A 72,089-nucleotide genomic window follows, 5' to 3' on the forward strand; every position below is an offset into this window, starting at 1 on the left:
CTATAAAATTCTTGATCCTGGAGCCAGCTCACATGGACTCTCAGCTCTGGGACCCCTTTCATTAGGACAGATTTTGAACCAGTTACCTTTGCTTATTCTGCATCCTAGAGCTTCTATCTGAGGCATCCAGTCCTTTCCAAGAGGCCCCATATCATTCTAGTCCTCCATAGTTCATTCTTTTCTATAAGCCATCAGCCTTTTCATCTTGTGGTACTGCTACTGCTAAGGGAAAATCACATCTCCCACCTCTGAGGTTATCAGCACCTTGGCTTGTTGTGTCAGGCCCAAGGGCTGCACTCTGGCCTTCTGTACCCGCCTTTAATCCCAGCACTCGGGAGGCAGAGGTAGGAGGATCACTATGATTGATTCCCCCAGTGCCCAGGTAAGCCAGATGCACAAGGTGTCTGGAGTTTGTTTGCAATGGCTAGAGACCCTGGCATGCTCACTCTCTCTATCTTCCTCTTTCTCTAAATAAATAAATAAAATTAATATATATGTATATATATATATATATGTATATGTATATGTATATATACATACATACACACACACATTGATTATTTGCAAGGAGAGAGAGAAGAATGGGCATGTCAGGGCTTCTAGCCACTGCAAAGGAACTTCAAATGTATGTGCCATTTAAAAAACTATATATAGATATAGATAGATATAGATATAGATATAGATATAGATATATAGACAATATTATACTTACAGACAATAAACCATGGCATTTCCTTCCCCTCTCCTCCCCAATTTCCCCTTCATAACTCTGCTCTCCATCATATCCCCTTCCTCTCTCCATTAGTCTCTCTTTTAATTTGATGTCATCATCTTTTTCTCCTATTATGAGGGTCTTTGTGTGGGTATTGCTAGGCACTGCAAGGTCTTGGATATCAAGACCAAATACTGTCCATAAAGTTGTACGTAAAGAGTGGTACCCTTCCTTTGGCTCTTACATTCTTACTGCCACCTCTTCCGCAATGGACCCTGAGCCTTGTAGCGTGTGAGATGTTTCAGTGCAGGACACACCTCCGTCCCTTTTTCTCAGCACTATGTTGCCTTTTGGGTCATCCCAGTGGTCATTGCCATCTGAAAAGAGAAGCTTCTCTAATCAGAAGTGAGAGTAGCATTAATATATGAATATGAGCATTAAGTATAGTGCTTTCAGGGCAATTTGGTGAGAGTAATATATGCATTTATCCAGACAAGAGCAGGCTTTATATCCCTAAGGCTTAGGACCTCCCTTGCCATAGGCTTTTGATTAGGTTTTCAGTACCAGGAACATATTCCCTCCCATAGAGTGGGACTTCAGTTCAATTACAGAGCAGTTGGTTTCCCCAGAGTGGACATGCCACAGTTATACTCATTCAGTCACTTGGCCTATCTGACCAAACTTGAAGTTTCCGGTGTTCACTGTTTTCACCACTGATAACTTCGGTCTCCCATAAGACGGCCGACAGTGCAGATTTTTCCAGCTTTCAGTTGGCTGGGCTACAGGGAGAAGGTTTTCTGCTCAACACCAACTTGATTTCTCAATGACTTTGCCTCTCAGGCATGTGAAGTCTTCAGCAATAGGGTCTTACCATCTCTTTCTCATGGGAAACCAAGGGCTTTGGCAATAGCCTATAATGTCTTGGAGGCAACAGGGACCGCTCTGGCCAACAACTCACTGGAAAGTATCTCATCCCTGGCACTGAAAATTTTCTAGTAACAATCTATGGCTTCTGGATGTGCCATTATTCAAGAAAGTAGATTTTCTATGTCTTATTCAGAATATCTTGAATTTTAGTTGACCCTCTCCCCCACCTTTCTTTTATACAATCTCTTCCCCTGTCCTCACTTAGGCCTTTCCCCTCCCTGTAATCTGTTCTTCTACTTACATATATACAATATCATCCCCTTAAGACCTTCCCTCTCTTTATATCCTTTTTTAGCTTATGGGCCTCTGCTACTAATTTTTTTTGTTCCAGATCACACACAAATCTATACATTTGTAGCTAGGACCCACATATAAGAGAGAACATGTGACATTTGGCTTTCTGGGCCTGGGTTACCTCACTTAGTATAATTCTTTCCAGATCCATCCGTTTCCCTGCAATTTTTTTTTTTTCTTTACTGCTGACTAGAACTGCATTGTGTAGATGTACCGCATCTTTATTATCCATTCATCTGTGGTTGGACATCTAGACTGGTTCCATTTCCTAGCTATTGTGAATAGAGCAGCCATAAACATGGTAGTGAAAGTATCTCTAAGGTAGTGAGAAGAGTCATTAGGATATATGCCTAGGAATGCTACAGCTGGATCTTATGGCAAATCTATTTTTAGCTGTCTAAAGAACCTCCACATTGATTTCCACAATGGTTGTACAAGATTACATTCCCACCAATAGTGCAGAAGGGTTCCCCTTTTACCACAACCTCACCAACATTTATTGTCATTTGTTTTCTTGATGGAAGCCATTCTGATGGGAGAAATATGGAATCTCAAGGTTGTATTAATTTGCATTTCCCTGATGGATAAGGATGTAGAACACCTTTTTTAGATATTTATATGCCATCTGTATTTCTTCTGATGAGAACTCTCGGATTAGTTCCATAGCCCATTTTTTGATTGGGCTGTTTGATATCTTATTGTTCTTTTTTTTTTTTTTGAGTTCTTTGTATATTCTGGACATTAATCCTCTGTCAGATGAGTACCTGGAAAATATCTTCTCTCGTTCTGTAGGTTTTCTCTTTGCTCTATTCACAGTGTCTTTTGCTGTACAAAAGTTTTGTAATCTCATGAGATCCCAGTTGTTGATTAGTGGTTTTATTTTTTGAGAAATTTGGGTTATATTCAGAAATTTATTACCTATGCCAATATGTTGAAGGGTTTCCCCTACCTTTTCCTCTAGCAATTTCAGAGTTTCAGGTCTGATATTAAGGTCTCTGATCCACTTGGATTTGATTCTTGTGCATGGAGAAAAACATGGATCTATTTTCATCTTTGTATGTGTAAACATGCAGTTTTCCCAGCACCAGTTATTGAAGAGACTGTCTTTTCTCCAATGAATATTTTTGGAACTTTTGTCAAAAATCAGATTGCTGTATTTTCCTGGATTAACATCTGGGTCCTCTATTCTGTTCCATTGATCTACACATCTGTCTTTGTGCCAATACCACGCTGTTTTTGTTACTATGACTTTGTAATGTAGCTTAAAATTAGATATGGTGATACCACCAGCCTTATTTTTGTTGCTCAAAATTATTTGGCTATTCGAGGTTTTGGTTTTGTGTGTGTGTGTGTGTGTGTGTGTGTGTGTGTGTGCTTCCAAACGAAGTTTAAGATTGTATTTTCTATTCCTGGGAAGAATGCTATTGGAATTTTAATGGGAATTACATTAAATGTGTAGATTGCTTTTGGTAAGATTGACATTTTCACAATAGTGATTCTTCAAATCTATTTCTTTGTGTCTTCTGCAATTTCTTGCTTGAGTGTTTTAAAGCTCTCATTGTAGAGATTTTTTACTTCCTCAGTTAAGTTTATTCCAAGGTACCTTTTTTGTGAGGCAACTGTGAAGGGGGAGAGTGTCCCTGATTTAATTCTCTGCATGTTTGTTGTTAGTATACAGGAAAGCTATTGATTTCTGTGTATTTATTTTGTATCCTGCTATGTTGCTAAAAGTGTTTATCAGCTCTAACAGTTTGCTGGTAGAGATTTTAAGGTCCTTTATACATAGAATCATATCATCTGCAAATAGTGATAATTTGATCTTTTCCTTCCCAATTTGTATCCCTTTTATAAGTGTGTCTTGCCTTATTGCTATAGCTATGACTTCTAGTACTATATTAAATGAAAATGGTGACAGTGGACACCCTTATTTTGCTCCTGAATTTAGTGGAAAAGCTTTGATGTTTTCACTATTTAGTCTTATGTTGGCTGTAGGTTTGTCATAAATAGCTTTTATTATGTTGAGATATGTTCCTTCTATTCCCAGTTTCTGTAATACTTTTGCCATGAAAGGATGTTGGATTTTGTCAAATGCCTTTTCTGCATCTATTGAGATGTTCATGTGATTTTTGTCCTTCAGACCATTTATATGATGGATTATGTTTATTGATTTGCATTTGTTGAACCACTCCTGCATCCTTGGTATAAAGCCAACTTGGTCAGGGTGAATAATCTTCTTGATATATTCTTGTATTCTGTTTGCCAATATTTTGTTCAAAATTTTTGCATGTATGTTTTTGAGGGAGATTGGTTAGTAATTTTCTTTTTTTGTTCTGTCTTTGTCTAGTTTTGGAATGAGGGTGATGCTGGCTTCATAGAAGGAGATCAGTAGAATTCCTTCCTTTTCTATTTTATGGAAAAGTTTGAGAAGCACTGGTGTTAGATCTTCCATGAAGGTCTGGTAATATTCACCAGTAAATCCATCTGGGCCTGGGCTTTTTTTAGTTGGGAGACCTCTTTATAAATGCTTGGATCTCTGTACTTGTTATAGGTCTATTTAAATGGTTTATCTCATCTTGATTTAATTTTGATAGGTCATATGAATCAAGGAAATCATCCATTTCTTTCAGATTTTCAAACTTAAAGGCATGTATATTCTTATTTTTCTTTTTTAAATTTTTTTTTAATTATTTATTTATTTGAGGGCGACAGACACAGAGAGAAAGACAGATAGAGGGAGAGAGAGAGAATGGGCGCGCCAGGGCTTCCAGCCTCTGCAAACGAACTCCAGACGCGTGCACCCCCTTGTGCATCTGGCTAACATGGGACCTGGGGAACCGAGCCTCGAACCGGGGTCCTTAGGCTTCACAGGCAAGCGCTTAACCGCTAAGCCATCTCTCTAGCCCCTCTTTTTTAAATTTTTATTAGCATTTTCCATGATTATAAAAAAAATATCTCATGGTAATTCCCTCCCTCCCCACCCCCCACACTTTCCCTTTTGAAATTCCATTCTCCATCATATTACCTCCCCATCACAATCATTGTACTTACATATATACAATATCAACCTATTAAGTACCCTCCTCCCTTCCTTTCTCTTCCCTTTATGTCTCCTTTTTAACTTACTGGCCTCTGCTACTAAGTATTTTCATTCTCACGCAGAAGCCCAATCATCTGTAGCTAGGATCCACATATGAGAGAGAACATGTGGCGCTTGGCTTTCTGGGCCTGGGTTACCTCACTTAGTATAATCCTTTCCAGGTCCATCCATTTTTCTGCAAATTTCATAACTTCATTTTTCTTTACCGCTGAATAGAACTCCAATGTATAAATGTGCCACATCTTCATTATCCACTCATCAGTTGAGGGACATCTAGGCTGGTTCCATTTCCCAGCTATTATAAATTGAGCAGCAATAAACATGGTTGAGCACATACTTCTAAGGAAATGGGATGATTCCTTAGGATATAAAAGGCATGAATATTCTTAAAGTATGTCTTTATAATTTTCTGACTTTCTTTGTTATTTGTTGTAATGGTGCCTTTTTCATCTCTAATTTTATTAATTTTTGCCTCTTTTCTGTTTCTTCTGGTCAAATTTGCTAATGTTTTATCAATCTTGTTTATCCTTTCAAAGAACTCTTTGTTTCATTGATTCTGTGGATTTTTTTGTTTCTATTTCATTAATTTCTGCCTTAATCATTATGATTTTTTCTCGTCTATTGATTTTTGGTTTGCCTTTTTCTTGTTTTTCCAAGGCCTTAAGGTGGAGCATTAAGTTATTGTGATCTCTCTAATTTCTTAATATAGACACTTAGAGCTATAAATTTCCCTCTTAAGACTACCTTCATTTTGTCCCAAAGGTTTTGGTATGTTGTATTATCATCATCATTTGATTCTATGAATTTATTGATTTCCTTTTTGATTTCTTCAGTGACCTGTTGATCAGTCAATTAATAGTGTACTGTTTAGTCTCCATGAAGTTCTGTATGCTCTGTAGCTTTTCTTGTTGCTGATTTGCAGTTTATTCCCATTGTGGTAAGATAGAATTCAAAGGATTATTTCAATTTTCCTGTATTTGTGGAGTTTGCTTTGTGTCCTAATATATGGTCTATTTTAGAGAATGTTCCATGTGCTGCTGAGAAAAATGTATATTCTGCAGCATGTGGATAGAATGTTCTGTAGCTATCCGTTAGGTCCATTTGTTCCATGACATCATTTAATTCTGTTTTCTCTGTTTATATTTTGCCATGATGACCTGTCAATTGATGAGAGTGGGGTATTGAAGTCTCCCACTGCAATTGTGTTTGATGTTATCTGTGACCTTAAGACTAATAGTGTTTGCTTGATGAAACTGGGAACACCCATGTTATGTGTATATATGAGTAGGATTGTAATGTCCTCCTGCTGGAGTGCTATTTCAATCAGTATAAAATGACCTTCTTTATCTTTCCTCACTAATGTTGGTTTGAAGTCTATCCTGTCAGATATTAGGATAGCAAACCCTGCTTGTTTCCTTGGGCCATTTGCTTAAAATACCATTTTCCGTCCTTTTACCCTAAGGTGGCATCTGTCTTTCATTGAGAGATGAGTTTCCTGGAGGCAACAAATGGCAGTATTCTGCCTTTTATTTCAGTCTGCAAGCCGGTGTCTTTTGGATGGTGCATTGAAGCCATTGATAGTAAGAGTTATTATTGAAAGGTATGCATTTATTCTTGCCATTCTCCTTATTTTGTAGTGTTTCGTGTTTTCCCTTTGTTTTGTTTTTTTTAATTTTTATTTATTTATTTATTTGAGAGCGACAGACATAGAGAGGAAGACAGATAGAGGGAAAGAGAGAGAATGGGCGCGCCAGGGCTTCCAGCCTCTGCAAATGAACTCCAGATGCGTGCGCCCCCTTGTGCATCTGCCTAACGTGGGACCTGGGGAAGCGAGCCTCGAACCAGGGTCCTTAGGCTTCACAGGCAAGCACTTAACTGCTAAGCCATCTCTCCAGCTCTGTTTTTTTTTTTTTTTAACTGTTATGTGAGTATGGTTTATTTTTTCCTATTTCCTCCTGTGTGTGTTTTGCTTTCTCTTCAGCATTAAGAATTCCTTCAAGTATTTTCTGTAGAGCTGGTTTAGTTAATTTAATTTAATTCCTTTAGCCTGTTTTTGTTGTGGAATGTCCTTATTTCTCCATCTGTTTGGATAGATAGCTTTGCAGGATAAAGCAACCTTGGTTGACAGTTGTTATCTTTCAGAAATTTGAATACATCATTCCAAGCCCTTCTGGCTTTTAAAGTTTGTATTGAGTAACCTGCAGTTATTCTGATGGACTTGCCTTTGTAGGTGACTTGCTTTTTCTCTCTAACTGCTTTCAATATATTTTCTTTGGTTTGTGTGTTTAGTAGTTCAATTATAACATCGCAAGGAGAGGTTCTTTCCAGGTTTTGTCTGTTTGGTGTTCTAAAAGCTTCTTGTAACTGCATTGGCATTTCTTTCCCAATTTGGGGGAAAATTTTTTTTCTATGATTTTGTTGAAAACACCTACTAAGGCTCTGGATTGAAATTCTTCTCCTTTCGTTATGTCCTGAACTCTTATGTTTGGTATTTTCATAGTGTCTGGATATCTTGAAATTTCCATTCATACCTTTCTATTAGTTTGTCTTTCTCTTTGTTGGACTGTATTAAATCTAAACTAAATCTTTTAGTTTAGATATTCTGTTCTCTCCTCCATCCATTCTACTGGTGAGACTTTCTACAGAGTTTTTTATTTCAATGACTGTATCCTACAGAGCCAGGATTTCAGCCTGTTTTTTCTTCAATATTTCTATTTCCTTACTCATGTCTTATAACGACCTCCTTATTTCATTAAGCTGGTTTCCTGTGTTCTCTTTCAGAAGTTTCTTTTCTTCTCCAATTCATTTGTTTTCTTCTTTTATTCCCTTAATTTCTTCTCTGATTTATTTGAGCATAGATACCATCATTTTCTTGAAATCTTTGTCAGGCATTTCGTCTAAAATGGTCTCATTGTTGATCATTTCTGATGGATTTATAGTTTTTGGTGGGACGTATTGTCTTGATTCTTTGAGTTTCTTATGTTATATTGTAGTAACTTTTGCATCCTGAATTGATTTGATGCTTGGGCTTTCTACTTATCTGCAGTGTTCCCAGACATGGCAATCCACCCCAGGATATGAGTTCAAGGTGCCAGGTGTAGCTCTTGTCCCCCAATCAAGCCACAGAAGTAATCCTAGGTGTTGAGTTTGCTTGCCAAGCAAGTATTCTAGTGGACTGGGTGGAATAATTTACTGGCAAATTCTAAACTTCACCCAAGTAACATGCACAATCAATAAAAACCAGCACAAAGTATGCAATTGGGGGGATTAAAACAGATATAGTCTTACAAAGCCAGTTTCCCCAAGGACATGTGTTGTTCTACACCATTAATCTTGTCAGCTGGGAGGCAGAGATTTCTGTTCTGAATTGGGTTCCAGGTCAAACTGGATCTGGATCAGAGCCTACTCTCAATAATGACAGAATAAAAAAATAAAGGTCCTATATATATGAAAGCATCAAAGGCAACAATATTCAAATACAGGTTATTTGAAAATGGTAAAGCCAACCCAGAATATTTACCCCATAACCTGCCCTGACAAGGAAAGAGAGATTAGCTCTTGCAGTGCAGGCCTGTGTACCTGTTTTTTTTTTTTTTTTTTTTTTTTTTTTTTTTGTCAGTCAGCCTCACTACCTTTTGGGGTATCTTCCAATCTCACCACTGCTGAGTGCCCACCTCAATCCCTCCATGTTGTGCTGTGCAGCTGTACCTCTGTTCTGCTCTGCCGGCTGCACTGCCACTGGGGGCTGAATGCCCTTGAGGTTCTGATGGTGGGGGATGGGAGAGTTCAGACTTCTGGAGTCTCAGTTGTCTTTTCTTCAGATTTCTTAACTTTGCAAGAAGGCTGATGAAGTTGAAAAATCTGCTGCTTGGTCTCTGCTGTTGCTGCTGCTGCCTGTTGCACCTGGAAGGGTGGTGCTGGGCGGGTGCATGGAGCACAGATCATGGGCTGTGAGTGCCTCTGTGGGACTCCAGCCATTTTCCTCCTTTCTGGTGGTCTTGGTCTCTCCAGCTTCTTCACAGTGTCTAAGAATAACCTATACTCCTTCACTTTTCAGAAGAAGAGTGTATTTTGCTGGGGTTTTGCTTAAATCCCTCCCTAGGCTGGTTTGGCATGGCTCCTAAGCAGCCATTTTACCTGGAAATCCTGCGCCACTTTTTGCATCTGGCTTTATGTGGGTACCGGGGAATCAAACCCAGGTGGTTAGGCTCTGCAGGCAAGTGCCTTAACTGATGAGCTATCTCTCCAGCCCTTGACAATTGTTAGATATAGATGACATAGATATAGATAGAGGTAGATGTAGATATAAGTATATATAATATGTTTGATCACAATTCTTCCTATGAGCTGTTCTGACCCCCTTCCCTGTACCCCTCGCAATGAGTGCCTTCTCCTTCCCTCTTATTTGATGTCCTTTTTTGCTATGCGTGGATGTGATCCCTGAGTTTCATTCGGATTGCCTGCATGAACATTGGTGGGAGATTGCCAGGGTATGGATCCTACCAGTGGTTACACCACTGCAGAAAATGTTCAAGGTCCCTTTCTTAACATTCCTGTGAGCAGAGTTCTATTCTTCCCAGGGAACTGGGCATCAAATACTGCCTATTTCATGTCCATTTCTACCTGTCATTCCTCTACTGTCTTCTACTCCCTGATGTCTTGGGGACCTCAGCTGGCAATAACCAAGTGTTTCTAATGGATTATAGAAGCCAACCCATTAGGGACTGATTTTCCTTTTATTACCTCATGCTACACAGCCTTTGTCTCAAGGATGGATGGGTAGTTTTATTACTCAGTTTTCTATCTCCACTGTATTCAGATTGAGCCTGCCCTCCCCCATGTCACACAGCCTCATGAACAAGGCTGTGAGAGACTCTTTCATTCTTTATTTAAACGTCTTTTCCAATTCAAACAATTCATATGTGAATATTTCCAGATAATAACTTGCTTGTACTGAGCCCCATTTTTAAGGTCCCTATCAACATGCTGAATCATGGATCTTACCTCCCTCTCTATTTAAGGTTGGACCTGAGAAGTATCTTTTACTATTTTTATCAATCTTCTCCCTGCCCCTAACCCCCCCCCCCCCTCCTGTCCAGTTCTTTCCATGGATTCCAAGTTTCTGGATCCCATTAAGGACATTTTAGCACAAATCTGACGTTTACTGTCTTCACATTGTATCTTGACAGCTGTAAGAGATGACAAGTCAACATCTTCATTTCATCCTGCTGTTTTCTATTTTTTTTTTTTCTGCTAAATCAGAGGCTCTGGCATGTCTTTTCTCTTTTTATAGTTCCTTTTTACATGGCCAAATTCTTTCTGGGTAGACAGCACAATCTCAGTTTCATGTCTTATTGCCTACAGCAAAGGCCACATAACATGCCACACACAGCCTGCTTACGATCTTGTCCCATGTGTACTACTGCCAGAGACTACTTTGGGAGCATCTCCACTTCATTCATGAAGGAGTCATGACACCCCATACCAAATAGAGGAATATGAGCAACCTGGTATTTCCCTTAAGGTCACTCTACTATCAGATGTCTTAGCCTTGGTTGTGAAAGGCCCAAGAATTCAGAAGCCCAGAAATACTATCACACTCCAAAGGGAGCTTAAGCGGGCCCCTGCATACCTCAAACTCCAGGCTTTACTCTCTGTTGGAAGCAAGTAAAGAATCCCTCTTCTCATTATATCAGAGCCCGCTCCTAATATAAAACTAGGTAAAAAGGGCATGAGATAGCCCTCAAGGATGGGAAATGAGTAATGAAGTGAACCACTTATTTGGTTTCTGTAAATAGCCTGCACCATAAGCCTTAATACCCCACACCGTAAGCCTTAGTAGCTTGCACCATAAGCTGTAGCAGCCTGCCTCAGACCACCAAGGTCATAGGAGACTGATACCACACTCTGCTACTCCCACCCAAGGACCTGCGCAAATGCTGACCTCCAAGGTCATAGGAGACTGGTACCACACTCTGCTACTCCCACCCAAGGACCTGCGCAAATGCTGACCACCAAGGTCATAGGAGACTGATACCACACTCTGCTACTCCCACCCAAGGACCTGTGCAAATGTTGACCACCAAGATCATAAGAGAATGATTGGTCCACGAGGGGCTTGAACAAATTAAACTAATTGGCTTAGAAACTATGGGGTGGCACAAACTGACTGGCTCGCACCCCGCGGGCTCCTGATATTAAAAAAATGATTGGTCTAATGCACAGGCTTTGTTAGAAACCCTATAAAAACTGTCCTGTTCCTGCATTCGGGGCTCTGCAGTCCTCTACCCCTGTGCGGTGTACAACTGTGGGCCCCAGCGCGCTTGGAATAAAATCCTCTTGCAGTTTGCATCAAGACCGCTTCTCGTGAGTGATTTGGGGTGTCGCCATATCCGGGCAGAGCGTGGGGTCCCCCTCCTGGGGTTCCTTCAGTTGCACGTCCTACCACCCACTGATTGCAGTGAGCAAGCAGCCACCACTGCAGCAAGGTAGCACACATCTCACACCTCATGGGGAAGGTAGCCGTGTCACAGGTAAGTGCCCATGTAAACACTCTATAGTCACATGGATTGGTCTTAGTTGCATGTCTCACCACCCATTGCAGGGGTCATGCAACCTCTCCTGCCAACTCATCTTTGCTTTTAAGTCTCTGTTCAGGTGTTGTGTTCTGTGACTTTTCTTGGGAAGACCTGAGCAAATGTCTCTTCACCCCAGATTGTGATCCGATAAGAGATCCAAGATTCCATTCAAATCTATCTTAGTGAACCAGTGAGTTCCCCTGAGCTATTTACAGCAATATGGTGAGGGGTTATTTACAGGAACAAAGACTCAAAGGCAGCTGCATCACCTTTAAAAAGCCCATCCCAGTATGCATGATGACTCAAGAAAGCTTGCAGGCAACTCAGCAGGTTGGTGTCTCCTTTCCTGAGCAATTGCTAATACTTGGGGATGGGCTTTGTGTGTCCTGTGCTTCAGGAATTTTCTGAGCCTTGTCCCCTTTAGTTCCAAAGTCTCAGGAGCCTCAGTCCTCCCCACAGAAGCAGCAGCCTGTAGAAGAATTTCCTCTCCTCTTTACTGATCATAACCTTGAGGAGGAACCTCATGAGTCTTGTTACTTTCAGGAAATTCCTGAGTCTTACAAGGTTTGTTTAGTTTGATTTACTTCCTGAGTCTTAAGAGCCTCCTTTTTCCTCCAGAGGGAATATTTGAGTTCAGAGAAATGGCAACAACATGTTCATCAAAGTTTAGCTGAATCTAGGTGTTCAGAGTACTGACACTGATTATGCAATGACTTTCACTCAGACTCTGCCTCTGTTTTCTCATGTCACTTTTGGGGAAACTGAAGCTTGATTTCTTTGCTCAGCTTTTATTGACTGAGGCAGGTCTGATATCATGGTTCTTTGACTTACAGGACTTTGCGACAATTACCCTTTCAATATTATCAGCTGCACTTCATGAAAGTGGGTACTGGAAAGGTCCTCCTGATTCCCTTCCATGGTTGGTGTGCAGAACTAGGTTCATGTCCAGGACCGCAGACCTGGACTCTCAGTGCAGTGCTCCCTCCCTGTGTCCCAACATTGTGCAGATTTTGCCAGTAACTCAAACACATCCCTGATTTCTCAGACCCCAGAGCAGCCCCTTAAGGAGCCTGACAACTGTCAGGAGGAGTTGGAGAACAAGTTATGTGCACATTTTTAGAAAGCAAGCTTCCTGTCAAAGGTGATGAAGGATGTGAGGACTCCAGAGGACTAAAGAATAGTAGATTCAACTCAAGTTAGATATAGACAAGAAAAATTATATGGGAATGCAAAATGGGTGCAAATGTTACTATTGCCTGAGTAACATTTATAAAATATTTGTTATAAATCTCCACAGCTACTGGGAAACATCATGGCTGTGACACATGAATCAACACTCACATGGCATTTACTGTCGTGGGGATTTTTGTTGTCTTCATTTTGGGGCCTTTAATTAACAGATGAGCCCCATCGCTGGGCTGGTTCCTGCAAAGGGATTGGAGCTTAAGGGTGGGGGAGGGTGATCCGAATCTGAGAGTGATAATGATTCTCTTGATCATTACGACCAGACTTCCTGGCTGGTGATGGTGTTCTGTGTTGTCGTAGGAACCGCTTATTAGTCACATACTTTTTTAAGGTTACCAGGGTGTTGGCATCCCTTAACCAATTCCTGTCTGCTCCATGATCACCACACAGTGACCTTTGTGGCAGTAACAAAGGCTTAGGACTAGGGAAAGCCTGTGAGGCATTTATTCCAGTTCAAATCTAACTCCCTCTTTGTCCTCACAAATTATTAAAATGATCAAGTCTCATTCAGCCCTCTGAGGTGTGAAAATGTTCTTCTGTGGTCTGAGTGGTGACCATACAAGTGTGTGCATATGTGAGGATCACTGAGCACCATACTTCAGATAAGGACACTTCAGTGTATATAAAAATAAAATAAAAATAACATTTTGTCACTCTTTCTTGCCAATACCACAATTTCGTCTCTTTAGCAGATATGTGCCTTATTCAGTGACACACCAAGATCAGAGTCTCTACCCAGAAGAAGGGCATGGCAATATGTTGTCCATACTGCTTGTGCCATATCAGGTGCAGTATGGACTTCCTATTTCTGAATCTTTGTTTCTGTCCAGTTAAGTCAGTGTTTTCCTCTCCACCTGGAAGATTGGAAATCTGAACCAAAGTCTGTGCCATGTTCTTATCTTTCACAGACATGCTTCCTTGTGACCATGTAAATAACCCAGACAAGGGAAGCCAGAGAAATTGCATTCTGAAATCTGTGGGGAAATTTTTTAAATATTTTGTTTATATTTATTTATTTGAGAAGGAGAGAGAGAGAGAGAGAGAGAGAGAGAGAGAGGGAGAGAATGGGCTCACCAAGGCCTCCAGCCACTGCAAAAGAACTCCAGACGTATGTACTACCTTGTATATCTGGTTTATGTGGGTCAAACTTAGGTCTTTTGGCTTTGCATGCCATCTCTCCAGCCCAGGGAAATTTTTTTAATGAGGAAACATTTAAACAATATATTTCATTAAAAATGAAAACAAGGTTGGGCATGGTAGAGTACACCTTTAATTCCAGCACTCAGGAGGCAGAAGTAGGAGAATTGCCATGAGTTCAAGGTCACCCTAAGACTACATAGTGAATTCCAGGTTAGCCTGGGCTAGAGTGAAGCCCTAACTTGAACCCCCCCCAAAAAAAAGAAAGAAAAAAGAAAAGGAGGAAAGAAAGAAAACATTGGGCTGGAGAGATTGCTCAGCAGTTATAAGTGCTTGCTTGCAAAGCCTAATGGCTCTGGTTCAATTCTCCAGTACCCACATAAAGCCAGATGTACAAAGTGGAGCATGCGTCTGGAGTTCATTTGCAGTGGCAGGAGGCCCTGATGTACCCATACTCTCTCCCACTCTCTTTCTCTCTATCTTTCATTCTCTCAAATAAACAAACAAAAAAAATAAGTGAAAATATTTATTTTTTTGTTTTTGGTTTGGTTTTCAAGGTAGGGTCTCACTCTAGCTTGGGATGACCTGGAATTCACTATGTAGTCTCAGGGTGGCTCCAAACTCTTAGCAATCCTCCTACCTCTGCCTCTCAAGTGCTGGGATTAAAGGCATGTGTCACCACACCCAGCCAAAAATGAAAATATTTCTTGAACTTTATTTATTTAATTGTATGTATATTGGTGCATGTTAGAGTCCAGAGAACAATTTCAAGGTGTCTGAGCTCCACCTTCTTTGAAACAGGTCTCTTGCTGCTGCAAATGAACTTCAGACTGGAAAGGACCTTCAAGCCCTGGGAGCTTTGGATCTTCCTGGTTCCACCTCCCACTGTCATTCTCCCGGCTCTGCCTCCCTTTATCATAGGCACACTGGGATCACAGATGCATGCCCTGCTTTGCATCCAGATTCACATGAGTGCTGGGGCATTAAACCCAGACCAAAAGGATTTGTGAGCAAGTACCTTTAACCACTGAGCCATCTCTCCAGCCCCAAAATAAAATATCATAAAATTGTGAGTGATAGCTCATGTCACACATGGTATTGTTTGTACATACTTGTAATATAGTACTTAAAATTTTACTTCGTTCCATTGGAAAACAACTGTCATATGTGAGCTAGAAGTCTGCAGTCTCTTAGAAATGAGGAGGTATGACTGCTCTGGGGCCACATTCCCCACCACATCCACTTGTCAGCTTCCCCTGGCCCCACCACCCCTCCATTAACTAGTGGGTGAGTGAAGACCAGTTTTCTGGCACCTGTTCCCCACTTACTGGGAATCACACTCCAGTTTTCTTCCCCAGGACCAAGCTTTCCTGTTCCAATACCTTGCATGACGTTGAATCCATCCTGGCTGTAGTGGAACCCATGTTCTGACCCATGTGAGCCGCACATTAAGCTGTTTGGGGTGATTGGAATTGGCTCATGATTGGACATATAACCCAACTGGAGCCATGAGGTATGATAAAAACATGGTTAGGATTACTATCAAAATACTATGGGGAAGTGGAATCTGCATGGCAAAGCCTTGAGATTCTGTGGCCACCTAAAAAGCACATGGAACCTCAGAATGAATCCAGCTTTGAGGAGAAGCTCCTTGATGGACACGTAAGGTCGTCAGACAGTCCCTTGATCAAGATCTGCCTGAAGCAAAATTTTGCCGGATTTTCCTTTTATTAAAAATACATTTATTTATTTATCTGACAGATAAAGAGGAAGAGAGAATGGGCACAAGAGGGCCTCCCAGCCTTTGGAAATGAACTCCTGATGCATGTGCCTCCTTGTGCCTCTCACTAACTTGGGTCCTGGAGAATTGAACCTGGGTCCTTTGGCTTTAAGGCAAACACCTTAATGGCTAAACCATCCCTCTAGCTCTGGGCTTTCCTTTTGAAATTCCACTACTTGCCTGAATTCAGCCATTTGAGATAGACAGGAGCCATTTGTTTGAAAGTGACAAAAAATACTTCCCTAGAGTTGCTCCCAGGTTAACAGATAGCAGGATTAGGATCTAGTGTGTACAGGTGAATAGAACAAACTAGCACAGAGATGGTACTTTCCAACACGGAACCATCACAGAGTAGAAACATGCTGTGAACAATCAAGTCAACACAAATTCTCCAGTATTTTCAAATGTAGTAGCCAATGTAGTTATTTTGGACTGGTGTAGATAGTTAGATAAGATAAATCCAAAGTTTAGGCTCCTTCCAACTTTATTTTCCTATAAATACCAAGAATGGAATATTCCTCAGAAAAAGACTTCCTGAACATCCGAGAAAGGTGTCCTTTACCTCCATGTCACAATTCTTTTGTGGATAGCAAATGCCATTATTTTTAATTCAAATGTGTATTTTTGCTTGTTTATTCCTCTCTCTTACTAACCTCCAAGTTCTCAAAGAACAGAGACCTTGTCCATTCTGTCTTCCTGTACTGCTAGTGCCTAGCAACAGGACTTCCATACACTGCAGTTAGTATCTTGTTGAAGGAGAGAATGAGTGGGACATTCCTGGCCCTTTGTTTTCTATGAAATCACTCAGCCCGTTAACAATGGAACCATGAGTCCATAGCCATCAAGCCACTTTCCTCTTGTCCTATTTGAAAGACATATTTGAACTATTCGAGAAAGGGTGCTGTTTTACCTGAAGACTTTATGTGTTGATCCCTAGCACACGCATCCATGTGAAGGATATCTCTTTCCTATCATGGTTTTCCAGTGTAGGAAGTAGCCCCTGCGAGTGGCTTGGGGAGCAGATTCTCTGTATAGCACGTCTTCCTGCCCCCCCCCCCGTTGTGTTGTTAAATATCCAGTTCTGCCAAATCCTCATTTACTGGACACATACTATATACTTTGCATATATGATCTCATATACTCCTCTCAGCCACGTTGCAAAGTTGGTATTGCAGAAATTTTTTGGAAAGACCAGTTTTATGCCAGAAAAGATTGAACATAGAGGAGTTTATTGCTTGGGGGCCAAGAAGTTTGAGGTAGTCCTCTAAGGAAGTTTTGACCCCAAGTTGAGATTTTATTTTTTATTTTTTATAGTTAAGGGGAGGGGCAAGTGAACAGAGAAGATGTGGTAATTTGTATATTAATCATTTTTGTAGTCAGGCATCCCTAACAATGAACTTTATTTTATTTTGGTTTGGTTTAACTTGCTTTTATTTAATCATTCTTGGGTCCTTTTCAGACAGTTTTTTGAGGAGGGGATTTTATTATTTGTTGAAAAAGATAAGTTTCAGTTTTTTACCAGTTAATTTTTATAGTAACTCAGTGAATCAGTTTAACTTTTAGCTTTTTTTCTACCACAGTACTATTACCTTTCTGAGGTAGGGTCTTGCTCCAGTGCAGGCTGGCCTGGAATTTACTATGTCATCTCAGGGTGGTCTCAAATTCATGGCAATTCTCCTAACTCTGCCTAAGGTGTGTGTCACCATGCCCGACAATGGCTCTTTTAAGGCCCAGAGAAGTTAATGGTTCACTCAAAGTCATACAAGTTCAAGTTTGAGATTTAAGTGTCCTGGCACACTAAAATACTCTTTGTTACCTAACACTTGGTTTTCTAACATGACTATGTATGCATATGGATACAATATATGCATAATACAAAATAAAGGTATCTATATATAGATATTCATTCCTTAGCACCATTTTCTCTAAATGCTGTATTCTCTCTGGGAACCGCTTATAAGAGTACACACACACACACACACACACACACACACGCACCACAAGTCACCAACATCATTTATTTATTATACTGGAGAAGCAGGAAATTACACATGCCTATTAAAGACTAAGCAAATTCCAAGTAAATTAGATATTTTTAAAGCACACAAAAACATAACCCTAAAAAAAAAAAAAAAACTACACATTGCAGAATGTGGAGACGTACAAGCTGCACGGATAGCCTGTGCTTGGAGAGGTATGCTGAGGCACCTTATGCAAATACACAAACTCAAGTCCATATTCTCTCCCATCTAGCCTCATCTCCTCGGCCCACCACCCCAGACATAGTGCCCTGGGATGAGGGAGCTTTGGAATCATGGAGATCTTTGCATTTGATTCTGGGTCATTTGAATAAAGGGAACAACTTTGGCCTTGAACATTCAATCATTTCATTCCTCCTTCTGGTTCTATTTGGAGAGGAAGAATTCTCATAGTGCTGAGGTGAGCCTGTCTCTCCTTCAGTTGCTGCTTCTAGATTTTCTTACCCAGTGCCCAGGACATATGCTGGAGCAGGTGACTTGGACTCTGAGCAGTCAACTCAGATGCTGAAAAACAAGGCAGCACTTAACCTCTAGCTGCACTCTGCCTCAGTTGGAGGGAGGAGGGTTGAAAGTGTAATACTGATCAGTTTAATTAGTTTAATGAGAACTGGGGGACTGATCCACATCTTTAAATGTATTGAGCACAACAAATTGGTTTGCCCTGCACCCTCCTTGTCATTTCAACCTTTAGAAAGATGGTTCTCCACCATGAGCAAGGGGGTGTGACTCCCTTCTTCCTGAAGGCAGTAAGGAGGGTTGTCTAGGGGACAAACATAACTTGGAGTTCAGAAGTTTGGCTTTTCAACATGTGCCTGAAAAACCATGAGAACCTGGGTAGAATACTGAACATTGAACCTGCTTGATGATTGGATATTTTGTTTCAGACCCTGTGCTCCTGTGCGAGGTGGTGGCTAAACTTTTCCTAACCTATGGTCTCCAGAGTGGGGCACACATGGGGGGAGGTTCTTTGTTGTTGAGAGTGTCTACTCTTGGCACGCTTTATGATAGGCACACGTGCATAGTATAGAGGGGTGTTCACTGTTTTCCTGAAGGAGCCACATGATCAGTAGTTTGTAGATCATAGATCTATAGATAAGGAACAATCTCTTTGGATTCCTGGAGTGAGGGTCATAGGGATGGGGAAGTGTGATTGATGTCAAAAGCCACCGGTAGTGGTAGTTTCTAGGTCTATAGATTGTAGCACAGCGCTGGGACTATTGGCAAGATACCTCCACCCTTCTCTGTTACTGGACCCCCACAGATGTCATACCCCCCAGGCAGGAGAGTGGCCATCTGGCTGCAGTGGACATTTTGTGATAAATGCTGAACTGTGGGAGGGGTACACACAGGAGGATGGGGCGCTGTGCTCTAGGGTGGGAAAGGCCAAGGAAGCTCGGGGCCACGCTCCACAAATGGGAGGGATTATGCATCAACCAACTCTTCAGAGTAGGCATTGGGATCCTCCTGAGACCGAGTCACCACCTTGAACTGGCGCCGGAGGAAGCCGCCATAACGTTTCTGGTTGTCCCACTTTAGCTTGGGGCGGATGCGCCGCAGGAAGCCGCCATAGCGTTTATATAGGTCTTCGTGGCCTGTCTGATCCCCATCCCCATCCCCATCCCCCACCCCAGCTACCTCTGAGCTCCTTTTGGGATACTTGCGCAAAAAGCCACCGTAGCGTTTGACTTGCTCCCTGGGGTCTCCCTCACCAAAATGGAGTGTGCCAGCCTCCAAGGGGCCACCATTCACCTGGGCAGGTCGCATCACCTCAGATTCCCTTCCTTCCCCAAACCCACCGGTAAGACCCCCAAGCTTTATCTTTGGAGCGCTGGGAAGGAATCTGCTTTTTTCCAGCTCCGTTAGAAGGGGCCCCACCAGCCTGGCCAGGGTGCTGTAGCCTTCTTCCAGCGTGGCTTTTCCTTCCATGTCATCTTTGTCATGGAGTTGGAGGGTAGATGGGGTGAGAAAAGACAGAATACTCTGGCATCTGTCCCACTCCTCAGAGGGCAGCATGGCATCCTGGCATTCGACGGAGCAAATCTGAAAAGATCCCGGAGAGCACAGTGGTAATGTCACCTCATTGAGCTATCAGAACATTGTCACTACTTTGCCCAGTGTCTGAGAAAATCAAAACGAGCTAGCTACCTTTGCTGAGCTCTAGGCACCCATTCTTAGGCTTTCAATGGCACATGAAGGTAAGTGGGTTTGCACCCAACTGATAGATGAGAATGCAGCTTTCCCAAGGACACAGCCATAGGGCAATGCAAAACTGAAATTAAGATCTTCCCATAGTGCTCTTCATGCCTGCCTTCCCTCCTCATAGGAAGTGGTCATTGGTTCTCCCAACCTTTCCTCGGGATTAAAGGATATTACTAACACTTTAGACAGAGAAGTGCAGAATGGCAAAAAAGAATATGCATAAGGGGTCACAGGAGAGTTCACAATCCTGAGGGTTGTGTGGGGGGGGTTAGTATCCTAGGTCTGCTGGAAGAATTCAACCACCATGATGACTGTGATGATGATGGAAATAGTGGATGATACTGTCACAAAAGCCTGAAGGTCACACTTCACTCCTAAGAACCAGTATGGGCACATTGGGTGCATCTCAATAAGTATGGGCTTTATCGAAAGTATTTATATTAATACTTTCTAGCATGATCTCAGAAATCAGCCTCATTTTATTGATGAGGAAACTGAGGTTAAGAGAAGGTTCCAGAGTTAGTGAGCTAGAAAGGGCCAGAAGCAAATCCTGGATGTTGTCCACCACAGCCCTGGCCTTGCCACTGCAGCCTTTCTGCTATCACAAGCAGACACACAGGAAAGCATGAAGCAAGCCTGAGGCTCAAGAGACAGGCTGAGGCTTTAAGCCTGCCAAGCAGATTCCGACCGCTAGGGGTTATGGGGACAGCTCTTTCCAGTGGACTCACTGGGTTTTGAAGTACCTATCAGCTAGGAAGACAGACCCCAGAGAGTTAATTCAGAGCTGGGGACTGTAAAACCAGCACCTGATGACCTACCTCCTGTTGCCAGGTATCTGTTTCCCTGGAAACATATTTTTTGTGCAGGCCTGGGGGAGCCCATGATAGTGAGTTCTGGAGTAGAGTGAAAAGGGAGATAGACAACAGCAGCCCCTGGTTCTAGCTATGCAGAGAGCAGGACAAGCTCTATATCACTAGAACAAGTACAGGCTGACACACCTGCCCAGGTGTGCAAACTTCCTTCTTTAGGGTCCACAAATAGGTGAAACTGGACATGCAGCCTTGCTTGAGACCTACCAGGGGGTTGACAGGCTGGGGCATATCCTGAGTCTTCACCGTGCACAGCGAGCACCGGGACAGGCAGTCGTCTACAACAGCAGAGGACAACACCAGGAGGCCAGCTGCCAGCACCAGCCTGAGCCATGCCATTCTGTCTCAGTGTCCCTGCAGAGAAGGGAGGAACACAAGATGAAGCTCAATAAGCTCTTTGGGGTGTGTCCTCAGCTGGCAAGGCCATCTCATAGACTTCTGCCTGGAGCACCACAAGGCAAGCATTCTCCTTCCCATGCTACAGTTCAGGAACTAAAGACTGGGGAGGGGAGGTTGAAGAAAGGATTGAATGCTGAGATCCATTGGATTCAAAGCTTTCCTATGTTCACATTCGTCTGCTAACTGCTTTGCAAAGGTGGGCTGTGCTATTTTCATTTGACAGATGGGGAAACTGAGGGATGGGGAAGAGAAATGATTGCATGCAGCTGGGAAGCATAGATTTGATATGAGTCTTCCCAACTTCAAATCTTACCTTGACCTACCAAAAAGCAAAAATATGTGGCCATGGACTTCTTTGGGTCCTTGGAGGCTTCTATTTCTTGCTTTTGTCTCTTGGCTCCCAGGCTATTGTTTCTTTCTCCTGTTTTCTCTCCCTCTCTGTTTTCTCTTACTCCTTCCCTCCTTTTCTCTCTCCCTATCCCTTTCTTTCTTCTGTTGCTGGGAATGGATCCCAAGGTCTCCATACATGTCAAATTAGCACGCTATTGGTGACTTACACTTCAGCTCGTTTTCCATTTTATAAAGTCTTTGGAACTTTTCTACTCTAGCACTGCTAGCCACCCTAACCAGAACTCCACTTTCAGTCTCTCTCTCTCTTCCCCTCCCCCCCCCCTCTCTGCTAGCCTCTTCTCCACCAGCTCCTTGGATTGCAGCCTGAACTACCCTTCTTAGCATAGATGTCTGTTCTAAGTTCAGCTCCACTGAGTAGAGTAAGGCCTGGCCTTTCTGCCCCAGTGTCAGGGACTCACTCACCTCCATCCCTACGCCTCAGCACTTGTATCTCGGATCCATATTCCATCCATCTGCTTGCAATTCCCTCCATGAATCCGTCAGAGTCTGTCCACCTCTAGGCCTTTTCTCCTGCTGTTTCTTTTGCTTAGCAAGTGCTTCTTCTCTTCTGTTACCTGTTACTTTGTCCCTGGGTTAGATCACCTGCTCCAGGCATGAAGTCACTCCTCTCTCCTACTCTCCAAGTAACTTGCAGTTCCCCCATCAAAATAGGGTGCTAGTCACTTTAGCTCCCTGAAGGCAGGAGTTATGTCTTGCCTTATCTAAAGTACTTTATTTGTTTTACTCAAATGGGCCAAGCTTGCTTTGCCTAGAGGCTTTGCTCTTTCTGTTCCCCTGCCTGTAGTTCTGATCTCATTCCCAAGACTTTTTCTTGCATGGCATGACAAGTGTTACAGGGCCAGAGAAGCATGGTGGTTTCAACCTATTGATCCCTTGAACATCACCTGGGTTTCTTCCTTGTTCAGGCAGAGCAAATAACTCATTTGCTTTTCCAGATACCTATGGTGGCAGATTAGAAAAAAACTAAGCCACTGATGAGGGGAGCCTGCATCACTCCCTCAACACCTGGCTGGAGGCATCCCATGAAGCTTGTGTGCTAAGGTAGGAGACCTTCTGTCTCTCTGTCCTAGGCAAAAGTGGTACCAGCATCCTTTCCCTTCCTCCATGTGCCCTGTGTGTAATGATATAGGTAGAGCAGTGGTTATTGAGTGCCCAGTGTTCGGACAGCGTCCTGGATTGACTCCTGCATTGCACAGCAATCAAGGCCTGAGCACTATTACTATGCTTATTTTATAAGGAAGGAACTGAAGTCTCAAAGACTCTAGCACTGGTTGGTGGCTCGAGGGGTGATATGTACCTTGGTAGTCTCCTCCAGAGCTCACCTTCTCACCCCTGGTGACCGCCTAGTTTGTTCTGTCCACCCCCAGCCTCTATGTGTGCCTGGAGCAGCTTCAAGCTTGTTCCCTTAGACAATGTAATAGCAGCTGAAGGACTCATGATGTGCCCATCCAATTGACATAGCTTCGTATGAGCCTCCCAGGTTCTGCATTGCTTGTAGGGGTCTGAGCCCTACCCAATATCTACTGACCTCACAGCACAGAGTCAACATTTGCAAGGTATGCTGTGTGTGTGGGCCTGTGCTCCATCCTGTTTAATGTAAGAAGACCCTTGAAATAACCCCATAATACCAGGCCTGATATTCTCCCTATATTATAGAGGTGAAAATGGAGATACAGAGAGATGAAAATTTGGCCATGATATTCCAGCAAGTACAGAGCACCTGTGCAGCCTGGTGAATTCTGCCTCACCTGGAGTTGCCCAAGCATCTTAACCTCATGATCGAGGACTATATGTGCCATCCCCAGCCCTGACCACACAGGTTCATTCTGCCTAGAAACCCTTCTCACATGCCAGCCATGTCATTACCCTCTGAACTGGCTCACTCACACTTGTTCTTTAAAACTTAGCCTGCAGAATGGGGGGTGGGGGGAGGAAAAGATGGTACCAATACATGATGTAGCCATATAAGACATGTTCTTTTTATTTTTTTTATTTGAGAGAGAGAGAGAGAGAGAGAGAGAGGGAGTTCCAGGGCCTCAGCCACTGCAATTGAACTCCAGATGCTTGTGCCACCTAGTGGGCATGTACAACCTTGCACTTACCTCACCTTTGTGCATCTGGCTTATGTGGGATCTGGAGAGTTGAACATGAGTCCTTAGGTTTCACAAGCAAGCACCTCAACTACTAAGCCATCTCTACAGACACAAAGTGTGTTCTTAATAAAACAAAACAAAAAACCCTCAGTCTCAGCTGCCTGTTCCAGGAAGTCTAGTGGACAAGGCCTCTCCTTGGAGCTCCCATAGCCACTTGTGCTGAGCCCCACAAATGATTACCTCTGGTTTTCTGACTGAGTCCTCTACCAGAGGGGACTTTGTAAATGTGAAGTCCATGAGGGGTGTGTGCATGTGTGTGTGTGCGTGCACACTATGTTTGAGAATGACAGGGCATCAGGGTTGAGGAAGGGGCATAAAGGAGGACTGGGATATGGAAAAGTAGAGAGGTGGGCAGAATCCAGTTAATATTGTCCTTATGGGCCAAACTAGAGTTTGTGTTTGTTTAAAATGTCATGAGAAGGCCAAAGAAGTCTGCATGATTGATACATGAGTGGACAGATGAATAGGTGGGTGGGTGGGTGGATGGATGGATGGATGGATGGATGAAGAATGGGTAGAGGCATAGATGGAAAGTGTCCCAGCACCTCATCCTGGGCTAACGTGAGAGCACAGGGGCCACACACATGTGTTAAGTGGGTAAAAAAGAAATTTTTTCAAGTTGGGAAATTTTTAAAAATAAAAAGAACTTGATTTGCAACTTGTTTGGAAAAACATCAGAAGCCTTTGAGACACTGGGTCTGTATCCCACTATGGCCATGGTCATCGGGACATGCATGCAGCCTGGTCCCCATTGCCCCTGCTGAGCATCTGAAAGACAATTGCATCTACCATCCCTGAATGGTCAACTTGAACAACTTGGACAAAAAATCTTGGGATGCAAGGGGTTTAGGCAATAAGAATTAGGAAGCCTGGTTTTGCATGCAGTTAATCAAATAAATATCATCATGCTTTGACAAACACTAGTAGCATGCTGTGAGAACATTCTGTAGGGACATCATATAGTCCAGACACAGACCTTACTTGGTAAAGAAACCCCACAGAACAACTGCCAGACCCAAGAAAGACAAATCCTGGAATGCAGATTACTTCAGGCAATAAGGCTCACCCACTTCCTGCCATTCAGTGTGATGCCTAAAGGGGAAGGGGAGAAAAAAGACCCCAGACCTAACTGAGGGCCCTATGCAGATTGGTAGACCAAACTACTTTCTTTGTTCTCCAACATGTAAAATCTCTGGTCCAAATGCTCCTTGTCAACCTGTTCAACATGCAGAAACCTCTAGTTCAGATGCTCCTGTTCAGGACCCTCAGCTGATACAGAGACCCTTCCACTTCTCTATAAACTTTTTCCTATACTTTCTTTGTCTCTGTAATAAAGTTTCTCCTTTAAAATTCATCCTTTGGGGCTAGGGAGAGGGCTCAGAGGTTAAAAGTGCTTGCTTGCAAAGTCTTACAATACAGGTTCAATTACTCAGTGCTCATGTGAAGCTAGATGCACAAAGTGGTGCATGAGTCTGGAGTTCATTTGTAATGGAAATAGCCCCCCCCCAATAAATGCATAAAACTATTTTTTTAAAACCTCATCCTTTTGGCTAGGGAGATGTTTCAAATGGCTAAAGGTTCTTGCTTGCAAGGCCAGCTGACCAGGATTCAACTATCCGTTACCCATGTAAAGCCACATGCAAAAAGTGGCTCATTCATTTGGAGTTTGCAACAGTAAGAGGCTCTGATGCATGTGTGTGCACACATGTGCCCACACACATGTATACATGCACACAGACACACAAATAAATAAACACTATTAAAAAATAAAACTTAACCTTCATTAACCATTAGATTAATTATTGAATTAATACAAAATTCACTGGGGCTTTGTTGACTATAAGAGTCCAGAACCCTATTCTTGAGTTAAGTCCAGACCTGTTACAATGAGAAAGGAGTGGTGAGGCCTCCAATCCTTCCTGCCCCAGCCACATGACCATTGAGTATGGTAAGTAATGAGGTTGCAGATCCCAGGTGGCAGATGCCACTTTGGCAAAATTACTTGACTTTTCTTTGCCTTGGTTTTCTGCACTGTAAAGTGGGGATAATGATAGTGCATCTGGGGGTTGTGTAGGAGTCAAATGAGGGAACAGGCAGGAAAACCAAGCATATGCCTGTGGCAATCATGAGGTGCTTTAAATAGTAAAGTAGGAAGGCATGGTCATAACTATCAGGCATAGGTAAGGAGGGCAAAATAATATGTGGCTGGGATGTCATGTGTTGAGGGTGTGCCACTGCATAAGCTGAGGACCCCTCAGGATCATATCAGTCTTATAACAGCCTACAAGGTGCCAGGCTTATGCATATTAGTTTAAATCTCTCTGGGAACCCCAAGGGCTAGGGGAAAGGACACTGTCCAAGTTCACTTGATATGTAAGTGGAACAGTTAGCCTCTCTACCAGATTTCTCAGGTAGAAGGGGTTCTATTACAGAAGAGGCCCAGGCCTTGAGATTTGCTCATGGGATCCTATTTCTTTTGTTTTTTTTTTTAAAGGATAAGCAAATTACTGAGCAATATCAGATGAGTCCTGAAGCTGTATTTCTTCTTGTCAGGTGGGCCACAACTTGGAAGTCAGATGCCAGGGATGGCTCTGCTGCCTTCCATCTCTGATCTTGGATGAGCTGAGAACAGGAGCCTTGTCTTTCACTGCGCTGAGAAGTAGAAAATGAGCCCCCTTGGCAAGTGTCAGGGTGGGGGGCATAACCTAGGGAGAGCTTGCATGGCCCACAGTGAAGGGCAGGCCCCTCACAGACATGTTGAGCTTAGGGCTCACACAGAGGAAAGCCCCATACTTGTCACTTCATAAACTAGGTACTCAGACACCCTCGGAGGGCATGGAACAGCCCAGAACAGGAAAGGAGGGCAAGGAGGTGAGTCTGTCCTAACAAACAGAAAAGGACAGTTGGGATATCCCCCTATCATGATCACACAAACCAGTTTCTTATAACTCACCTTGTAATCATCCTGGCAGGCAGGAAACTACCCTAAAGAGACATTTGTGCTGCCCCTTTGGCTGTCAGAGTACTTAAGTAATGACCACGCCAAAACTGAAATTTCCCCAAGAGGCGCATGCAGCTCATTGCCCTGCCCTAGAAGGAACTTGCCTCAGGGAAGACTGGCAAGCGTTGGCAAGAGAAAGAGAGAGAGAGAAAGTAAACTGGTGGGGTAGGGGTGTCATTAGATCAATTTTCTCTTCTTCCCAACATGACTACATTGAATAAATCGTTTTTTCTGCTTTTCATTGTTAATTTGGCTCTTTTAATTGATTTGTTAAGGCTGCCAAGCTCTGATCCTAATTCTAGTTACAACTTTGGTAAGAGCCATTGAAGAATAAAAGACATTTTGGGTGTTTGCCACTTGCAACAAGTTTAGCCCAGATGGAGAGAAGGGTGCCAAAAGCTTTTGGAATCATTTTTTACAGAGACATTTTCTGATCCTTGAGCTTCATTTATTATCCACCTGTCTGTTTATATTGAGAGAGGAGAGTAAGTTCAGACTCACCGGGGCTCTTGTCACCACAAATTCTACATGCATGTGCCCATTTACATGTCTGGTTTTACATGGCCACTGGGGAATTAAACCAGGTCTGGCAGACTTTATAAGCAACAGCCTTACTGCTGAGCCCTATCTCCAGTCTGATCTCATGTGTGTTGGCATCAGGTGCTTTTTACTTCTAGTTGATGAATCAGACTTGGTTTTGGAATCTTAAGAAAGTTTGACTCTTGGTGGGTTTCTTCCCAAATGATACACCTTGGACTTTGCCTTCCAGTCTTTTGCAAATTTAGGATGACTTCTAAGCAGTATGGGGCAAATACATGATTCCAGGCCTCCTGAAGATAACACAGGAACAAGACTCTGCCAACTTTATTTTTGCATTTCTTTTTCACTGTACACTAAGAATTATGATCACTGGCATGCCTTTTTAAAAATTAATTTTTAAAATTTTATTTGTACCAGAGGTTCTTGCCAATTATTGCAAATGAACACCAGACACTTGTGCCACTTTTTGCAACTGGCTTTATTTGGGTGCTGGGGAATTGAACCCAGATTGGACAGGCTTTAGAAATAAGTACCTTTAACCACTGAGCCACCTCCCAAGCCCAACCCCCTTTTAAAAAAGGGCTGTATGAATAGATGTGTTTGGGGGAAGATTTTTGGAATATATTTATTTATGCATATGTATATTTATGTCATTGTCTCTTTTTCTCTTCTTTTGAAGACAACTAAAGTGCAAAAACCTAGAGAATTTGAATTTGAGACAGGAAAGGCTGTCTTGACTTTATTTCAGGCAAGGCTATCTAACATGTTAGCTAACCAAAATGTTAATTGTGAACTTCCTTGCATGTTTGAGCCTGGTACATTCAAATGTTAATTCTGGAAAATGAGGATAAGGAAAAATGTCATATTACAGGACTAACAAGAGATAACCTAAAAATATTAATGCTCGAAAAAAGTTTAAGCTGAGTTTCGCTAAAGAAACTTAAAATTTGTATGCAGAAGTATTTTTACATCATTTCTGAGCACTAGGCCATATGAAATATACAGATATTTTGTTAATGTGGAGGTAATTTTGCTGTTGAGATAATTGTTAATAGGTGACTCATTTTGTTGTAAATAATATTAGAAACTTGGGTATTTTGATATGCAAATTTGTTGCTGGGGAATCAGGGTTCCCTTTCATAGGTTTTCAGTCTTATTGATGTAGGAATTTGGAAACTGACTCAGAAAGAAGCACGAAGACTATTTTGATGGACTGTGGGGAAAGGGACACAGGGCAGGCCAGCTGAGAACCTTGGTTGCTGCAAGGAGGTGAGGAAAAAAGTCATGTCTTTTGAGTTAGGTTCCAAGAAAGCAGTCAGGCTGTGTATTGAAGGTCTGAACAAAGCTGTGACAGGGACAGAGGTTTTTAGAGAGAGTGAGAATGTCCAGTGTCAGGTCAGACATGTTAGAATTTTGAATGGTTATGAAGAAAGTTAAAAGTTGGACCCTTTGAGGTGGAGCTCAGAAAAGTGGGCAAGCTTAATCTAAAGCAGCCACATAAAAGAAGGTAACACAGAACTAGAGAGATGGCTCAACAGTTAAGGGGCTCAAATGTAAAGCCTAACGACCAGAGTTCGATTCCCCAGCACCTGCCTATATCCACATGCACAAACAGAAGAAAGCATTCCAAGTTCGTTTGTTGTGGCTGGAGGCCCTGGCACACCCATTCTCTGCCCATCTCTCTTCTCCCTATCTTTCTCTCTCTACTTGCAAATAAATAAATAAAAATATATTTCTAAAAATGGCAGGGACAATAAGTGAAGGAGAAACAGGAGAAAGTAAGCTTCTCTTAGACAGTTTCAATTAGGGACAGGAGCCCAAAGAGGAAATCAGATGCCACCCACCTTGGCAGGAGTGGAACTTGTGTCTGACCCAGTTTCATCCACAATGGCTGCAGCACCCTGCTGCCTCCACAGTCCAGCACACTGCCTTTGAGGGTCAGGCCTTCCCTCCACATGCCTAAATCTGAAGAATGAATGCATTTTCAATCAGCTCTAAAGGCATGCCTGTGCTGTTCCCACCTCTCAACTGCCCTGTGATCTCTGTCTGCTTACATGGAGGTCTGGCTTTCCCCTACCCAGGCACAGTAGGTAGGGGAGAACACTGTTTCTTGGCCTGGGTAGTTTTCTTGTTGCCTTCTATCTGTTTTATGTTTTGAGGTAACCTCTCACCTTAATTACATGTATGGTTTTTCTCTAACCTCTAAGTCTACCACATGTCTAGTAGTTCTTTTGTACTCTAGATCTACCACGAGGGAATTTCCTCTAAAGTCTGGGCCTAATTCCTGTGTAATTTCTCTAAACTCAGGATAACCAAGGGTGTATTCTCTTTACTACCTATTTTTCATCAGAATTTTCTGGTCTCTGCTCTGGTACATTCCCTCGCTATTCTTCCTTAAACCACCACCACTTGCTCTCTCAACTGTCATCCTTGGTGGCTCAGGGCAGAAGCTGTGCTTCTGTGCCTGTTTCTTCTAAAGCTCCCTACATGAGCTCCTCGATCTTCTCTTCCATATGCTTGTGACTGTGCTCCAGCCTCTTCCTAGACCTCAGTTTCTCTTACCTGAACCTCATGAGCTGTGTTGTGCCTACCACATGAGTGTGTGTTTCCTATCTTCCACGTGCTTATGACTCTGCTGTAGCCTTTTCCTAGACCCTAATTTTCCTTAAATAAACCCCACAATTCGTGATATTTTCTCCTAAATAAACTCAATAATTTGTAATATATCCTTTCTTGACTCTGTTTTTATTAATTCTTTGTTAAAATAGAAGGACCTAAAATTGGGGTTCATAAGTTTGGGAGACCCCTTTTTAGCCCCCAATCTTGCATCAATAGTGCATATTTTAAAATCTTTGGAACAAGGGCTGGAGAGATGCAAAGCCTAATGACCTGGGATCAGTTCCCCAGTACCCACATAAAGCCAGGTGCACAAAGTGGTACATGCACCTGGAGTTTGTTTGCAGTGGCTAAAGGCCCTGGCACACCCATTCTCTCTGTCTCTGTCTCTCTCTATCTCTGCTTGCAAATGAATGAATGAATAAATAAATAAATAAATAAATAGTTGTTTTTTTTTTTAATCTTTGGGACAGATTGAAGTGTCATGGCTTACCCTGGGCCAAAAGTAAAACTTTGATTCTAGTTTTCGGGCCAGAAGGAAGTAGCTTTCTTTCAATAGGCCTCAACAAAGCCCTAATGCTCCCATCCTCCTTTCTTTCATATGGTATTTGGGACCTTAAGGAAGGACATTTGTGATGCTTCCCCCATTTTTAAATATCTTTTATTATTTAAAACTTTTTTTTCTTTTTAAAAAATTTTGAGGGGTTGAAGTGATAGCTCAGTGGCCAAATGTGATTGCTTGCAAATCCTGCTGGCCTGGGTTCGATTTCCTATTACCCAAGTAAAGTCAGACACAAAACTTGTAGCAGCAAGAGACTCTAATGAGCCCATGCCCCCCCACAAAAAAATTTCTTTTGATATGTATATATAATGTATTTTGATGCCACTTCCCCAATTATTCTCTCTTCCCTCTCCCCTCACACTAAACTCTTCTTTTTAGATCCCCATAGGACTTTTCATGCTTTGCTGTTTTTGACCCACTGAGTTGAATCAAGTTTGCTTGCATGATACTGGGATGCTTCCCTTCCTGTGAGCTAGCAGGGAAATGGGAGTGGAGGCTGATATGAGGGAGGAATCCATCCTTAGTGACCTCTAAGCTTGCTAATGATATCTGTCTACTTACCTAATCATTAAGTATGTATGCACATTATAAAATTGGCAAGATAAATCCAGTAGAATTCACAGGAAGGTAATACAATATTAGATTTAGGCAGAGGCTCATGGGATCATTTGGGAATTAGGAAATAGTCTTATGATCTACAGAATGTAATGCTATGTGCAACTCTGACAGATGTACCATGATGAGAATGCTAGAACTTTTGTTCCTGTACTTTGGTCTGTGCTGGCTGTTTGTATGTCTGAAATGGTGATGCTTTTCTTCCTGTTGTGTTGTGTGTCCTTTATTTTGATCTAAAGATCTGCAGTTTAACTTGATTTCAACAGTCGTCCTTTTATTTTTATTTTTAAATATTTTGGGGCTGGAGAGATGGCTCAGCAGTTAAAGATACTTGCTTACAAAACCTGATGGCCCAAGTTCAATTCCCCAGTACCCATGAAAAGCCAGATGCACAAAGTAGTGCCTGAATCTAGAGTTCTAGGTTTTGGCATACCCATTCCCTGCCCTCTGCCTCCTTGAAAATAAATAAATAAAAATATTTTTTAAAAAAACTGTTAAAAATAGGACTGGAGAGATGGCTCAGTGGTTAAGGTGCTTGCTTGCAATGCCCAAGGACCTGGGTTCATTTCCCCAGTACCCTCATAAAGCCAAATGCACAAGGTGGTGCATGCGTCTGGAGTTCACTTGCAGTGGCTAGAGGCTCTGGTGCACCCATTCTCTCCCTCTTTCTCTCATTCATAAGTAGATTTTTAAAACTTAATTTTTTTTTTTTTTTTTTTTTTGGTTTTTCAAGGTAGGGTCTCACTCTAGCTCAGGCTGACCTGGAATTCACTCTGCATTCTCAGGGTGGCTTCGAACTCATGGCGATCCTCCTACCTCTGCCTCCTGAGTGCTGGGATTAAAGGCATGTACCACCACGCCCGACTCCAAAACTTTAAAAATATTTTTTATCTGTGTGTGTGTGTGTGTGTGTGTGTGTGTGTGTGTGTACAGCAGGGTCTCATGTTGCTACAAACACCAGAAGCCTGTGCCACCTTATGTCTGTCTTTCATGTGGGTGCTAGAAGATTGAACCCAGGCTGGCAGACTTTATCACCAAGTACCTTTAACTGCTGAGGCACCTACCCAGCCCCTGTTTTTATTGTTGAGTCTAAAATTTTATTGTAATTGAAGTCAGGCATGGTGAAATACACCTTTAATCCCAGAATTTGGGAGGCTAAGGTAGGATAATTGCAGTGACTTCAAGCACAGCAAATTAATGTTATAGGTTTTTATTTGCCAAGCTAAATAAAGACTATCAATTTGGAATTTCATCTGATTACTGTTATAGAAGAAAATATAATAAAATTTGAGTCTTTTTTAAAGTCTTGAATATTTGTGAGTTAAAAACTGAATATAGAATTTGGAAGGCTGAAGTAGGAGGATTACCATGAGTTCATAGGGCAGCATGGAGCTATAGAGTGAATTCTAGGTCAGCCTGGGCTAGAGTGAGCCCCTACCTTAAAACAAACAAAAAACCTAAGTTGGAGAGATGGTTCAGTGGTTAAGGTACTTGCCTGCATAACCTAATGACCTGGGTTTGATTCCCCAGTACCCATGTAAAGCCAGATGCACAAGGTGGCATCTGGAGTTTATTTACAGTGGCTAGAGGCCCTGGTATGCCCATTCCATTCTCTCTCTCTCTCTCAAATAAATAAATAAGTAAATAAGATTTTTTTAAAAAAAAACCTGAGTGCAATTCAACCTTTCAAAAACCCACAATGCTAGTGATGGATGCCCAGAATGCATTTTTAAAGTTGATTTTTTACAGGGCATAGTAGCACATGCCTTTTACCCCAGCACTCAGGAGGCTTTTGTTTCCCAGAAATCCATAACTATCTCAGCCGTGAAGAATCATAAAGATACTGAGAAAGAGTCTGTTGGCTTGCTGGCTCTTCAAATGTATAACTTATGGATATAGGTTGTTGCTTGAGAAATAATTTCTGGTTAGGCAAGATAAAAGGCAGTCTGTACCTATAAATACTTGCCTGCTATCTTCTGATACCTTAAAACTTAAGGAGAGTGGGGGGAGGAGGGAGGGTATTACCATGGGATATTTTTTATAATCATGGAAAATGTTAATAAAAATAGAGAAAAAAAGAATAAACAAATTTTTTTTTTAAATATGCTGAGTGGAGATGAAATGTTAAACAAGATAGGTTGTTTCTGTGATGAAATAAATAGCCTTCAAACTAAAAAAAAAAAAAAAACTTAAGGAGAGATATTGTTCTGATCTTAGTAACATTTTGTAATTAGATAAAAGAAAAGCCTTTATATTTTGTCAAAAAATGTTTATGTGTCCTTCTATTTATGGTTCAGGCTTTTGGCTACTTGGAAAATTGTCTCAATCAAGTCTGTGTTTTAAAAGACTTTTAAGGGCTGGAGAGATGGCTTAGCCGTAAAGCGCTTGCCTGTGAAGCCTAAGGACCCCGGTTTGAGGCTTGGTTCCCCAGGTCCCACGTTAGCCAGATGCACAAGGGGGCGCACGCGTCTGGAGTTTGTTTGCAGAGGCTGGAGGCCCTGGCGCGCCCATTCTCTCTCTCTCTCTATCTGCCTCTTTCTCTGTCTGTTGCTCTCAAATAAATAAATAAATAAAATGAACAAAAAAAAATTAAGTCTTTTAATGACTGACTTATAAACAACTGTCGTAAAATGATTTTAACAATTCAATATGTATCTATGATTAGAAATATATAGGGCTATGCTAGACATGATGGCACATACTTTCCAGCACTTGGGAGGTAGGAAGATCTCTGTGAGTTTGAGGCCAGCTTGGGCTAGAATGAGACTTTACCTCAAGAAAACAAAAAAGAAACAAAACCAGACAAAGAAATGTGTAGGGCTATGTATCTGAACTTTATATATTAGGCAAGAGTTTGCAGAGTTAAAGGAATATAATCTTAATGTATGCAAAGTAACCAGTAAGCACTGTTTCAAGTTTATTTAGATGAAAAATACTTGCCATTTGGGCAATATTGATCTTTGAAACCCTGGTTTGTTTCTATTTCTCCTCATTAAGTAAATGTTCTGTTATTGTGTTTATGAGATATACTCATATGTCAGAAAATAAATCTGTTTTAATAACTAGCACTGTTCCCTAAATTTGTAAGAGGCATAAAATTTTGATTTTTGTTAATGTTATAGCCCTATCATCCTACTGAGCCCCAAATTCCAAATTTAACTCCAATAATAGAATCTGACTTTATATATATATTTTCTCTGTACTTATTCAGCATATGTTAATTTTGGTGGTTCTTTTATATAAGTATTATATATAAACCTTCTAAGATTAACTTTCAGGAAGACACTTTACAAAAATGGTATCCTTTAAACTAGAATCATTAATGATGCTAACCATTTCCAGGTTTTATGTTGCAGTACTCCTAATTAAATTATGACTAGTGTCTTTAAGTGATGATAAGTAGACACTTCCTAGTGCTGTGCACTCCACGCAGTATCTCTCATAATTAAAAGCATTGGACCTGGTCACCAAAAGAATACATGTATGTAAGTTTCAAACTAGCTTTTTTTAAATATTTGTTCTTGTTGGTTGTGTTTTTGTAGATTTATTGTTGTTTGTTAATATTCTACATATTTACTTTTAAAAAAATATATTTTATTGTAGAGAGAGAGAAATAGGCAGAGAGAGAGAGAGAATGGGCACTCCAAGGCCTCTAGCCATTGCAAATGAACTTCAGATGCATGTGCCATCTTGAGCATCTGGCTTTATGTGGGTCCTAGGGAATTGAATCTGGATCCTTAGACTTTGCAGGCAAGTGCTTTAATCACTAAGCAATCTCTCCAGCCCTACGCATTTACTCTTGATAGGTATGTTTTTTTAAGCTTCAGGGATGCCTCAGAGAGTAAAGTACTTGCTGCACAAGCACTAGGAGCTGAGTTCAGATCCCCAGTACCCATGTCCTGCAGTCAGATTTGCATTCCTTACAGAGATCACCCAAACCAGGAGCAGATTTTGGGGGGACACAAAGGTTTATTTTGGCTTACAGACTCGAGGGGAAGCTCCATAATGGCAGAGGTGGACATCACCCCCTGGCCAACATAAGATGGACAATAGGAACAGGAGAGTGTGCCAAACACTGCCATGGGGAAACTGGCTATAACACCCATAAGCCCGGCCCCAACAATACACTGCCTCCAGGAGGCTTTAATTTACAATTGCCATCAACTGAAGAGACAAGCATTCAGAATACCTAAGTTTATGGGGGACACCTGAATCAAACCACCACATTCTGCCCCAGCCCCCATAAACTGATATCCATACATTATGTAAAATATAATGAATTCAGTCCAACTTTAAAAGTCCCCACATTTTTTATCAATGCTAATAATGTTCATGCATCCCCATAATCCAAGGTCTTTTAACTGAGCCATAATACCAAAAGACATAAAATAAAATAAATCTCCCCCAAACCCATAATAGCACAGAATAAACACTCATACTGTAAAAGATGGTGCTGGGCATAGCAAAGAAATGGTCTACCAATACAAGATTTAAACAAGGTTAACATCAAACTCTGTGGTTCTAAGACCAATAACTCTAGCCAGTGACAAGTCTCCAAGTCCAATAATCCTAACCAGCAACAAGTCCTTGAAGTTCCAATTCTGCCCCTCCCACTAGGCTACTCACAGTCTTGGCAAACTTCAGCAGGGCTGGCAGCTTTCCTTAGCAGCCATCTTGAGGTCCCTGCATCTCCATTGGGTCTCCACTGCAATCCACAGTTCATCCTCACGACTTCATTGGGTCTCCATGCAGACATCCAGCAAACCTGCTTCACACTGCCCATGGCCATTTTCAAAGCACAGGACTGCATTGCAAACTCAATGACCCTCTCTTTCCTGCATTTCTTATACTCTACTAGGTAGAGTACCAATTTGTTAACCCAGCGGGGAATAAAGCAGACTTTGATGAACAGGACACTCCTTGAACACTCAGATCCCTTCAAAAGAGTCTGCATTCTTCCTGTTGCCCCAGTGCAGGTCAGCTGGCCCAATCTCAACGGTTGTAATCTCATATAATTGCATCTGAAGGGGCAGCAGTTTCAACCTAAAGATTTCATTTCTCTGCCATATCCCTCTGCTCACACCAGTCTGTTACTATGTGATACAACCCTGTACAACTTCTCAGGACACAACCATATCAGCAAGCCTCTCACATAAACTGCTTATAGCCCAGTCCAGGCAAAGATCCTTTTCATCCTCATAAGCCAGAACTCACAGTCCATAGTCCTTTCTGCATTCAGGTCTTGCAACTCTGACCAGAAGAATCCATCAAGCTGTACTTTTAGCACTGCAAGGTGACTCTTAGGCCAAGGTTTCAAATCCTTCTACATTCCTCTTAAAAATTAGCTCCAAAAGGCCAAAGCCACACAGTCAGGTGTCTAGCAGCAATCCTACTCCTCGGTACCACTTTACTGTTGCACTAAGGTTCTCATGGGCAGAAATCACCCAACCAAGAACAGCTTGTGGGGAAAAAGGGGTTTGTTTCGGCTTATAGACTCAAGGGGAAGCTCCATGATAGCAGGGGAAAATGATGGCATGAGCAGAGAGCAAACATCACCCCCTGGTCAATATAAGGTGGACAACAGGAACAGGGAAGTGTGCTAAACACTGGCATGGGGAAACTGGCTGCAATAACCATAAGCCCCCAAAATACATGGTCTCCAGGAGGCTTTAATTTCCAATTGCTATCAGCTGTTAAGACTATCATTCAGAATACCCAAGTTTATGGGGGACACCTGAATCAAACCCCCACACAATGGCAAAGGTCATCATGGTGCTGAGACAGTTTAGGGTTCACAGGATCCCCAAAAGCAAACTAAAAGTAGTTGGAGGTGAAAAATATCCTTTAGCCTGTAAAGGGGAATCTGGTTTTCCTTATCTTTTCTTTCTTAAACCTCAGTTTCTTCCTATATCTCTTCTTCCCTAAAGGAGCTCCCTTGTCCTAGAAAAGATGAGAAGAATAGTTCCCTTTCCTTGAGGAGTAAAATCTGATCCCTATTTAGAAACCTGGTGGCTGGGCTCGCTGATTCAGCCCCATCTAATCCAGAAAAGACCTTAATCTGGGTCCCTAAGATTTTTCTATATTTGGAAACCCCCTCTTGCCTCCTCTTGGTCAAGCACTCTGCATCCCTTCTTTTTCTCAAGTCTTATCTATAACAAAATCTTTATAAATTTTATCCTATGTGGTCTGTAGGCCATAAGACAAGAATCTAGATTTCACTGACTTAGTGGACATTTTTGGTGCCTTCACAGTGTGAGTACCATAACTCCTGGGTTAAAGCTGAACCCAGAAGCCAAGAAAGGCTAGATCACTCTCAATTCTGAAATCAGTGGCATATACTAGTAATCCCAGCACTGGGAAGGCAGAAACAGGAGACTTCCCTGGGCTTTCATGCTAGCTTGTCTAGCCAAGTAACAATCTTTTTGTGAGGCATGGACTTTCAGGGACAGAATCTTGTGTTAATTCTTCAAAATATTCTTTCATTTGTCTTCAGCTAAATCTTTATAGTACAAACTCCATCAATTTAAATCCATGTGCAAAACATATCCATTATGTTTTTAAAATTATAATCTAGGGCTGGAAAGATGGCTCAATGATGGAGAGAACTTACTTGCAAAGCTTAATGGCCCATGTTCAAATCCCCAGAACACATATAAAGCCAGATGCACCAAGTGTCACATGCATCTGGAGTTTGTTCACAGTAGTAACTTGCCCTGACATGCCTGTTCCCAGTCTCTCTTTGCTTATAAATAAATAAATATGCTAATTTTAAAAACTATAACCTCAAGCTAGAGAGATGGCTTAGCAGTTAAGTGATTTCCTGTGAAGCCTAAGGATCCCAGTTTGAGGCTTGATTCCCCAGGACCCATGTAAGCCAGATGCACAAGGAGCACATGCTTCTGGACTTTATTTGCAGTGTTGGGAGGCCCTGGCACATCCATTCTCTCTCTCTCTCTCTCTGTCTGCCTCTTTCTCTCTCTGTCTGTTGCTCTCAAATAAGTAAATAAAAATAAACAAGAGTAGCTAGGATTATGATCTGAACTATCAGAACAATCACTTTAAAAAAATTATAGCCTCAACTGAACATGCTTGGAAATATGAATATGCAGAGGACTCCGAATCTCCATGCCTCCTCTGTTCTGGGAGTGTGTGGCTTTTTAGAAGAGTCTCTTTTCCCGCTGGAGGTAACAAATCTTAACCCACTCTATAATGCCTTGGCTGTAGTTATTTTGCACTCATCAAGATCCAATCCCCTGGTATTCAGTTACTTTTTCATCTACAACACGTTCTGAGTGTTCCCTTTGTCAGGAGAACTCCAGACTCATTGACATCCATACATGGTTGTTTACATGCCACACAGGTGTTGCTAACTGTTGGAACAAGGTGTTAGTGGCTCAGAAAGCAAAAGTATTACTATCTGGCCCTCTACTGAGAGTGTGCTGACTCTGCCTTCATTTCCTTACAACCATTTTGCAGTACTATATGGTTTTAGCTAATTCATATTATCCAATAAGAATGTAGCCATCTCCTGTAAGGAGATAAGAGGGTTTACTATGGGAGAAGCAGGTTGCATTTTGCCCTCAGCAAGTTTAAAGATCTTGCTGGTAACAGAACTCAGAGAGCCCCAGGAGGCTCCCTTTGAAAGGAAAGCTGTGTGCTCTGGAGACAAACAGGCCCCAACAACCTCTCTCTAGAAGTCCCCAACCTAGTCCTGGATGGAGGATATTACCTTCTTATATGCCTAAAGACTGCTCAAGACAATGCCCTGGATAGGACACACACAGTAGGCTTTCTTTCACCCAAGGTCCAAAGTTCCTTAGAAGGGCATGGGGATGTCTTGTTGCTCTCTGTAGTTCAGTGATATTTCTATTGCAATCAGCCAGGGCTCTAAGAGTCACAAGTATTTTTATTATTATTCAGCCAGTGCAGAATAATAATGATTTGATTTACATCACAATTATTTCTGAGCACTTTATTGAATATGATTATCTCTATTTGAGGGGAGAGGAAATGGGAAAAGGTAAGCATGAAGTCACTTGATTAAAGTCACTCCATGAGTCAGGAGGGAGTGAAGACAGCTCTGGCTCCCACACCATCTAAACAGCTCCTGAGGATGTGTCACTGTTTCACTGACCCTCTTGTAACCACCTGGACTCTAGAAGCAGGTCATTAGCACAAGCTTAGGATCCAAGAGAGATACTAGACATATAGTGCAAGTGCCCCTGGAGTTAGGCCTAGAATTTGCTGAGGCCATAGCATCCCCTTTTGGGGGCCAACTTATTTGCTATGCCTCTGGTCTGAGTTATCTCGATTTTGCCCTTGACACAGTGGTGGATAGAGCACTGTTAGTCCCATTATCTAGGTGGGAATACAGTATTGACACAGTGGTGGACAGAGCACTGTTAGTCCCGTTGTCTAGATGGGAATACAGTATCGACACAGTGGTGGACAGAGCACTGTTAGCCCCGTTGTCTAGATGGGAATACAGTATCGACACAGTGGTGGACAGAGCACTGTTAGCCCTGTTGTCTAGATGGGAATACAGTATCGACACAGTGGTGGACAGAGCACTGTTAGCCCTGTTGTCTAGATGGGAATACAGTATTGACACAGTGGTGGACAGAGCACTGTTAGTCCCATTGTCTAGATGGGAATACAGTTATCGACACAGTGGTGGATAGAGCACTGTTAGCCCCGTTGTCTAGATGGGAATACAGTATCGACACAGTGGTGGATAGAGCACTGTTAGCCCCGTTGTCTAGATGGGAATACAGTATCGACACAGTGGTGGATAGAGCACTGTTAGTCCCGTTGTCTAGATGGGAATACAGTATCGACACAGTGGTGGATAGAGCACTGTTAGTCCCGTTGTCTAGATGGGAATACAGTATCGACACAGTGGTGGACAGAGCACTGTTAGCCCCGTTGTCTAGATGGGAATACAGTATCGACACAGTGGTGGACAGAGCACTGTTAGCCCCGTTGTCTAGATGGGAATACAGTATCGACACAGTGATGGACAGAGCACTGTTAGCCCCGTTGTCTAGATGGGAATACAGTATCGACACAGTGATGGACAGAGCACTGTTAGTCCCGTTGTCTAGATGGGAATACAGTATCGACACAGTGGTGGACAGAGCACTGTTAGCCCCGTTGTCTAGATGGGAATACAGTATCGACACAGTGGTGGACAGAGCACTGTTAGCCCCGTTGTCTAGATGGGAATACAGTATCGACACAGTGGTGGACAGAGCACTGTTAGTCCCGTTGTCTAGATGGGAATACAGTATCGACACAGTGGTGGACAGAGCACTGTTAGTCCCGTTGTCTAGATGGGAATACAGTATCGACACAGTGGTGGACAGAGCACTGTTAGTCCCGTTGTCTAGATGGGAATACAGTATCGACACAGTGGTGGACAGAGCACTGTTAGCCCCGTTGTCTAGATGGGAATACAGTATCGACACAGTGGTGGACAGAGCACTGTTAGTCCCGTTGTCTAGATGGGAATACAGTATCGACACAGTGGTGGACAGAGCACTGTTAGCCCCGTTGTCTAGATGGGAATACAGTATCGACACAGTGATGGACAGAGCACTGTTAGCCCCGTTGCCTAGATGGGAATACAGTATCGACACAGTGGTGGACAGAGCACTGTTAGCCCCGTTGCCTAGATGGGAATACAGTATCGACACAGTGGTGGACAGAGCACTGTTAGCCCCGTTGCCTAGATGGGAATACAGTATCGACACAGTGGTGGATAGAGCACTGTTAGTCCCGTTGTCTAGATGGGAATACAGTATCGACACAGTGGTGGACAGAGCACTGTTAGTCCCGTTGTCTCGATGGGAATACAGTATCGACACAGTGGTGGACAGAGCACTGTTAGTCCCGTTGTCTAGATGGGAATACAGTATCGACACAGTGGTGGACAGAGCACTGTTAGTCCCGTTGTCTAGATGGGAATACAGTATCGACACTGTGATGGATAGAGCACTGTTAGTCCTGTTGTCTAGATGGGAATACAGTATCTCAGAAAGTGGAAGAACTCAGCCAATGCCAACAAAAGCAGAGAAACACACATAATCTGTTCTGAGGTATAGAAGTATGTTCTTTGAGATAACCCTAAGCTCACCCTCCTAAAGATGAAGGCATTTTGGGAGCTTTCAACTCCCTGGAAAATATAAAGTGTGTCTTTGTGAGTTCTCAGGGGCTTTAAAGGAATGAAATGAAGGAATGAGTTTCCACTGAGATGGAAATGCATCCTTGTTGATGTGTAGGGTCACTGAGAATGGTTGGGCCATTCTCTTGTGGGAGGGTTTTGACAGAAAGCAAACTATTCTTCACCCCAGTAATCATGAAAGCTGAGGATACAGGACCAGGCTCATCCAAGGGCTACCAGACTTGCTGTGCAGACAGTCCATATTCATGATGCTAATGGTTGCAGTTGGATCATCAATGCATATTAAAGGAATATTTTTCAATTACTAGATTTGTATGGAAACCATCCCTGTCCATTTTTGCCATTTGGTACAATTAAGAGATGAAGTGAAAGACAAAAGAGGGGGACAGAGAGAGAGAAAGAAGGCTTGGGGAGAAGAGGAGGAAGGAGGGAAAAGATAGTGGATAGAAGGAAGGGAAGAGAGACCAAAAAGAATGTCAGAGTGGCACTTGCACAGAAGAGATAAAGACTTCTGCAAAATCAGGGACTGACTATATTGATGAACATGAGAACAAAAGCAAAGATGAGAGGTAGAAATAGGAAGAGGATGAATGAGAAACAGGGGGAAGCGTATGTGGAGGGGGCGAAGAAGAGGAAAACCGGTTGAGGGAGAGAGAAAAGGAAAGGATGCTGGTGTGGATTCAGGAGTTAACCTACTATAGGAATCACATTTAATCTCTGGCTTCTCTCTGAATGTGCTGTGCTTGTGCCATATGACTTCTCAGTAAACCAAGATGGGACAAGAGAAAGTTGAAATCACTGTGGATAGCTTCCCCCTTAGAGGCAAGCACTCTAACCAGAGGGTTGAATGGGGGGTTGGGGTAGGGAGGCCCTGAGCCAAGTCCTTTGCCTCCTAGGCCATTGATCTCCTGCAGGGGCAGAAAGCAGCATCTAGGTTGGAAGAGATTGGTGAAGCTGAGATGTAAAGGATTGGGGACATGGTTCCATCTTGAGGTTCTGACTCTGGGCTTACCTGGGCATCTCTGGCAGGTGTTATGGCCCACCATAGTGCACCATGACTGACTCTGTCTTGGTGAAATTCTTTTTTCACTTTGTCAAACTTACTGAGACTTGCCAACCACTGATGGGTAGAGATAAGCAAATCAGTGAGAGAAATCAGCTTCTTCCCACACTTTCTCAGATATGCAGTGAAACCAAACCAGCATATACTGACCCCCCCCCTTAGAATGATGGATGAACTGTAGCAAAAATAAAAAATTGGGGCTGGAGAGATGGTTTAGTGGTTAAGGCACTTGCCTGCAAAGCCCAATAACCCAGGTTTGACTCCCCAGAACCCATGTAAACCAGACACACAAGGTGACACATGCTCACAAGGTGACACACACATCTGGAGTTTGGTTGCAGTGGATAGAAGCCCTGGTGTACCAGTTCTCTTTCTCCACCCCCCTCATAAAAATGAATAAATAAATAAATTGTATAAGGATGACCCAAGGTAGGTAGTGGAAGAGGGTGTCAGAAATGGACTTTATGATCCCTGGGCAGCAATGAAAATATAAGTCACTGGCAGGAGTGTGGAGAGGAACAGCTCCAGCCCCAGACATATTCAACTTTTGTTCATATTTCCCTGGCAAAGCACACAGCAGGATGGAATGAGATGATCAAGTATGTCCTAAACAGAGGTGGGCGGGGTGGATAAAGCACTTGCTGCACAAGCATGATGACTTGAGTTTGGATCCCCAAATCCATCAGACATGGTAAGTAATGCACGATGAGTGGTAGAGACATGTGCGTGGGCCAGCTAGCCCGCTGTATGCGGCGGTGAACAAGAGACCTGCTTAGAATAAGGTAAAAGGCCAGGACCAGCACCTGAAGCTATCTCTGACCTCTATCTGTGTGCCATGGCTCTTGTGTACCCACACACACAACACAGAGAGAGAGAGAGAGAGAGAGAGAGAGAGAGAGAGAGAGAGAGAGAGAGAGAGGGAGGGAGGGAGGGAGGGAGGGAGGGAGGGAGGGAGGGAGGGAGGGAGGGAGCCAGGCATGGTAGCACATGCCTTTAATCCCAGCACTCAGGAGGCTGAGGTAAGAGGATTGCCAAGAGTTTGAGGCAACCCTGAGACTACATAGTGAATTCCAGGACAGCCTGAGGTAGAGTGAGACCCTACCTCAAAAAAACAATAAAATAAAATGAAAGAAAAAGAGAGAGAGAGAGAAGGGGAAGATCCCTATGAAGTCTGCCACTTTGAATCATTAAGAGTTGACTATTTACAAAGTGCCTGCTAAATGATAGTTGTGCTACAGCCTCTTGTATAACAACATGGGAATATCCTTTGCTGTTTGTTTTCAAGGTAGGTTCTTACTCTAGCCCAGGCTGACCTGGAACTCATACTGTGTCCCATGCTGGCTTTAAACTCACAGTGACTACTTCTGCTTCCTGAGTGCTGGAATTAAAGTCATGAGACACCATGCCCGGCATGGGGATATTCTTATTATATAGGTGTTCTTATTATATAAATGAAGAAATTAAGACTCAAAGAAGGGAAGCTACTATTCTTAAGTCACAACGAATGAGGATCTGGGATTTGAAACCCCCCCTCCCATGGTCCCCATGTTCCCCATGGGTGATCAGACACATAATGACACATAATGGGTAGCTCTTGAGGTAACTCAGGAAGCCCTAATCATCACCTGCTGTGTGTTTACTCAAGCAGCCCAGATCCAAGACCCCCTGGCCTGCTCCAGCAAAACATGAGATCTTACCACATGGCTTCTCAGGAGCCAGTGTGACAACCTCCTCCGAAGGGACAGTAGTGACAAGAAGATAACAGAGCAGGGGGCTCAGGATTGTCAGTAACACACACATGGACAGCATAACTCACCAGGCTAGGGCTGCTGCAGAACTCCCTCACCCACCTAACTCGCAAAGCCTGGGGATAAATAACTTGTCAAAATAGGACAAAAGGCAAGGTAGTGTGGAAATGAGGTGGGCCCAGGTGAAGGGAATAGAGAAGGAAGGTATGCAGCCAACAGTGGGGAGGAAATGCTACCATACCCTGAGAGGGAACAGAAAGGACTGACATTCAGGAACATTGTGCATCAGTTCTTGAGAGCAATGCCTGTCAAATTAGAAAGACAAGCCTTGTATACTTTACCAACTCTTGGAAGAAAGGTGATAATGACAACTTGTAGTCTGTGGGAGGGAAATTAAAATCAGTCCTAAGAACCTAAAGCGCTTCACCACTTAATTATGGAATGCTTGTAAAGCTCGAGAGGTTGTCAGAAAAAGAAGCCGAGGGAAAAGTAAACAGTCACAGAATTTACTATTCAATTATAGAGTTGTCAGCAGGCTTTTCTTCCTGGAGCTCCCCAACCTTTTACTGGAGTCTAGCTTTGGGGTTCTATGATACTTTCTCTGAATACAGGTGTCTGTACTAGAGATCCTATGGCTTTCCCCATCTAAGAATTTGCTGCCTAACTTAGAAGCCTCAGGCTGTAATTTAAGTGAAAGCAACAAGTCCTTTCAAAGTAAAATTGACAAGAAAAATCCTGCCTAACCATGCGGTCACTTTCTCTCCTCATTCCTTCTCAACAAAACAACCTCAAACTTCATCCCTTGTAACATTACAGCAAGAAAAGCCACTCGAACCAGCACCTGTTAGCAATTAAGCAGGGTTCATAAAGAAGAAAAAGGCTGAACTTGCTTGCACATTGATGTACATGACGGGTGGTAAATGCCAGAGTCTTAGATCTCATTAATGTTTTCAACCCTTGTCTGCTAAGTTTAGTGAGGATCACTGACCTTTATTCCATGGACTAGTGCAACTCCATGGTCTTCTGCCCATGCTGCCCCACTGTGGACCCTGGAAAACTGGCACCAAAGTGCTGTGGGCAGCCAGGAATGGGTTAAAGGCCCTGGAGCTAAACTAAAGATGGGAGGTGGAGGAGGACAGCTAGCAACTGTGTAAGCCAGGACCCTACAAAGAGGGCAAACAGACCTTTGGACTCACTGATCTGCTTTTTGTAAAGTAGCCTCAAAATTATGATGACCTAGGTAATCAGACCCAAACCTGGCATGCCCAGCCCAAGCTCCCAGTGTCTCCTGTGCACAGGACATGAATCGCACAAATGAAACCAAAATGCCAAAGCCCCCTCAGCACCTTACCTGTGCACTGCTTTGCTCTGGGTGGCTTCTGGCTAAGCAGGTAGCAGGGTGGTGGGTCCAAGACTTAAGGACCACTCTGATTCCAGTTCAGAGAAGTGCCAGAGGGAGCTGTGAGCGCTACCAAATCCCCTTAGAACGGCAGTTCTGGTGCCTCATTCCCCTTTTATGGAGAGAGCCTCCCCCTGCTGCTGAGCCCTCGCTGAGCACAGGCTGCAGGAGCCAATGAGAGAGTGACAGAATAGTCAGAGCTCAGACCCCCAGGCCCTTCCACTCAACTCCCTGGGTCCTACACAATAGCTGCTCTTCAGGACGTGATGCAGAGGAGGATGCAGCCCTGTAAGGGCTGGGGGTGGATTCTGGGTGTGGTGCTGCTTGTCACTTGAAATCCAGCCACTTCAGTATTTCCAGGAAAGTGTCACAGGAGACAGATAGGTGGGGAAAGGATAGAAGGAACGGGAGAAAGACAGATACACATACAGGGAGTCACAGGAACAATCAGACAGGTAGAGACACGGAGAGAAAGTCAGAGAAACAGAGTGAAACAGAGAGAATGGGAAACAGAGAGAAAGACAATTCAGAGACCTGGGGAAGGGTGCAGACAAAGCAGGGGAGAAAGAGAAAGGAGATTAGTCACAGAGACACCGAGGTATGGTCAGGAGCAGTGATATGGACACCAGAAAGGAAGATTGCACATTAGGACTGAGGGACAGCCTGGAGTAGTGGGAAGCTGAGCTCCTGAGGTTGGAGCAGCTGAAGGCTTACTCTGTGCAGTTGGGAATGCTCCCAAAGCCCAGGGGGCCTCTGAGTGTGGAAGAAACCATGTTCATCTCCTCAGTCAACAGCAGAGGAGTGGTTTGTTGTAGGTGGCCTGGCCATCTCAGAGGTGACCCATGTCATGGACTACTGTACTATTCAGGCAGTAAGCAAAGGTGCTACATTTCATCCTCATGCCCTGTTCAGGTTTGAAAGCAGAGGCTAGAACACTGGGTAATTGACCAACATCACATGCACAACAAGTTAGTTGCCAAATCCACATCCAGACCCAGAATGATCTGGTCCTGATCAGTTCCTGAGAAGGAAACCTTGAATCTGCCCACCCTGAGGTTTGGAACATCCGACTCTGGGACTCAGTCTTTTTACCTGGACTAAGGTAGATGCTAGGTACACCTAGTGACATTGAGGGCTCAGGCTTGATTCCTGGCTTTGGTGCTTGCCAGTGGAAAGCACTTAGCCAGATTAAGCAAACCCTCAGTTTGCTTATCTGTAAAATGGGGAATAGAGTCTCATTGGCTCTTGCTAGGGTGAAAGGAGGGTATGGGCAACAGAACTTGCCACAGCTGGCATGTGTTGAGTATTCCCTGCTTGTCCTCATGGTAAGGGTAATTAATTCTCAGGCTATCTCTGATGCACTGCACATCACACTTCTCTGGGCATCATCCTCTCCCTGCACCTGGCTTATTACTTGTTCTCATATGAGGATGGCAGAAGGGGCCATTTGGTAAGCACATAGTGCATCTCAGGCACTGTCACTCATTTCATTGTGTCGTGGGTGTCACAATGCAGCCTGGTATGAATAAGCAGCTGGGGCGCAGTGTGGAGCCAGCCTGCAGGGGAGGAGGGCCTCAGCGGTGCACATCCCCTCTGTTCTTGACACCAGACTCCCTGCTGTTCCTCCACTCACTCCCAAGCCATGCTTTGCTTCGGCCATGGTAGAGGGCTGGATCAGATAGGCAGGTGCAAATGATTTCCATGTGGGAAGCCTCTTGCCATAGCATCTGATAGCCTAGTCTCCTGGCTTCCTGCTAGACAAGCTGGAACAGTTGGGTGGCTTTGGTCACTGTCTATATGGAATCTTGGAGCCTGGGAATGAGCTGCTTCTTTAAGACCCACTTCTCAAGACAACTGTTCTCCATCCTTCTGTCTTTGCCTCTTAACTTCCATCTTGGCAATAACTTTGGAATGCACAAAGACTGTAAGAGATGGGACAGAACAGCTCCCACAGCTGTAAGTCAGCAGCACTAGAAAGAGTAGCAGAGGGTCCTCTTGATTATTACTCATCAGAGAGGTAAGAACAGTGAGGCAGAGACACTAATGGCTAACTCTGTTTAAAGCAAGACTCAGTAGCCCTCACCTTGAGTCTGTTGTCAACCTCAAGAGAAGAGTTTGTTTTTCATCTCCAGTGTCCCTGTACACATGCCCTTCCCCCACCCCCTTACAGGTACACGCAGGAGAAGAAAAAACCTGAACACAAAGCTCTCTGGGATACCCCTCCTACTTGGGTGCCTGTGTGGACCGGTGAGCAGCGTCTCAGAAAAGGAACCATGGACTCAGCCAGGCTCACTTGGGCTCAAGCCCCTTCCTTGCTTGCTTGCAACCAATTGATATGTCACCTTGCTGAGCAAGTCTTCTGAAGGCAGGAGGATGGGACTAGCTTTGTCCAGCTGTCAGGACTAATTCTAGACCTGTCTTGTGCTCCTTCCCTGCATGTCCTTAGTATGCAGTGATTTCTAACTTCATTCTCCAGGTGGACAAGAAACAATGAATAAAGAGAAAGGAGTACTCAAAAAAGCCCCTCACATCATTCTGCTAGACTGGTTTAAGGGAGAGTGTGTCAGAAGACAGCAAAGTAAAGAAAATTTAATCCAGTATTTCTTTTATTTATTTATTTTGCTTGGTTGTGTGGTGTATGTTCCCATGCAGTGTCTTGTGTACCTGCCTATGTGGCAGTGGTTACTTGAGCCAGACTCTCTTACTGAGCTTGCCATTTTTTCATGAGCCCTGGCAATTCTCCAGTCTCTGCTCCCCACAGGACTGGAGTTATGTGGCTATAGCCAGCTGTGTACATGGGTCCTAGGGATGGAACTTAGCAGTCTCTCAGGCCTCCTCTGGCCTTTACAATGTGCACAGGAAGTGCTCTAAGCTGCTGAGCCATCTCTCCAACCCCAACCCAGAATTCCTTGAGGTCTTCTATGTGCCAGGCTTTTTTGTAAACTCTACATTTATCTATCCTATGATTAGATGTGACTCCCACTGCCAGTTTACAGGCAAGGAAACAAGCCCAGAGAAAAGAAGTCATTTTCATAAAGCTACATAGCTAGAGAATGGCAGTGCACAGCCTGAAGCCAGGTAGCCTGGCCCCAGGCTCAGCCATGAGCTGTGTCACCTCATCTTCTCTGTTGCTTGTGATGCACAAAGCTCTGGGTATATCCCTGTCTGCCATCTGCACTGGAAAAGCAGTGGTGTCTACTGGGACCACTCAGGATTTCAGTGGAATTAAGTCTCTGTGCCTGGTCAGAGTTACTTTCATACCACAATGTGTCCATGTGGATGTGTAAGGAGCCAATAGGCCGAGAAACAGCAGGCAAGAGCCATGCCCCAGCCATGTGCATGCGAAGTGGGCAGCTCTCTCCCTGTTTTCTTTTTGTATGTGACAATTACTATGAGGCAGAGTGCCATGGTTTTGGACATTGTATATTATGCGATGACCAACTCAGGGTGCCTAGGTTATATATCTTCTTGAACACTTGGCATTTCTTTGTGATGAGAACATTTAAACTTCCTTGTGTAGCTCTCCCTCCCTCCCCACAAAGGTAGGGTCTCGCTGTAGCCCAGGCTAATGTGGAATTCACTTGGTAGTCTCCGGGTGGCCTTGAACTTATACAATCTTCCTACCTCTGCCTCCTGAGTGCCAGGATTAAAGGCATGTGCCACCACACCCAGTCCTCTGGAAGCTCTTTTAATTATACAGTCTGCTACTGTTGGCTACACTCATCCTGCTGTGTAAAGTACACGAGATGTGTTCCTGCCATCCCTTTCCTCACCTGCCCTCTTGTAACCTTTATTCTGCTCTCTTCTTCTGAACTCAGCTTGTTTAGAATCTACATAGGAAGCAGCGCATATAACATTTGTCGCTTTGTGCCTGCCTTACTTCTCTTGATAAGCCCCACCAGATCCAACCAAGTTTCACCAAATATAGGATTCTGACCTTTTTTAGTGGCTGAATAAAACTCTATAATCATGTATCATACCACATTTTCCTTATCTATTCATCTGTTGATAAAGGCTCTTTCATACCTCCTGCTTCTGTCTTTATCATCCGCCTGTGTTTGCTCCGGAACAGCCCAAGGGTCTTTAGAACATGTAACTTACATTGCAGTACATCTGCCTAAAACACTTTGGTGGGTTGCCCTCTCACTTGAAGACATTTAGGGATTGTCCAACCTTTGTCACCTTTCCCCAGTGGATGTAAACTCTATGAAGGCATGCATATTGTCTTTCCAGACACATAGTAGGTGCTCAGTAGACATTCGGTGAGTTAGTGACAATAACTCCAAGTGTTTTAGCATGGCTGGAGCAAGAATGGAAGATGAAGTACAAGAAGAGAAGAGGCTGAGGGTGATGTACACCTCTTATCAGAAGAGCTGGGAGGCTGCAAAGGGTTGAACATGGTTCTTTATGTGGATGGAGAACCCAGGTCTGCATCTGCATCTCATGGTCCAGTAACACTTCTTAACATTTTTAAATTGGTGACTTAAGTTCAAATTCAACATAATTCCTGTCCTCAAGTTCATAGTCTTGTGGGAAACATATGTAGACATAAAAATATGAAGTAGTTGCAAAAGAAAAGAACTGAGATCAATTCTGCCAAGGAGTGTAAGAAATGTTCAGAAAAGGCTTTTGGGGTAAATATTACCTCAGGTACGTTTTGAAGAATGAGTAGGAGCTTGCCAAACAAACAAATACGGTTCTCCTAATGCAGCTCAAAGTGTTGAGGAGGTGGACAAGAAAACCTCATGAAATGGTAAACCACTCTGGTAAAAATTTAGGCAGTTCCTTAAAATGATCAACATAAAGTTACTGTATGGCTCAGCAATTCTAGGTATAAACTGAAAAACATTGTAAATAAGGATTCAGATACTTGCACAATAATTTTAATAGCAATATAATTCACAATGGCTAAAAGGTGAAGACAAACTAATAGGTTAATGGGTAAACAAGATGTTGAAGCACGATGACCTGAACACCCTCAGAGGAAAAGATTCTTATTGGTAGACCTCTTCTCAGGTGAAGAGCTCTGAGCTTGCAGAAAGATCGCTGGCAGTGAGGATGACACACTCTAGACTCTGGGGAACTGCTCACCTTGGTGCCAAGTTAGACATAGCATAGACCTGCTTCTGAATTTTATGAATTCATAAAAATGTATCATTTCCTGGGAGAGAGAAGCTGTCAGATAAGTGGTTAAAAAACAGATCTGAGCCGGGCGTGGTGGCGCATGCCTTTAATCCCAGCACTCAGGAGGCAGAGGTAGGAGGATCGCCATGAGTTCAAGGCCGCCCTGAGACTACAGAGTTAATTCCAGGTCAGCCTGGACCAGAGTGAGACCCTACCTCGAAAAACAAAACAAAACAAACAAACAAACAAACAAAAAAAAACACCAGATCTGAGGGATAGAGAGATGGCTTAGCAGTTAAGATGTTTTCCTGCAAAGCCTAAGGACTCATGTTTGACTCTCCAGATCCTCTGTAAGCCAGATGCATAAAGTGATAAAAGTGCACAAGGTTGCACATGAGCACAGAGGGTGGCACGCATCTGGAGTTTGATGCAGCGGCTGGAGGTCCTGGCATACCAATTCTCTCTCTCTCTTACTCTCTTTCTCTAATTCTCTCACATAAAAAAGGGTTGCGGGGGGGGGGGGTGGGGAATCAGAGTTGTGTGCTTTTCCTAACCAAGAATTCAGACAGCGGCTAGCAGTCCAGTTGGGGGACTGGAATTGGAGACAGGGCCCCATGGACACACCTCTCCTTCTCTCCTGTTTTATGGTCCATCTACTTGGCACAATCATCTCTGTGTACTCTCTCATTTAATATTCACAGTGGGCATTAATTTTATCTTCATCTGCCAGAGTAAGAAACTGAACTTGGAAAAGTAGTGACTTGCCTATAAGTAGAAAAGATTCTAAGTTTATCTCACTCTAAAAGTACTAAGAACCTTACAGAGGCAATGAAAACCAGGATTCCCTGAGAGTTACTGTGTGCCAGGCACAATGCCAAGAATGGGGATAAATGATCTCTAGTGCTCTTTCAGAAATGCAGCTAGGTAAGTATGTAGGCCTCACTTTACAGATGAGGAAACTGAAGCTCTGGGAGGTAAAATGGCTTCCCAAAGAGCACAGTGTGCTAGTGATAGAGTTGTGCTTGCTCTGCAGCCTGAGTTGTTCTGTTGTGCCATCTTCACCTCCAATGTCCTTTCTAGTCATGGAGAGCAAATTTGAACAAGAATCTGGCCAGCACACAGCAAAGAGAAGGGACACCTATTGACTGAGCACCATCTATGTTCTGTGTCCTAGAGCTACAGGCTTCACATCCATGACCACACATCTGGAGCATGCTTTTGACCTACGTTGCCAGTCAAACAATAGGCCCATTTTGGGAGTCAATACCAGTGTAGACTTCACTGGCAAATGGTGAAAAGAGAAGAGCCTTAAATCTCAAGTTTCTGAAATGTAATCACAGCCACCACTTACAGATCCCAGCTAGGTGCCAGGGCCTCTCTATTGACCCACCACCTCACCTCGTCCTCACAAAACACTGCTCATTGCTCAGTAGCTCATTTTGCTTTGAGTAGAAGCTGAGAGCAGTCAAGTTAGTGAGTGACGGAGCCAGGGCAGAGCCTCAAGTCTGTTTGCCTAGAAAGTCAGGGCTCTTCTGTCATCAGGAAAGCATGCCAGAGCCACCAGATGAGAATTCCCTTTGTGGTAGTTTGGGAACCAGCAGGAGTACAGACCACTCTGGACCCTAGGCCTCCGTCTGAGATGAAACCCTCAGCCTCACAGCTCCTCCTTTCCATGAGCACGCTGGCATCATTCTTAGTAAGGGTTCATTTTATGTCAGTTTCTTTTTGCCAATGGGGGAGGTTACATTGATTTCTTCCCTCAGTCCATGGATCCTATTGAGCTAGTAATCTGTGCCCTTTTCTGTATTTGTTCTACTAATGACCCTTGGAATATCTATCACAGGCCAGATCGCCCATGAAACACTCAAATGCATGGCTGACAAGACACAGCCTACTCTCTGGGGAGCATATTCTGGTGTGGTTGATGGGAAATAAGCAGCTAAGTTCAGTACCATGTGGAATATCTGAGCCAGAGCAGCTGTGCAATCACAGAGGAGAGGTGATGGAGCAGACCTGGTCAAAGTTGAGTAAGAATGCTCCATGGTGGGCTGGAGAGATGACTTAGCAATTAAGTGCTTGCCTGTGAAGTCTAGGGACCCTGGTTCGAGGCTCCATTCCCCAGAACCCACATTAGCCACATGCACAAGGGGGCACACACATCTGGAGTTCATTTGCAGTGGCTGGAAGCCCTGGTGTGCCCATTCTCTCCCTATCTCTCTCTCTCCTCTCCTCCTTCTCCTCCTCCTCTCTGTCACTCTCAAATAAGTAAATAAAAATTAAAAAAAAAGAAGAATGCTCCATGGTGACTAGCCAGGGCAGTACACAAGAAAGAAACCATTCAGGCCTTTTGAAGCAAAATAAAACTAAAGATGGATTTAACACAGAAGATTAAAAATTTAAAGAGGTGCTGATATAGAAGTAATACTGAAGAAATAGTCTAGATCTCTGGAAATAATCCCAGAATAGCACATGAAATCAGCAAGTGACAAGCTGGAGGTCTCCACTACAAATCATGATTTCAGTAACTGACTATTACATTGCTAGGAGTCAAGAATCTGGAAGCTGGGACCAAAAAGTCACCATGCCACCATCATGTTGACTTTCAACACCCATGGTCATGACTGCCAAATTCTGAGATGATCCTTCAGAAACCCCTATTCCTCCATGACAGTCCTTGCTGGAAGAAATGCCTCCACCATCAAACCCACACATAATCTAAGTTACTGATGAAGTTCAATTTGGGGAATGTTTACAACTCCAGTCCCTGCAGCACAGGAGAGCACTAGAGAGACAAGGAGAGGCTGGGAGGACTTGTGCTGGGGCTGAGCAGGTGTGTCCGTTACCAATGTGGGGGAAATGAGCAGGCACCTTAGACCAAATGAACATGCCTTGAATTTTATCTTCTGTTGCACTTGGTGGTTCTTTGCCTGGTCAACACTGCCCAGGAGGCAGGAAGGTCACTTTCAAAAATCTCCTTTCTGTGGCCTACACAGCCAGAGTAGGAAGAACCTATGGAGCTAGAGAATTCACTCTTATTTTAGTCACAGCAACATTGAAGCCCAGGGGAGTCAGTGCTTATTCCCTAAGACCACACAAATCATGGCCAAACTGAGCCTGAATTCATCTCATTGCCTCTAGTCTTTGCTGCTGGCCATCATGAATCCCTCTTCTCCAAATTGTGGGCAAGTCTGGGTGGTGCAGGTCAATCAATATGACATGGAGGGGTGGTAAAGCCACAGCTCTGGAGTCAAACAGACCTCAAATTTTCCCTGGTTTCACTTGACCTTGGCCAACTTACTATAGCTCTGTAATCCTCTTCTGTGTAATGGGCATGCCATGGTAGCACAGAGTAATGATGAGAGTGGAAATGCTGCATATAAAAGAGTATACGAGCAATACTCTCCACTCAGGAGTTACAATGGGTAGTTCTACAATGAACTGGGAGATGAGAGATGGCTCAACTATTCAAGGTACTTACTTATAAAGCTTGCCTGCCTGGGGTTTACTTCCCCAATACCCACATACAGCCAGATGCATAAAGTGCAACATGCATGCAGACTTTGTAGTGGCAAGTGGGCCTGGGTCATTCATTCTCTCTCTCTCACTCAGAAAATAAAAATATTTTAAAAATAGTTCTATAAAACTATTGCTATTTTATAAAACTTTTAGAAGAAGCAGCAACTGATCCACTTCAATATGAGAAGATTTTAAAAAATTTATTGATACCTCCATAAATATATACAATGTACCTTGATCATAATCCCCTTCCACTGTTCTCCTTTGTCCCCTTTTCCCTGTCCCCCTCAATTGAACCCTTCTCTTTTTTTCCAACTAGTCCCTCTTCTATTTTGACATCATTATTACTGCTTTTTGGCATCCTCTATCATCCATGACAGAATGTTGATGGGACAATATTATGCAGGTCTTATACAGGTAATGTCAGCTGCTGCAAGGTCATGAATGCAACCACCACTTTGGGTCTGTAAAAGGCAGTATTCCTACTCATCCTTGGCTCTTATATTCTTTCTTCTACCTCTTACACAATGGCCCTTGAGCCTCTGAGAGGGTGGTAGATAAGACTCATTTAGTGCTGAACACTACACTGTCATTTTTGCTCAGTACTTCGATAAATTTTGAGTCCCCTCAATAGTCACTACCATCTAAACAGAGAAACTTCTCTAACCAAAAATGATAGCAGCTTTAATATAGGTGCATAAACATAAATATTTAGAGGGCAGTTTGGTAGGCTTACTATATGTATTTAGCCAAACAACAGTAGTAGCAGCCCCCAGGGATCATGACCTTCACAGCCATAGGTGTTTGACTAGGTTTTCAGTGTCAGACATGATTTCCTCCTGCAGAGCAGGCCTAGAATCAAATCAGAGAGCAATTGGTTACTCCCATAACATACATGCCACTATTGCACTAAGTGGGCACATCTTTCTTTCTGACCCTTTGTGTATCTGACAGAGTCCTCCACTGCTAATTAAGACTGTTGGTGACATTTCTCCTCCAGCTGGATGTATAGCACTTTCCATCACTAGGACAGCTAGCCAGCTGGGAGAAACTTCCAGTTTAATTTTGGTTTTATTTCTCAGTGTCCTGCAACCAAAGCAAATGGTGGGAAATCAAGACATTGAAAGGTTTTATATGTGGTTTAAGATGTACTTCTTCTCTTTTCCTATATCATTAGCTGTATTTAAAGACCTTTCTGAAGCTGCTTCCATCACCCTAGTCTTCCTATCAAGGATTCATCTTCTTAAGGAAGTCTCTGAATTATACCCCAGAGAGAAGTGCCCACAGACCCCTAAGTAAGCTTATACTAATAATTTTTCATACATGCTATTGAAGTTACTTGCTTATTGCTAGAACAAACACCTGACTAGAAACAGCTTATGGGAGGCAAGGAGGAAAGGGTTTGTTTCAGGCTTACAGATTCCAGGGAAACACGATCAAGGCACAAGAAGGGGACTCACTTCCATAGCTGCACAGCAGAGAGATGCCACAAAACATCCAGAGCTCCAAACTTGGCTCTCCACAAACACTTTAGTAGAGCTGGACTGCAAGATCTGTCCCCCAGTGACACCTCCCAGCAGGCTCTGCCTGCTGGAGACTCAAGTTGCAAATTCAATCTTAATCAGAAATCCCTGAGGCTATGGTAGTGCATGCATTGACATTCAAATAACCATACATGCTACATCAGTATGAACACACACAAACAAACATAATTGATACATAGACACTCACAGCCTTCTGTCACATACAAACTCATACTAGCATGACCCCCCCAACACACACACACACACACACACACACACACACGGCAACCAGAGTATGCCCATGTACACCCTCTGTGACACATACTCTTCAGCCTTTGCCATATTCAGGAATTATATTGCAAGGAATGAAAGGTGCTCATAGCCCTGGTCATGACTTTCCTTTAAAAGCTGGATAGTTTGAGCTCAGGACTCTGCCGAAGATTATTGTCAGTCTACAGCTGGGTCTTCAGCTTGGGTCCCATCCCTGATAAGATAATTAATTTTCCATTAGAGCTTCTGCTTCTCTGAGACATCTTTATAAGTCCCTGTCCTATAATAGTGACATTTAAAAAGGGAACTTTCTGAACATCTAAATTCCTTCCCAAAGGTTCTGCTTCATCTGTGAAGCATTTACATGCTGGGGGAGGGTGCACAGAGCAACGTGGTTTCCACGTTTGGTAAAAGTAAGTGGGAGGGAAAATCAGGCAACTGCAAAATACAGATCACCATTTACATAAAATCCCCATGGGACTCTGGCAGCATTACCACTGTTCTATGTTTCTGCGAAGGTGTCAGAATAGACTTGTGTTTCCAACAACAGATTTGCAGCGTTGGGAACCAAGCTTGTAGTAATCCTGGATTCAAGTCCACTATACCTTCTGTGGGCCCAGAGCAAGGAAAGACTCCAGAAATGGACTTTTTATTTCTGTTCTTCACTAGCTGTGTGATCTTTGGCAAGCTACTTAATATCTCTGTGCTTTAGTTATCTTTTCTGTGAAACAAGAATAAAAATGGCATTTACCTCATACAGTTGTTACAGGCATGAAGCGAAAATATGTAAAATGCTTAGAACTACATAATACTCCATAAATGCAAGCTGTTACTATTCTCATCACTGCTCCCTTCCAGCACTTTGGGGGAGGTTGAGACAAGGTAAATGAGACTGTGTCATGGAAGGGGAAGAGATAGCACATACTCCAATTACTAAGTTGGTTATTCATGGCAGGAGATTTTTTTTTTAAGCCAAAGTAATGAATTGCATGTTTGAGAGCCAAGAGAAAATTAGGACTTCAAACAACTTTGGAGACATAGCTGGGAATTAGATCTGTTTCACCTCTTAAGTACTGTGTTACTTGGGCAAGTCACTTAACCTTTTAAAAACTTCAGTTTATCATCTATAAAAATAATAAAGGGTGGGCTGGAGAGATTGCTTAATGGTTAAGGTGCTTGCCTGCAAAGCCTAAGGACCCATGTTCCACTTACTCTCCAGATCCCACAAAAGCCAGATGAATAAAGGTGAGGCAAGTGCAAGGTATCACATGCCCACTAGGTAGTGCAAGCACCTGGAGTTGTATTTCAGTGGCTGAGGCCCTTGAGTGCCAATTCTGTCTCTCTTTGTCTCTTTCTGTCACTCTCTCTAAAATAATAAAAAAAGAATAAAGGGTGAGTCTGCTAACACCTCAAAGATCCTGGGAACCCTTAACACATTCAACAGGTACAGCCAGAATTCCTCCATGGCTGTGATGGTTTGAATAGATGGCCTCCAGTATATTCAGTTTTCTTATTTGTTTGTAGTTTGCATCTGAAGCCACCTGGCTGGAGGCAATGTCACTGGGTGGATCTTAAGGTGTGATGATGGGTTTCAGATTTCAATCTAAAGATATGCAAAGTGTGCCTAGCAGGAGTTCCTGAAGTGTGCTTTTTGGCTTTTGGCTTGTGCTTCTCTCTCTCCGCTTGGTCCTGTGAAAGCAGGCCAGCTTCTTCTGCCATTATGGAACTTTCCCTGGATCTGTAAGCTTCACTAAATATCCCTTCCTCCATAACTGTGCCTGGTCTGAAAGTTCATCTCAGCGAACCTGAAGCTGTCCGTTACAGAACTTGGTACTGAGGAGTGGACTGAGATGAACCTGACCAGGTGGATGTTGATCTTTTGGAACCTTTGTTTTGGAGAAATGGGCATGGACTTGGTGGTTGCAACTGAAGGTGCTACAAAAGTGAGTTCCTGTTTCAAAAACAAACAAAATCCAAACAAATGAATAACATTCTGAGATGTTTCCAGACAGCAATTGTTGGTATTGTGTGGTGAGATGGCATGCATACATGTGGGATTATGTAATTGAATGTGGGGACTGTGAAAAAATTTTGTAATAGTAAAAGGCTTCTGAATGCACAGTGGCCAAGAACTAATTTAAAATCAAATCATAATGAATCCAGAGTGCTTCTGGTAGCATTTGCCTGTGCCCTGAGGCTTCACTGCATCTCTGGTTCTGAGCATACAACATGCATACTTTGTAGTGTTGCCATAATGCCACACAACACCAACAAATGCTGCCTAAAGCAGGTTGTTCAGGTTCAAGACTATTGTATGTTATTAACTGTAGTATTTTCCTGTACACACAAACATTTCTGCTCTTATAGAAACACAGTGGTTAAATTACACTAAAAGACTAATTATTTTCTTCCCATCATCCCTCAGCATGTATTAAAATTAATATTTCTTAGGACTGGATCATGTTAAAATGTTGATTTTTAAAATTTCTGTTTGAGTTGCTTTCACACACACACAAAAAATCATTGAATGATTTCTGGCTTGAGATTAGTTCAGAATTTCCAACAGTTTCTGAGATGGTCCCTAAGCATTCTTCTGCCATTTTGTACTATGTATTTATGCAAAGTGACATCCTCAGAATGATGATTATAAAATCAAGATATGAATCAACTCTAAAAATGCTGAAAATGCTACATATACTACAGTATCAAATGTTCATCCAAGATTTAATTCTTTCTGTGAGAATAAATATGCATATCCATCTCATGGGTATTCAGACTTGCTTTCATCTTAACAAATGGGAAAAATATATACATATATACATATGCATATATGTATAAACATAATATTATTGTATATATATATATATATATATATATATATATATATATATAGTATAACAAATGGGAAAGTACAACACACACACACACACACACATACACACACACACACATATGTGTGTATAAGTTTCTTTATGATATATTGAGTAAATGGTTGATTTGTGCACCATTTTGTATACCTATATATCTGAATAGCATAAAAACCTCTTGTCCAGGGCTGGAGAGATGGCTTAACAGTTAATGCACTTGCCTATGAAGCCTAAGGACCTAGGTTCAATTCTCCAAGTACCCACATAAGCCAGATGCATCTGGAGTTCATTTGCAATGGCTAGAGGCCTTGGCACACCCATTCTCTCTCTCTCTCTCAAATAAATATAAGTAAATAAAGAATTTTTTTAATGTATTGCTCTCCCCACCAAAAGAAAACAAATTATTGCCTAATGAGGGTATGGTAGTTTGAATGTGATAGTGTGCATGGCCCCATAGACTCAGCTATTTTAAAATTTTTCTTCACATTTTTTATTGATAGCATCGATACAGAAAATAAATCATGATAATTCCCTCCCCTCTCCCAATTTCCCCTTCACAAATCCACACTCCATCATAGCCTCTCTCTCTCTCTCTCTTTCTCTCACCATTAGTCTCTCTTTTATTTTGATATCATTGTCTTTTCCTCCTATTATGAGGGTGTAGTTAAGGTAGTGCTAGGCACTGCAATGTCATGGTTATTGAGGCCAATTTCTGTCTGGATGATTGCATTGTAAGTAGTCCTACCCTTCCTTTGGCTCTTACATTCTTTCTGACACCTCTTCTGCAATGGACCCTGAGCCTTGGAAGGCATGATGGAAGTGTTTCAATTTGGAAGATTTCTCTGTAACATCTTCTCAGCACTATGGTGCCTTTTGGGTCATCCCAGAGGTCACCACAATCTGAAAAGAGAAGTTTTCCTGATGAAAAGTGAAAGTAGCATTAATATACAGGTATGAATGTTAAGTAAAGTGCTTACAGGGCAGTTTGGTGGGCATAATATATGCAGTTAGCCAGACAAGAGCAGACGTTACACTCCTAATACTCATGACCTCTCCCACCATAGGTTTTTGATTAGGTTTTCAGTAACAGGTATATATTCCCTCCCATAGAGCAGGTCTCCAGTCCAATTAGAGAGCAGTTAGTTTCCCCCACAACAGACATGCCACATATCCATTGGCTCATTTGGCCTAGGTGGCCAAATTGAGGCTTGCAGTGTCCACTGTTTTTGCCAATTGGTGCCTTCTGTCTCCCATAGGGCTGCATGCAGTGCCGCTTTTCCCAGCTCTATCAGATATCCTAGGGAGGAGGTTGTCAGCTCAGCCTCAGGTTGATTTCTCAGTGGCCTTGCAGCCCAGGTGGTTGGAGTCTTCAGAAATAGGGTCTTATCATCTATTCCTAGTCAGAAGCCAAGGGCCTTGGCAATAGCCTGTAATGTTTTGGGAGCATCAGGGACCTCCCTGGACAACAACTCACTGGAAAGTATCCCATCCCTGTTACTGAAAATTTTCTAGTAACAATCTATGGCTTCTGTGTGTGCCATTATCCAATAAAGTAGGTTATCATATGGCTTATTCACAATGTCAACTAAGGCATTTTTGATAAACCTTCTTATTTGATCCCTTAACAGGCAGATCTCTGCTATGGGGACAGCATATCACTCAGGATGACTCTTATTGTGCATCCCTAAAGTGTGTTTGGGGTGGATCTGAATTCTAGCCCAAAAGAGGTATGGATAGAGCAGTTTGAGCTGGGGGGGTTCATGCTTGCTTGTGGTGCTGGTTGTCTTGGTGGTTTCTCTCTGCTTGAATATGTGAAAAGAGTGAGCTTCTTCTGCCAGCTTCTTCTTACACTTGAAATAAATCCCTTCCTCCCATAAACTGTTCCTGATTGGATGTTTGTCCCAACAACATAGAGCTGACTACAACAGAGAGATTGCAAGTGGAAAAAGTTTAAGAAGCCCTGTTTCTCTCTGAAAAGTAACTATTAGAGTGCAGTGTGCTATTTCAGGTTCTTATTCATCTTTATATAATCTGGTTCCATCCAGTGGCTATTTATTTTTCTCAGCAGGTACACCTGAGAATTGCACCAGTCAGTGGTCCCCAAGTGCACAGTATATGCTACAAAAATTTACGACTAAAAAAATGTACATCTAGTTCCTCTTGGCTTCCATTTGTTAGATTAGGGTACATAGTGGACTTTAGAAAGGCAAGAGCTTTTCTGTGTTTGAACCTCTAGTGGCATCTGACATTGTGGCCGACCCATGACAGGCACAGTAGTCACTGCCATTTCATACGTGCAATGTTCTTCTTTACCAAGCACTTTGTCTTGTCTTCCTGTGGACTGGCAGGATTCAATCTTCTAATGGCACCTTTGATTAATCCGCTCTCACATGGGCCTCCTCCTGTTCCTTAGACACACCATTTTTTTTTCTCATTCAGAAATTTGCTATTAGTGTTACCTCTGCCTAAACTACTTCTCCCCACATGTTCATGTCTCATTTCCTTAATTCACTCACATCTCTGTCACTTCAAACAGGGTGTCCATGATCACCATTTGCCTGCAGTCACACTCCAAGTTCATTTGTGCACATCTTGTGGTTTGTCTTCCTTGCTGGAATGTAAGCTCTGGAAATCCAGAGGCCATGAGATAGAGATAGCTCTATAGTACCTGATTGTCTTGCAACCCCATAGCCAATGCTGACTTAGAGCTACCTATGTTCTTGGGTGACAGATAAGGATGAAATCACCTTTTCACTGCTCAGGAACAAGCTAGGTAAAAGCTCTATTACTTTTACAAAATGCTTTCAAATGATGCTTTGTAGGGATGAACTCACAGTACCTTCCCCACTGCAGCAACTGCCACCCTCTGTGGTAATGAAGAACATCTATCTTCCCAGTGTTTTTGACCAGCAAGAAATGCCAAGTGGGGACAGCTGGAAAAAGGAAATATCAAGTTTAGATTTAAGGGAGGGCATAAGGAAGATTTTGCTAGTATCCAGTGAAAAGCTAGCTCATTCTACTTCTCTCCTGGGTTCCATATTCTGCCTGTGCACCTGCGCTGCCTCATGCGCAGTTGGAATTTGCTTTTTAGTTCCATGGACAGTGACTGATGAGCAGCCAGAGAGAACAGAGGAAACCAGAACTTGGAGCACTCCTGCAGCCAAACATTTACTGAGAATATCCTGGAGCTAGGCACAATACAGAGATTTATGTGGTCTTGACCTTCAGACAATTTAGTCTCTTCAAGTTATCAACATTCTTAGACTGATTAAGCTGACACAGGCCCCAAGCCTGATACTTAGAAACGGAGACAAAAGAAAATGGTTTCCTTTGCCTCTGTGGTTGAATTTCTGCTGTATGCCATCCACTTTTCTCTCTAGGCCACCCCTCAAAGCAAGCAGGTACCCCATTATCCTAGTCACTTCTACATTCCAAGCATCCACCACACTGCCTGGAACACAGATGATATTCATATCTTTTTGAATGAATATGTGGATGAGTTCTCATCAACCTGTTTTACTCCTTTCTTTTTTTTTAAATTTTTAATTTATTTATTTGAGAGCGACAGACACAGAGAGAAAGACAGATAGAGGGAGAGAGAGAATGGGCTGCGCCAGGGCTTCCAGCCTCTGCAAACGAACTCCAGACGCGTGCACCCCCTTGTGCATCTGGCTAACGTGGGACCTGGGGAACCGAGCCTCGAACCGGGGTCCTTAGGCTTCACAGGCAAGCGCTTAACCGCTAATCCATCTCTCCAGCCCAACTCCTTTCTTTTTTAAAACAATTTTTACTTTATTTATTATTTATTAGAGAGAGATAGAGAGAGGGAGAGAGAATGGGAGTGCCAGGGCCCCCAGCCACTGCAAACGAACTCTAGATGCATGTGCCACCTGTGCATCTGACTCACATGGGATCTGAGAAATGGAACCTGAGTCCTTAGGTTTTACAGGCAAGCACCTTAATTGCCAAGCCATTTCTCCAGTCCACTCCTTAATTTTTACTCTTAATTTACAGAAAAAATTTGAAACTGTGTGGACTGCCTCATCACAACATGTGTAAGTGGGAAAACTTGGATTCAAATCCATGTCCCGTGGTTTCATGCTGTGCCGCCTCTTGTCATGTGCTTACTAGGTTACTCTTGGGAAAAGTGTTAGCCTGGAGGGAATAGTTCAAATCTTAATCCTAACCCACTAGGCAGCCTTGGGTAAATCTCGTTTTTCTTTCTTGCCTAAATTCCTTCTATTTAATACGAGGAGGGTGTATTACTTCTCTCCGCTCCCCATGCCACCCTGGTTCTAAGGCGCCTCCCAAGACTGGATCGTGTACATATCGCAGGTGAACAAGAGTACCAGCAGGAGGCGCAGTGAAGTGAATTTAGACACCCCCCCCCCCTCCCCGCAAAACGTCCTCTGCAGGGCGTCAAATGAGAAGCATATTGATATCCCAACAGACCTCGACTCCTTTTTCATCTTCCTGCTATAACAAGAATGTGTGCGTAAGCGTGCAGACTCTCTTCTTTTTAGAGTGCAACAAATGAACTTCAACCTCTTTTGAGAATTGAGTAAAGAGAGCCCCAGGACACAGAGACAGCGGAGCGAGGCTGCAGTGACTTATCGCCCAGGAGCCCACTGGTTGAGTAACTTTGGACAAAGCCTAAAGCAAAGATAACTGTTTAAATGGCTGTGGAAGCAGAAAAATCAGTTTAGCTGATTGATGTCCTGGGTTTCCAGTTAGTGGGTGGCTTCAAGCCACAGCTCTGTCTCAGCTCCCAGAATTACTCCAACAAGAGATTTGCTCATCTCTACCTCTTCCCGGAGGTAGGAGAGGAGGCTGAATCCACTCACAAGCATAATTGGGATTTAATAGGGACTACTGGGGCAGTGTGGGGAGAGGAGTAGAGTTGCGGGGCTTGGCAGAAGTGTCTGGCTCCTGCCTGTGGGTTTGGAAAGGAAATATCAGAAAAGAACAAATTACAGAACAAATGTCTTGAATTATTTGAAAAGAATGCAAATCAAACATATAATTAAAGCTCTTTTCTAGCAAGTCTTTAGCCATTGCAATGTATATTGACAGAGAAGCCTCCTTAGACTGGGAGATGTCAAGAGGCCAACCCAGCAGACAGCACTTAGGATATACCTCCAGGAACAGGCTCTGGGATAACCCAGACCTCCTTTAGACATGGCTCTGCCATTCACCACCTGTGGGGCCTGGGTAAAGTTGCTTAGTCGTTCTGAAACCCAGTTTATTCATTTGAAGATAGGGTAATGCTAAGATTTACTCTTCAGCTATCTATTAATGAACAACAACAACAATAACAAATTAATACAATCACTTCATTATGCTTGCACATTCTTGGGCCTGGAATTCAGACAGGTCACAACCAGTATGGCTTGTCTCTGTTGCAGAGTATCTGGGATCTCAGATGGGCAAACTCAAATGACTGGAGGCTTCAAGAACCTGGAACATTCTTCCCTTTTTCACATAGTCCCAGATGTGGGTAACTCAAGGCTGGGCTCTGCAGAAAGTAATGAGCACTTACATGTAAGTTCCAAAGAGCAAACAAAAATTGCATGACCAGTGACTTCTTTTTTAAAAAACATATTTTATTTATTTATTTATTCAAAAGAGAGAGGAGGAAGGGAGGGAGATTGGGGGTGTGTGATGGCAGAACCTATTGTCACATTGGCCTTTAATGGGTACTGGAGAATTGAACCCAGGTGGTCAGGCTTTGCAAGTAAGTGCCTTTAGCTGCTGAGCCATCTCTTCAACCTGTCCCATGACTTTTTGGGACTTAGCTTTGCAAGTCACATAATGACACTTCTTTTCTGCTCAATAGGTCAAAGCCATCACAAGTCCACCTCGATTAAGAGGAAAGGACATAGACCCTGCCTATAAATGAAAGGAATACCGATTTTCAGCCATTTGTTTTGCTTCTTTTTTTTTTTTTTCAGGCAACTCACTATATAGCTGAGAATGGTGTTGAATTCTAACTGGCCTGCCTCTACAACCCCACAGTGTTGAGATTTCTGGAGTGCACTGTCGCTCCTGCTTTATGAGGTGCTGGGGATTGAACCCAAGGCTTAATGCATGATAAGCAAGCACTCTACCAAGTGAGTTCCATCTCCAGCACCTGAAGGCAAGTTTTAAAACCACCACACCTTCAGTGCCTAGATAGTATAACGATGAGCCATCAAAGAGCTAGAGGGATGGAAAAATGGCTCAGGGTTAAAAGCATTTGGTTGCAAAGCTTGACAGCCTCGGTTCAATTCCCCAGTTCCCACATAAAGCCAGATGTACAAAGTGGCACATATATCTGGAGTATGTTTGCAATGGCAACAGGTCCTGATGTGCCCATTCCCCCCACCCCACTCTCTCTCACACTCTCTCTGTCTGCCTATCTATCTATCTGCTTATAAATGCATAAAATATTATTTTAAAAAGACATGGTGGTGTTCACCTTTACTCCCAGCACTTGAGAGGCAGAAATAGGAGGGTCTCTATGAGTTCAAGGCAAGCCTGAGACTACATAGTGAAATTTCAGGTCAGACCCTACCTTGAAAAACAAAAAAATAAAACAAACAAACAAAATGAGAGAGAGAATTGTTAGCCCAAACTATGTCCAGCCAAAAAAATCTCTCAGGAATAAAAGCAAAATAAAGACATCCTCAGGTGAAAGAACATAAGCTTTTGTTATCAAAATACCTGTTATGAAAGAATTATTTCAGGGGCTGGGGAGATTGCCTAGTGGTTAAAGCACTTACCTACCAAGCCTAGAGACCTGGGTATGATTCCCCAGTATCCACATAAATCTAGATGCTCAAAGCATATCTGGTGTTCATTTGCAACATCTGGAGGCCCTGACATTCTCTCTGTCTCTCTTTTCTCTACCTCTCTCTGGTTGCAAATAAATCAATAAAAATATGCTATTTTTATTTTCTTCATGTTTTAGAGAGGGTGAGAGAGAAAGAGAGAATTGGCTTTTCAGGACCTCAGCCACTGTAATTAAGCTCTAGATGCTTTTGCACCCTAGTGGGCATGTGCAACCTTGCACTTGCCTCACCTTTGGGTATCTGGCTTGTGGGGGATCTGGAGAGTCAGACATGGGTCCTTAGGCTTCACAGGCAAGTGCCTTAACTGCTAAGCCATCTCTCCAGCCCCCAAAAATTTTTAAAAATTATTATTTTAAGAGGGTCCTCAGAGTTGTGTTAGTCAGTCTTTTATTGCTACACAAAGTATTTAACATAATTGATTTAAAAGAAAGAAAATTTTATCTTGGCTCATGGCTTCACAAGTTTTGGTCTGTGGTCACTTGTTCCTTATTATTATGAGCCTACTATGCAAAAACTAAGTAAGAAAGTAAATAAACAAAAAATTATATATTAAAAAGGGAAGCTGATGGTCCAGAGTTCTTATGAGAAATCCTTTATAAAGAAATGCCTCTGGAGCTGGAGAGATGGCTTAGCAGTTTGATGGCTCAGGTTCAATTTCCCAGTATTCACATAAAACCAAACACACAAAGTATTGCATACATCTAGAGTTCATATGCAGTCGCATGAGGACCTGGCATGCCCATACTCTGTCTATCTGTCTGTCTTTCTCATAAATAAATAAAAATATTTTTAAAAGATGCCTAAAATGGCCTAACTTCCATATACTAGCACCCAATTCCTAAAGGTTCCACCACCTCCTGATGGCAGTATACAACAAGGAGGAGGGGAATAATGACAAAGAGAATTTGGAATGTGACTGAGGGAAGAACAATAAGAACCATAAATGTCTGCCAGGCACTCAGGAGGCCAAGATAGGAGGAATGCTGAAAGTCTGAGGCCAGCCTAAGACTACATGGTGAATTCCATGTTAGCTTGGGCTAGAGAAGAACCATTGAAAACACACATACACACAAAGTCATAAATATCTGGATAAACAGATTGCCCCTTTCTTCTTTCTTTAAATTTAAAAATAATTTGTGTGTGTGTGAGAGAGAGAGAGAGACAGAGAGAGAGAATATAGGCATACCAGAGTGTATGTGCCTGCAAGTGAACCCCAGGCACTGTGACACTTTTTATGACCAGCTTACATGGGTGGCTTGAGAATTGAACCCAGATCAACAGAGTTCATTTGCAAGCAAGCATCTTTAAACCCATACCTCTTCCTTTTTAACTTTCCTTAAAATATATAACAGTTGGAAACAAAAAAAACCTTGTGTTTTTTTGTTTGATTGTGTTTTTAAAATATATTGATATAAATAATATGTATGATAAATATAAGACTAGAGAAGACAAAGAGACCTGTGGAATGGTAAGGATATTAATAAGAATAGAAATGGTAAACTACTGATCCTAGTGAACTTTAAAGCCAAGAATGTATATTGAATCCCTGAATCAACCAATAAATACTATATACAATAACATAAGACAAAATGGTTAAAATGGAGTGCTAAATAATAAAAAAGAAGTCAAGAAAGAGAAAACAACAGTAAAGAAAAACAAAAAGTAAAATATTACACCTAAATTCAAATAACATGCACTGCAGAACAATTTTTTTGTTCAACAAGGGGCTGCATATGTGACAGGGACCCCATAAGATTACAAGTAAAAAGCTGGCTCCCATTCATAAATCCAAGTAGGGTAAGAGACCACTACCAGCCAGCAAACACGAAAAAGCAGCAAAGCAAATGTGTACCTGCAGCACATAGATCTCAGACTTCTTTGCATGCCTTTGGGAATGAATTCAGATCTTTCCAGTGACACACCCCCATACTTTCCCAAATATAAACTCCTTTGATGATTAACCTTTACAAATAATCCCTAGAAGCTGGGTGTGGTGGTGCACGCCTTTAATACCAGACTCAGGGGCAGAGGTAGGACAATCGCTGTGAGTTTGAGGTCACCCTGAGACTATCTAGTGAATTCCAGGTCAGCCTGAGCTAGAATGAAATCTTACCTCTAAAAACCAAAAATAAATAAAAATAAATAATCCCTAGATATGTTCTCTCTTATATTCCTTAGTTTCCTACTACTTGAACTTTCTACCTATTACCTTGAAAGCAAACAATATGTGCTTTTCCTAATAAAAGGATGAGCTCCTCTTTCAGCAGCATGCTTCTCCAGTCAGAGTTTTTCCTGTGAGGTCACTCAGTTATCTAAGGTTGCTCTGTTTATCTAAGATCGTGTTTTGTGTTATATCCCACAAGTTATTCCCAGGAGTTCCTCTTATTCCACATTATTTCTCCAGTTTTCTACATTTTTGGATTAAAACTATGTTTGTGTTTTTTCCACTATACTTTTATTTGTTTTAATGATTTGTGGCATCTTTTTGTTTCCTAAAGTTTTAATAGTTCAATTTCTCTTCTTGGGCTAGAGAGATGACTTAGCGGTTAAGTGCTTGCCTGTGAAGCCTAAGGACCCTGGTTTGAGGCTCAAGTCCCCAGGACTCACAGTAGCCAGATGCACAAGGGGTAAATGCATCTGGAGTTTGTTTGCAGTGGCTGGAGGACATGGCACATCCATTTTCTCTCTATATCTGCCTCTTTCTCTGTCACTCTCAAATAAATAAATAAAAGTAAATTGAGAGAACATATCTGAAGACAATAAAACTATATATGACAAGCTTGTATCAACATTATATTAAATGGAGAAAAATTGACAATATTTACTCTAAAATATAAAATGAAACAAGGGTGCCCACTCTCTTTTCTCTTTTCCCAATATAGTATTTGAAGACTTATCTAGAACAATAAGACAAAAGAAGATATAAAAATGATAAAATGCAGCTGACATGATTACAGGAAAACTCAGATTAAATAAAAAACCTTCAACAAGTTTTCAGGATACAAAATCAGTAAAGGCATTAAAGCTCTTATATATGTCAACAAGGACCTCACAGAGAAACAAATTAGGAACAATATCCCATTTACAGTAGTTCTCAAAAAGATAATATACCTGGGAATAAACTTCATCAAGGATGTGAAAGAACTCTACAAAGAAAACTTTAGGATTAAAAAAAAATGAAATGAAATACCAGGTGATAGAACGTTCATGCTCCTGGACTGGCAGATTTAGTGTTGTGAAAATGGCTGTATTACAAAAAGAAATTGACATATTCAATACAATTCCCATAAAGGTCCCAATGATATTTCCCTCATAACTATAAAAAACAACCCAACTATTCATATGGAACACAAAGGACCACATATAGCTGAAGCAGTTCTAAGCAGAAAGGACACAGAGGGAAGTATCACAATCCCTGACCTAAATTATACTCTAGAGCCATAGTCACAAAGACAATTTGGTACTGGCATAGGATAGAAAACCCAGATATAAACCTACACAGCTATACCAATTTTTTAACAAAGGTATCAAAAACATACACTGGAAAAAAAGACAGCCTATTCAATAAGTGGTGCTGAAAAAACTGCAGAAGAATTTAGACTTGCATGTCTCACCCTGAACAAAGAACCATTCAAAATGAACCTAAGACCTTAATTTTAAAACAGATATGCGAGAACTGCTAGAAGAGAACAGGAGGCACACTTCAAGTTATGGGTATAGGCCAGAACAGTCTGAACAGGACTCCAATGGCACAGAAAATAGAACCAACAATCAACAAATGGGACTACTGAAATTAAAGTTTCTGGGGCTGGGGAGATAGCTCAGCAGTTAAGAAGCTTGTTTGTAAAGCCTATCAACCCCAGTTTGAAGTTTGACCCCCACTACCCATGTAAAGCCAGATGCACAAAGTGGGGCATGGGTCTGGAGTTCGTTTGCAAAGAGGCTAGAGGACCCAGTGCACCCATTCTTTCTCCTTCTTCCTGCCACTTGTGGCGGTGCACACCTTAAATCCCAGCACTTGGGAGGCACAGGTAGGAAGATTGTTGTGAGTGTAAGGCCAGCCTGAGACTATTTAGTGAATTCCAGGATAGCCTGGGCTAGAGTGAGACCCTACCTTAAAAAAAACAGCTTCTGCCCAGCAAAGGAAACCATCAGCAGAGTGAACAGACAGCCTACAAAATGGAAGACAAGCTTTGCCAGCTATTCCACAGATAGGTGATTGGTGACTAGAATATATAAGGGACTGAAACCATTAAGTACCAAAAAACATTGCCAATCAATAAACAGGTTAATTAAAAGGACAGACAGGCCTCAGAAGAAGGAACACAAATGGCCAACAAAATCAAAAACAATGTACCATATCCTTAGCCATCAGGGAAATACAAATTAAGAGCACTTAGAGATTCTATCTCACCCAGTCAGAATGGTGTCATTAAGAAAACAAACAACAAATGTTGGTGAGGATGTGGGGAAAGGGAAGTGTAAACTGGTGAGGTCACTAGGGAAACCAGCATGGAGATTTCTCAAAACACTAAAACAAATTGCCATATGACCCTACTATATCACTCCTGGGCATGTATCCAAAAGACTCTCTATCTTACCACAGAGATACTCACACATCTATGATCATTTTGTTTTATCCACAATAGTTAGGAGATGGAATCAACCTAGGTTTCTATCAACTGATGACTGGATAATGAAAATGTAGTACATATATATAACTGAATTTTATTCAGCTGTAAAGAAAAATAAAATTAGTAAAAACAATGTATGGAACTGGAAAAGATTATATTGAGACAACTCAGATCCAGAAAGACAAAAAGTACCTGATTTTTCTCATAGGCAGATCTTAACTTTTTTCTTTAGATTTTTTTTTTTTAGACAGCATCTCACTATAACCCAGGCTAACTTTGGAACTCACTCTATAAGCCCAGACTAGCCTAGAACTCATAATGATCCCATTACCTTAGCCTCCCAAGTATTGATATTAAAGACATAAGCCACCATGTTAATTGGATCTTAACTTTTAAAGTTTCTATTTACTGGGTCTAGGGACACAGCTCAGAAGATAAATGTACTTTCTTGCAAAGCCTGCCAGCTCAGGTTCAATTTTTACTCAGGTAATGCCAGACTGGTGTTAGAATGGAACATCAAGAGACCCTGGAGTACCCATACCTACACATGCACACACACATGCAACAAATGATTAAATAAATAAATAATTTTTTAAAGATTAAAATTTCTATGTATGCAACTAGGGGATTTTGAGACTCTACATAGGCTATAAAACTAGACAGAACATGAACGGGGAACAAGAGGTACTGAGAAAGGGCAGCATGGGCCAAAGGACACTTGTAACATGAAAGCAGAAATAAGGATATGGTGGAGAGAGGGCATATGGAGGAAGAAAGGGAAAAAGAGGGAGAAATAGAAACAAAATATTGTCTGAAAATCATGCTAAAGAAACTAAATTAGAGTCAGGTCAGGGGAGGGGAACAGAAAAGAAGGGGACAGGGCAAATAATACTAAAGACTTTATGGAAAAACGATTAGGAAACATGCTTCTTCGTTAACAAATTAAAAATATAAGGTACAGGGAAAATGCCAAAGCAGTAAAAAGTGTTTGCTTGCAAAGTCTGTCAGTTTGGGTTCAATTCTCCAGCCTTCATGTATCCAGATACAAAAAGTGGCTCAAGGGCTGGAGAGACAGCTTAGTGGTTAAGGTACTTGCTTGCAAAGCCTCTCTCTCTCTCTCTCAAATAAAATAAATAAGTACTTTTTAAGAAAGTGGCTCAAGTGTCTGGAATTTGTTTGCAAAGGCAAAAGGCCCTGACACCAGTGTGTGTGTGTGTGTGTGTGTGTGTGTGTGTGTGTGTGTGTGTGCGCGCACGCATGCATGAGATGATAAACACTATGTAGTCCCAGGCTGACCTCAACCTTAGAGCCATCTTCCTATCTCAGCCTCTTGAATACTGGAACTAAAGGCATATAGCACTTTACCCAGATAATAAATAATTTTAAAAGATAATATAATTAAGAATGAAAAAAATGGAGCTGTAGTTTAGGCAGAAATTTTCTATGGGGATGGATAATGCTGCTCTCAGAGACCATACAGTGTTATATGAAAGTCCCAGTGCAGGGGTGGGGGTGGGGTAGGGGTGGAATACCTCCCAGTGAGCTGTTGGTCCGGGAGGCCTGACACCCCCAAAACAATACAGGCCATTGCCAAGGCAATTGGCTGCTCACCAGAACAAGATGGTAAGACCTTATTGCTGAAGACACCACAGCACCAGTCACTGAAAATTCCATCTGAAATGACATTGGAAGCATCTTCCCTCCTGTCTAGCTGTCATGGTGCAGCAAAGTGCTATGCATCCTGCTGGAGGAGAACAG

The 72,089-nt window shown here is 42.5% G+C and overlaps 1 protein-coding gene across 1 annotated transcript; it reads right to left on the bottom strand.

Annotated features, from left to right (window-relative positions):
* Window positions 1-17,772: 17,772 nt before the first annotated feature.
* Window positions 17,773-45,689, bottom strand: Pdyn (prodynorphin). Its single transcript, XM_004661456.2, has 3 exons — window positions 45,520-45,689; window positions 21,085-21,231; window positions 17,773-19,849 (listed from the first exon to the last, which is right to left on the bottom strand). The coding sequence occupies exons 2-3, from the start codon at window positions 21,214-21,216 to the stop codon at window positions 19,232-19,234; spliced, it is 750 nt and encodes a 249-aa protein (XP_004661513.1). The 5' UTR covers window positions 21,217-21,231; window positions 45,520-45,689; the 3' UTR covers window positions 17,773-19,231.
* Between the last annotated feature and the right edge of the window lie 26,400 nt (window positions 45,690-72,089).

The sequence above is a fragment of the Jaculus jaculus genome, chromosome 8, assembly GCF_020740685.1.
Source record: "Jaculus jaculus isolate mJacJac1 chromosome 8, mJacJac1.mat.Y.cur, whole genome shotgun sequence".
Taxonomy (NCBI): Eukaryota; Metazoa; Chordata; class Mammalia; order Rodentia; family Dipodidae; genus Jaculus; species Jaculus jaculus.

Coding starts and splice junctions, on each gene's coding strand:
- Pdyn (XM_004661456.2), bottom strand. CDS start 21,216: ATGGCATGGCTCAGGCTGGTGCTGGCAGCTGGCCTCCTGGTGTTGTCC. Junction 19,850..21,084: donor CCCAGCCTGTCAACCCCCTG/GTAGGTCTCAAG, acceptor GGATCTTTTCAG/ATTTGCTCCGTCGAATGCCA.